This window comes from Cetorhinus maximus, chromosome 22 (genome assembly GCF_964194155.1).
Source record: "Cetorhinus maximus chromosome 22, sCetMax3.hap1.1, whole genome shotgun sequence".
Lineage (NCBI taxonomy): Eukaryota > Metazoa > Chordata > Chondrichthyes > Lamniformes > Cetorhinidae > Cetorhinus > Cetorhinus maximus.
The window spans coordinates 16482876-16554964 of record NC_135900.1 but is presented as its reverse complement, the minus strand read 5'-3'; the positions used below and the strand labels follow the sequence as shown (position 1 = coordinate 16554964).

The following is a 72089-nucleotide window of genomic DNA, read 5'->3' as shown; positions in this document are numbered from 1 at the left end:
GTCTGACATTTGAATTTGTTAAGAGAGTTGTGGGCCTTTGACTGAGGAGTGGAGTTGTGGGGTGGGATTGAGGGATCATCAGAAGTGGAAGCACTTAGAGCAGAGTCCCCACATCCATTTGCCCTTCCTCCACCTTTCCCCTCATGGCTCACCCACACTTCCATCCTAGCAAAGAGCCAGAGAGCACTTGTTGCTGCACCTCAGTGAGGCACTGAACAGCCAAGAAGATGCCCTCCTCAACCCTGCTTTGGTCAGACTACACCTGAAGCACTGTGTAGGAGTTTTGGTTTCTGTATCTGACGAAGGAGATACTTGCCTTAGCAGGGGTGCAGCTAAGGTTTGCCAGATTGATTCCTGTGATGAGACGATTGCCCTATGTGGAAGGATTTGAGTAGAATGGACTTCTACACTCTGGAATTCAGAAGAATGAAAGGTGATCTCATTGTAAGATTCTGAAAGACCTTGTCAGGGTAGATTGGGAAAGCCTGTTTCCCTTGGCTGGAGAGCCTGGAACAAGCAGTCTCAAGATATGGGGCTGAATTTTCTGGCTGATGTCACGCGAGTGTCCTGACGTCAATGCACGGCATTGCAATGTTTAGGTCGGCGGGCGCACTGCATAGCGCCCGCCATTAAATAAAAGCCTTGTTAAGGCCATTAAGTCGGCAATTGACGCCGATTTTGAGGAGCCCGTGCGAACTTCGGCTCGGCGCATGGGCCCAACGGGCAGGCGGATAGGTGATTTTTTAACAAACCTCATCCAGTGGCGGGATGAGGTTTGATTTCGGATTTTAAAAAGTTTAATAAAGTTTTTGTGTACTTTATTAACATGTCCCATCTCGTGTGACATTTTCACATGAGGGGGACATATTAATTATTTTTTTATTTTTCTATTTTTAAACTTTCATTCCCTTTCAGCGATCTCCCTGGGGCAGCACTTAGCCTCAGGGAGATGTGAGCTCTTTCGTGCGCATGCGTGAAAGAGCGCACTCTCGCAGTTGGGGAATCCCCCCCCCCCCAGCCAGCACAGGGAGTGCATAGCGCTTCCCGTCGGACGTCACGCTGGGCAGGCCTTAATTGGCCCGCCCACGTAAAATGGCGGTGGGGTCTGTTTCGGCAGCGGCGATCAGCTGCCCGCCCGCCGCCGAGCCGGTGGGGCCCGCCCGCCCGTCAAGGGCAAAATTCAGCCCATGGAGTTGGCCATTTAGAACTGAGATGAGGAGGAATTTCTTCACTCAGAGAGTTGTGAATGTTTGGAATTCTGTACTCCAGAGGGTTGTGAATGCTCAGCTGTTGAGGATATTCAAGGCAAGGGATTGGAGTTATTTTGGACTCCGAGGGAGCCAAGGGAGATATGGATCTGGTGGGAAAGTTAAGTCGAAGTTGAAGATCAGCCATGATCCTATTGAAGGGCAGAGCAGGCTCAAGCGGCCATATAGCCTTCTCCTGCTCCTATGATTCTTGTGCATTATGGAAGACTCAGGGGAAGACAGCTGTTGTCCGGGTCAGAGCCACAGTGAGGAAGCTGCTTCACGGCATGAACAGGACTTCCGGCATCTTACAGCAGAGCTGCAGCAAAAAGCCTAAAGCACTCCCTAAATCCAAGATTATCTGTGAGTCACACAAGAGAACTATCACTAAAGAGAAGAAAATACAAACAGTAACATGAGGGTAGCATGCAAGTGATAAGTAAGTGTGGGCAGGGGAGCAGAAAGCAGCTGAAGACTGATTCATCCAGTCATAGCTATTCCAATAAAATGAGCCTGACAGATGAGCTGATGACACGAGGTGGTACAAGAGAACAGAGTGATGAAGGTAAAGCGAGAGAGCAAGAAAAAGCAGGAAACTTGAGACCTTACAGCACAGCCGAAAACAGCACACATATATAAAAGGTCATTTTAACGTAACATAACGTAACCCCCGCAACCAGCAACCCCCCTCAGCACCCCCATCTCGGATTGAGTGGAAATCCAGTTTTACATCCTGCTCAATATTATTTGCTATTAATTTCAAACCCAGCCTTGTTGGCACTGGAGAGAAAAGAAAGGCTTGCATTCATATAGCACCTTTTATGATGTCAGGGCATCTCACAGTGCTAAACCACCAGTGAAGTACTGTTTTAAAGTGTAGTCACTACCGTTAAGTAGGAAATGTAGCATTCAATTTGCACACAGCAAACTCTCACCAAGAGCAATGTGATAATGACCAGATAACCTGTTTTTTTTGTGGTGTTAATGGAGGGTAAATATTGGCCAGGACATCAGTGGTAACTCCCCTGCTCTTCTTTGGAATTGTGCCATGCAATTGTTTACATCCATCAGAAAGGGTAGCTAGAGCATTGGTTAAATGTCGCATGCATGCACCTCTGAAAGTGCAGCACTCCACCAGTACTGCACTGTAATTTCAGCCTAAATTATGGGCTGGATATTCATGGACGCAGCAGGAAGGTTGAGTTTCTGACTCGGCAGACCTGACTCCATTAAGCACGCCCCTCTCCACCATATTTGCATTCTGGGGAGAGGGGTCAGGATGAAGTTGGGCCCACTGCCTCCAGAGACAGGCTCAAGATGGTAACAAAGGCATGTGGATGGAAAGGTGGGCAGCTAGAACACCAGCCTCTGTTTACTGGGATTTCAACCTTCTTGTAATGATGAATATCAGGCCCTCAAACTCTTCCCCTCAACCCCACCCTCCAAACATGCCCCCCCCATGACATCCTATTCCCCTCATACTCCCTCATGGTTTGCCATACCCCTCATAGCACTTCCATGGCCCCCATGTATCTTCCGTAGCCACTCACCCAGTCTCCACTATGGGCAGAACTCAGAAGCCATGTAATAGTAATCACAAGGAATTGAAATGGGCATGAAAATATTAAACGTTGAACAATCAAATTGAGCTATTACCCAAAACACACTTCATGTTGAAAAATAACACCCCGGAGCCATTCAAGAAAGTTAAATCCTCTCAGGTGGTCAATCTGCTGTTAAAAAAAATACATCTATTTAGTAACCACAGAAAAACAGATAATATTTTAATAACCCCTTAAAACAGTCAATCAAACTGTGCACACAACTTCCTCCTGAGCTAAGAGGTTCGGGAGTTGTTGAAACTCAACCAAGCATTTATAATGGCCTCAGCTGTCAAATCAAACCCTTGGGACTGCAGATTATGAAGCCTTGGAAACTGGAAAAACAGGTGACTAAGATTTTTCTAAGCTACGCCAGACGGCCTGTCAATCAAAGCAGTTCAGGAACAGGTGTCTTTTTTTTCCTTTAAGAAAAAGCTATAGACCAGTTTTTATTCAAATTTAAAGCACTATGGACATTTAAACCACTTCAGATCATGACACTAGAATTCCCAAGCACTGTGTTCTTCAGTTGTGAATCCATAATAGCACTTTTCCCAGTGCAACCCAACACTTACACAATAGTGATCAACGTAATAGTCAGCTTACCTTTGAGGGATTAAAAACCCAATGATCAATCACTGCAGTAAAAACTCATCTAACTTATAATGTAGCATCTAACTGAAACTGAAAGAAATTTTTTTTAGTATTTCATAGCAAATGGCCTGTCATTAAAAGAATTCCAGGAGAGGATGGCTGTTTTTTTTTTGTTCCCCACCTGGGACTGGGGTTCCCCCATTTTTTGCGACTCCTCTGACGCGCAGTGAACCACGTCTACATACTTAAGGGCCTGAATCCCAAAAATTGTGGAATTTTGGACGGGAGGGGGGGAAGGAGGAGGGATGGTGGGGGTGTTTGGTGTTTGAACTGCCCACTTTGGCAATGGAGCCGACAAGGGTGTGCATGCTGTATGTGGGTGGGTTGTTCGCTTCCTTATCCCACCCACATCAGTAAAAATTTCTGGGATTGGGAATAGGGGCAGGAATTGGCTCATGCTCACCACTTCTAAAAGCCTCCTTAGTTGGCCTGACTTGGCAAAAACTCAGACCAATATGTTTCAGTTTCTGGAATGGGACTTGAGCTCACAAACTTGTGACTCAGAGGGGACAGTGCTACCAACTGCAGGAAAGCGCTTGTATGGAAACAAATAGCATATGTGTCTCATCTTACTAAACAATTGGATTTGAGCCTACATTTTAATTGCTCTTCAAAAAGTTCAAAGGGGACAGCATAAATATAAAACCCACATAAATGTGCAGTTTTATCCAAATAAAAAAATGCGTAGCCATTGTTTATGTCAACATTTGATTGGCAGACTAACTCTTTCTTGGTTGCCAATATTTCAATAGTACAAGAAACAGTCATCAGGAGAAAACTAGGTCATATTCTAATTCATTGGTCATTCACTGAGTAAAGGAAGAGTCTGGAGCCAGTCTTTCCTTAACATGGGCCAGGATTTTATGCCCCGCTGTGGCATGTCTCCTCCCAGCGGATGCGGTGAGCCATTTAAATCTTCATTTAGTTCGGTGGGACCATAATACCCCATCAGGTGGGAGGGCCTGTAAAGACTTGGCCATAGGTTTATTCAGAAAAACCAAAGAACACAGGTACAGACTTCCTTTTCCTCTCCCCTCCCCGCCCTCACCATAGAAACATAGAAAAGTTACGGTGCAGAAAGAGGCCATTTAGCCCATCATGTCTGTGCCAGCCAAAAGAGAGAAAAAAGAAACTAGCCGCTCATTTTAATCCCACTTTCCAGCACTTGGCCCGTAGCCTTGCAGGTTACAGCATTTCAGATGCAGATCCAAGTACCTTTTAATTGAGTTGAGTGTTTCAGCTTCAACCACCAACTTAGTCAGTGAATTCCAGATGCCCAACACCCTCTGGGTGAAAAAGTCTTTCCTCATGTCCCCTCTAATCCTTCTACCAATCACTTTAAATCTATGCCCCCTGGTAATTGACCCCTCAGCTAGGGGAAACAAGTCTTTCCTGTCTACCCTATCTAGGCCCCTCATAATTTTGTACACCTCAATTAGGTCACCCCGCAGCCTCCTCTGTTCTAAGGAAAACAACGCTAACCTATCCAATATTTCCTCATAACTGCAATTTTCAACTCCTGGCAGCATTCTTGTAAATCTCCCCTGCACTCTCTCCAGAGCAATTGTGTTCTTCCTGTAATGTGGTGACCAGAACTGTGCACAAAATTCCAGCTGTGGCCTAACCAGTATTTTGTATGGTTCTATCATTCCATCTCTGCTTTTGTATTCAATACCTCGCCCAATAAAGGAACACATTCCATATGCGTCCTTGATCACCTTGCCCACCTGTCCTGCCACTTTCAAGGATCTGTGGACATGCACTCCAAGGTCTCTCACTTCCTCAACCCCTCTCAATAGCTTCCCATTTATTGAGTATTCCTTTCCTTTGTTCGCCTTCCCCAAATGCATTATATCACACTTTTACAGCTTGAATTCCGTTTGCTACTTCTCCGCCCACCCAACCAAACCATTGATATCATTCTGGAGTTGACAGCTATCATCTTCGCTATCAACTATATGGCCAATTTTTGTGTCATCTGCAAATCTCCCAATCATGCCTCCCACATTTAAGTCTAAATCATTAATATGTACAACAAACAGCAAGGGCCCCAACACTGAGCTCTGTGGAACACCACTGGAAATTGTTTTCCATTCGCAAGAACATCCATCGACCATTACCCTTTGTTTCCTGTCACTGAGCCAACTTTGGATCCAACTGCTACCTTCCCCTGGATCCCATGAGACCTCACTTCTGACTAGTTTGCCACTTGGGACCTTGTCAAATGCCTTACTGAAATCCACGTAGGCAACATTCACTGCACTACCCTCATCAATCCTCCTTGTTACTTCCTCAAAAATTCTATTAAGTTAGTAAGCCACGATCTTCCCCTAACAAAACCATGCTGACTAGCCCCGATTAATCCGTGCCTTTCTAAGTGGCAGTTAATCCTGTCTGTCAGAATTGTTTCCGATAATTTGCCCACCACTGAAGTCATACTGACCGGCCCTTCCTGGCCTATTCCTCACATCCTTTTTAAATAATGGTATAGGTGGAAACTGGTTCTTATATATACTTAAGAATGATGCCCTAACCTTTCCCCGATTAGTAACGGCTGCTCTCACTTACAACTAGAACATACGGTTGTGACAATCACATTATCACAGGATTACAATATTAACAGCCATTGCACCAGATGTGACAGATTTGTCGCATTTTCCCCATTGCATTCATTGCATAAACTGGGAATGTTCTATTGAACTAAAGCACTATGCCACCAACAGTGTACATCTTGTCAGAAATATCCTGAAATCAGTTAAGAAGCCAATATATTTTCCAACACATTTTTTCTTCACCTTATATTCAGCAACAATAGGTGAATAAGAGCTGACATTGTCACAGGGTTTTGAATGCCCCGGCAAAAGATGGAAAATTTAGACTTTGTTATTTTTGGATCTTGTGTGGCCCTCAAGAGAGCACTCCCTAGACAAGCCATCTGTTCCCTAGCGTGAGTTGCAGCAAAGCGGTCTGCTCCTAGCTTCACTTGTAAAGCAAATTCATTGAGAACAACTGGTTGCTGTGTTCTGCTGACATTTGTTGTGTTTGCATATTAAATGGATGTTTCCAGAAATATCTGGTTTATAAGCCTGGGCTGCTCTTTACCGAATCTAAGAATACAAGTCATGTTTTTGGTAACTTTAGTTGAATTTAAACTGATCGATCTTTATTCCTTTGCACATTTCTGTAGGGTGATATCCTGATTGCACTCTTTAAATTACAGAACACGTTGTTACTGTGAGGAGTATGGGCACCACACCTTAGAAATAGGGTTGACAACCCTCCAAAATTAGCCTGGGGTTGCCAGGAATTGAAGATCAATCTCCAGGACACTGCTGTTTGCAATCCTGGAGAAACATCATCGGGACAATAAAATGATTGTTTCTTCTTGTCATTTTCTTTGAACATTTCTCTTTGCTAGACAGAAAAATATTGAAAATAAGGGGTACAAAGGCTGTTTGGCTGACAATCAAGCATCATCCCATTGGGTAGTGAGTCATTTTGCTTTCCAATTGGTGTAGGAAGGCTGTATGTCACAAGGATGGATGTGTTGGCCAACAAGTGGCTGGAGCGTAGAGGCAAGTCATGTGATGAAACCTCAAGGAATCAATTTAATCACAGTTGGCAGTCCTGCTAAGGAAGGATATATTGATCTTTATTAGCGGGAGTTCTGTCTAAATTTACCAGAATAATACCTGGACTCAAAGGGTTAAATTTTAAGGAGAGTTTGCACAAACTGGATTTGTAGTCCCTGAAATTTAGAAGGTCAAGGGGTGATTTATCAAAATGTTCAAAAAAAAAAGGCAACTGAAAGGATAGATAGAGAGAAACTATTTTCCCAATTCCAAAAGAACGACATATTCAACTCGAAGCGTTAATTCTGTTCCTCTCTCCACAGATGCTGCCAGACCTGCTGAGAGATTTTCCAGCACTTTCTATTTTTAATAACTATTTCCACTCATTGGGGTCCCTAGGACTTGGAGACATCACGCTCGACATGTGCCTGACACGCCCGAGCGTAAAATGACACGTGATGATGTCGCGCACTTGCGTGATATTTCGTTCGGCGGGCGTGCGCCGGAATCGGATGTGCACCCGCCGATAATTAAAAGGCCTATTAAGACTGTTAATAAGCTAATTAAATTCAAATTTACACTGCCCACCCAACTTTACTTTTGGCGGGCAGGCGAAAAGGCCAAGCGGCCTTTGCATTTTTTAGGAAACCTCATCCACGAGCGGGATGAGGTTCCCTAAAGCAAATGAACATTAAATGAAAACTTTACTTTAGAATCAAAAACATGTCCCATCTCATGTGACAGAGCCACATGAGGGGACATGTTTTATTAAATTTTTACTGTCTTTATTAATTTTTTTATAAAAACACTTCAATCTCCCTGAGGCACGGAGCTGCCACAGGGAGACTGAAGCGCTCTTTCGCGCGCATGCGTGAACTGTGCACTAGGCCCGGATCTCCCCCCTCACCCCCACCCAGACAGGCAGTGCTCAGTTGCTGCTCGCGATCCACGAAGGGTGGGCCTTAATTGGCCCGCCCGCGTGCAATTGCGGTCCGGAGCTGATCACGGGCGGTGGTCGGCTGCCTGACAGCTCCCACCCACCCCCAGCTGAGCACCCCCATCAAGGGCAAAATCCTGCCCATAGTCTAAAAAAACAGAGCCAGGTCTTTCAGGAGCGAAATTAGGAAACGCTTCCTAAACACAAAGGCTGGTAGAAGTTTGGAACTCTCTTCTGCAAACAGCAAATGATGCTAGATTCGTTTGTTAATTTTAAATCTGAATTTGGTAGATTTTTGTTAATTAAAGATGTTAAGGGACTTGGGGCAATGGCAAGAAAGTGTAATTAGGTCACAAATCAGCCAATGATCTCACTGAATGGCAGAGTAGGCTCGAAGGGCTAAATGCCCTACTCCTGTCATACAGAAGGAAACTGCTATTTATTTTTTAACCAACCAAAACATTCATCACCAATTCCCTCGCCCTTCCCAGTAAACAATTTAGTTTTATATCAGTGCTCCTAACTCTATTCCCCAGGACCTGCGATGCAGTACCTGGGTTCCAGTATTTACACTGCCGAACTGCTTATCCTTTTACTGCAGCCAGTGTGTATGTCATTAAACCACTGAAAACTCTGCATTGTCAATGAATTTACAAGCAGTGAAAATATATCTGAAACAAATGGAATAGAACTTGCCAACAGCAGGGAAAACAACATAGAAATATCTCCCTCGTGATCGTGACCCACTTAGTCTTCAGTCTTGTGTGTTATTGGGTCTGAGATCTTACACTGGATTCTTTTTGTACATCCCAGTGCTTCTTGTCAATTATTCTTCACATTATTGCTTTTCGTTTTAATACTGAAATTGGCAATTTTCAATTCTGGCCCATTTTGTAGAATCCCAACTGGCATTTAAAGCGTCTGACATAGAAGTATGTGCTATCAGCTGATGTCAGGCATCCCATTTGCCTTTGAGAAGGAAGCTTAACTACACTCCTTTTGGGCTGGAAGATGGGTGCAGCAATGTCAATTTTGGTTGCGGAGCAGGTCATGCGAATTATGCATTTGGGCCATTGCTAAATTCATCAGGGCCTTTCTTTTTAAGCCTGCAACAAGAAGTGGCTGTGCTAAATTATTAAAAGGAGGGTCCTGCACTTGGTTCAAGGCCCATTTGATATATTTATCTGCAACTATGCTTAATTTCATAATCCTTAAACATGCCCAACAAGTTATGTTTGGAAGAGTGGGGAAGCGGGCTTTCTATACAGCTCCATTAAGAACTTGAGGTCAAGGGAGCCAGGGGTGGCGTAGTGTGTAGTGGTATTATCACTAGACCAGTATAACAGAGACCCAGGGTAATACTCCAGGGACCTGGGTTCAAATCCCACCATCGCAGATGGTGATATTTGAATTAAATAAAAACCTGTAATTAAAAGTCTAATGATGACCATGAAACCATTGCTGATTGTTGTAAAAATCCATCTGGTTCATTAATGCCCTTTAGGGAAAGAAATCTGCTGTCCTTACCTAGCTGTCAATATGGTTAAAAAATGTAAGGGGCAATTAGGGATGGGTAATAAATGCTGACTTAGCTGGTGATGTCCACATCCCATGAATGAATAAAAAAAGTAGGCTGCTGGTGGGCTATACCTCTGGTTTTTCAGGCAGTAAATTGGTTGATGTTTGCGATGTCCCCGCAGGCTTTCACAGCGCAACAAATATACCTGAAACAAATAGAGTTTTGCGCAAGGCACCGCCTTTGGGTCTGTGACATGAGAAGGAAGGGTAGCAGCAGCAAGGACAGCAGCAGAAGAGGGGAAGGTCAGGGGAGACACAGGATCAGAATTTTGTAGATTGACAACTTGACAGAGGACACACTGCATCAATTGGCTCCGCTTCCCGAGGGAGGCGGTGACTGCACTTGTAGACCAACAGTTACAGCCCCAGGTCATCCACAGCACCGCTTGTGGTGTTGAGGGTCACCGTGGCCCTAAATGTTTCCATGCGTGAGGCTCCTTTCAACGTTTTGCAGGTAAACACAATTTATATCTCTGAACTTGCCATTCACAGTGCAAACAAGGAGGTAACAGATGCACTGTTTAGAAGGTGCCAGGAACCCTGCACCTGCACAATGGAGGCTGCCAAAAAGGAGGACAGCACAATGTGGTTGACAAGAGATGTTGGGTTTCCTCAGATGAGGCAGTATCGGAAAAACGTGAATTCAGAGCTCAGTGTGCACTCTCCAGAACAACATATTTTCCATAAAACTGCCAATATCAATTATTCAATCTGCAACTACTTAACACTGTATGAACCCTTTGTGCCAGTTAACATATTTATTCATGCACCTAGTTGACACTCCTATGAGATGCTACCTGGATGAGATGGGTTGAGTGATGGGTGACTGGGATGGTACTGCTCAAATATTAAAGCCTGAAGCGGCTCTTCTCAGGGAAGCAGCTGTTTCGGAGGAATGAGCATCCAGTAGCCTTTCTCTTGAAGAGACAAAGGGGGCTAGGTCCATGTCTGAAACTCTCTCATGTAAAGGAAAGGGACGGGTGTCTTGGTCAAGCAGCCTCAATGCCTCTCTTTGGAAACACAGTGACATCTGTGCCCATTCCATATAGACCACTGGTGCTGGGCACAGGCTCAGACAAATTGGACTGAATGATTTCAAACCAGGACTTGAAAGCTCTGTGAACACGTCCTGTTGAAAACATCGATGGCAGCATTGTAAAGTTACCAATTTCCTCAGTAGCTGTTATCTTCACTGATACAGTGACATGAATTATTTGAGGTGGGCTTTGGAAGGAGAATTAGATGCATTGGCTTTGCAGTGTTTTTAAGGTGACAATTCTCCCCAGAATGGGCAGTGATTCAGAGGAAAGTCCAGACCTTTGTAGCACTGGTGAGTTTCCAGCTTTTGTTAGTTCATTCGCTGCTTAATGAACAGCTGCAATATCATTGAATTGTCACTAGAGGCAGAGCTGAGCCACAGAGCATCACTGCTTTCTGCTACACCAGCTGAAGGAATCCACTTGCTGGTCCAGTGAAATCTTGATTCGATCTTAAATTATATACATCCAAAATCATTACCATCTTTTCTCATTGTATCAATCATTGTAACAAGTTTTGTGCCTGGCCTAGGTAAAGTTCCACTCAGAATTTCTGTAAAGGTGAATTATTAATTAGTAAACTATTAATAACGGTGGTGTTTTATTGTTTACTCTCAAATCTTGTCCCATCACAGCCATATCTATACCTTAGGCCTTGAGCACAAATTCCTTCCTCACATTCCAACTATAGAATCATACAGCACAGAAGGAAGGCTTCAGCCCATCATGGCTGCGCTAGTTTTTTTTTAATCCAATTAGTATTGCTCTATTATACCATTCAAATATATATCCAAATCCTATATCTTCCATAATCCTTTCCCTAACAATACCAGTCTCACTAACAAATCCTTTCCACATAGCTTGGAAATTCCTTCTGTAGAATTAGCTTAGAAAGTCTTAATGCCTTCATGTATCTCTCTGTCTGCTCTTTTATCAGGCATTTATAAGATTGAACAAAATGAAGGTAAAGTAAACTTGCCAAGGATGCTGAGTCCTGGCGGTTAATCAGTTAGGAGCCTTGTCATCTTTTGACCGTATCTCCCCCGTACCTTGTCAAGTCTCTACCTACCCATAAGCCATGGCTTCTCTGAAACCTCTGCCACTTTGATGATTGAAAGTTCTCTGGCTCCATTATCTCCTTTTCACCATGGATATACTTCCTTCCCTACCCCTCATTACCCAGCAGAATGGTCTCCGGGCCCTTTCTCCTTTCTTTGAAATCAGGCCAAACAATCCACCACCATCACTACCTTCCGAGTGCCCAGGGTACCTACCTAAAACAAGCTACAGGCATCTTGATTATGCTAATCAGGCATCCAACATGTATTTCAGGACCCTCCCAAATTGGGAAACCACTGAGCCTGAACATGCTTTTTCCGGATCTCTAATAGCCATTTTTCCATCCCTGACTTGATGGCCAAGGAAAGTGCGTTCATAACAGGGCCAAGCAGGTTGTTTATCAACCTGCAAACCCTGAAAACATGCTAATCGCAGGCAGTCAGAGAGGGAGCGTTTCCTCTCTGGTCAGCCACATGCTGGAAAAAATGTTGGAGCCTCTACCATCACGATCTATAGTTCCAAAGTACAACATGCATGAAAAAGTTGATGTCACCATAGCAACTCGGATGCTCTGAGTGAACTGTAGCGTAATGGCCATTGGAAAACGGATGAGCTTTGCTTTATTACTTACCCCAATGTGGAGAGAGGAGGTGTAGAGTTGCCTCCAGGTCCTTGACTGGTGCCTGCAGCCTGCCTATAACGCACAGTGATCCTGTCACCGGTCTCTTAGCCACATGAAGTATGTAGGTCTTATGGGCTGCAATATAAGTGCAGCCTGAATCCAGGGCACAGTCTGAAATCAGAACGAATTGCAGTGGAAGTACTTGGAAATCCATTCATTCTCCCAAGAAGATGGAACCTCACTCTGCCAAGCTTCAGAATCAAATTCAGATCTTCAAACTGATTGGCACTCCAAATTTCCCATTGCTATGAAGTGGTTTCGACTTCATAATGATGTTACATTTGCTGAATGTACAGGCATCATTGGATCGTGAGAAGAATGCATGTGTGTTAGCAGAAACTTGCACAAAATTTTAATTAACTTAATCACATATTTAACTGATTAATGAAGCATAAGTTACTGCAAGGCAGCTTTGATTGAAACAGGATTGAGCCTCAACCAAAAGTTCTGCAATGGAGCTGTTTTTGCAATGTTTAGCACAGCTTGAACCAAGCTTTTTGGGGAGAAAATGGATAATCTGAAATAGAAACATTAGAGCGTAATGTGGCAAGGGATTGCTAAACATATGCTAATAGGATCCTCAAATATTGGGAAGGCCAGTGCCTTAGGTGAAAGATCTCTTGAGTTCCTGGTAAATGAGTTATGAGAGATTCATAATCACTTGACCACAGCAAGGGCCAAGATTTAAAGCAAAGCACCAGTTAGTAACACCATTAAAGATATGAGTGATCATGATCTGAAGCAGTGAGAAGGAAAGGCTTCTGATATGTTGTTTGGTGGTCCTTAGATAATGAATCTGATTTGGAGAGTTATAAAAGTAAAATACTGCGGATGCAGCAAATCTGACATAAAAACAGAAAATGCTGGAAATGCTCAGCAGGCCAGACAGGTTGTTGCTGCTTTTTTCTTCAGAGGCTGCTTTTCTCAGCAAAGTTGATGGAGCCGCTTTTTCAAAGCCATCAGCACCATACTGTGGCTCTGAAAGCTATGCTTGCTGTGCTTGTTTGTCTGCCCCAGTTTCTGTCAATGTCACACACACCAAGCCGTGGTGCAGGCAATCCTCCTTCTCCCTAGCTGTGAACGATTGTCATATTTCAGTTCAATGAATGAAGTAGCCTGGCAAGTGTTGCCATCTATCAGAAATCACGCTGGACTGGATTTGGTCAGGCTGACGGGGATCTTGCCCATTGAACTGGAGAATTCGCGGGCATCCCCTGTCAGTTCCTTGAAGGGGAGTGGGGGGGAGGGGGGGGCGACAGAATCAAGTGCCCTTCAGGCACTTAAGCAGCCACCCTAGGGCCTCATGATTGAGGCCCCTGGTGGCGGAAATGCCACCCGCTGAGAGCTGCTGGCCAATCAAAGGCCAGCTGCCACTCATTGTCACCAGCGCCAGTGGGGGAAGTTTACGCTTTTTTTTCATTTGTTCTTGGGATGTGGGTGTCAACAGCAAGGCCAGCATTTGTTGTCCATCCCTAATTATCCCTGAGAACAGCTAAGATTCAACCACATTCCTGTGCGCCTGGATTCACATGTAGGCCAGGCCAGGTAAGGACGGCAGATTTCCTTCCCTAAATGATATTAGTGAACCAGATGGGTTTTACAATAATTGATGGTAATTTCATGTTTACTATCACTGGGACTAGCTTTCAATTCAAGTTTTTATTAATTATATTTAAACTTCACCAGCTGCTGCAGTGGGATTTGAACCCAGAGCCATCTGGATTAATAGTCCAGTGATGTTGCCATTATGGCACCGTGTTCCCCATTGCTGCCGGCAATGCAGCCACCAGAGGCCTAGGATCGCTGATGGACCCCAGGCAAAACAGATGGGTGAATGTGGGATGGTAAGGGTCAAAGGCAAGGCCAGGGGGTTGGCTTTCAGTCGACCCCACCCCATCCCCCACCACTTCCTGATGCTGGGTCCCTCGGTTGGGCATAAGGAGGGACAACCCTCTCCCAAGGAAATTGCTGGCAATGCTGCGCGGCCCCCATTTAATGTGCCACCTCTAAATTGCAGTGGGCTCAGGGATAATGGGTGCTAATTGGCTCATTAATGAGCCTAATTGACAACCCACCACCAGTGGCTGGGATTCGCCTGTCAGCCCTTTCCGCCCTCCGGCCTATCAGGGCTGATTTTGCTGCCGCCAGCGGACTTTTGCATGGCCTCTCCCGTGATTAAGCAAGCCCGGCCCCCATGCCTCCCACCGCGATGATTGGATTAAATCCAGCCCACCCTGTCTGATGAAATTCTACTTTTATTCACAACAACATTATGCTGCCTGATTTTCCATTTTGTGTCAGGACCTTGATGTTGGTAACAACTGAAGGTGCCAACCTTGCACCATGTTGGAAACAGCAACCTGGCATTGAGCTTTGCTGAATCGGCCAATTAGTGGCCAGAGGACACGCTCGGTGTCGGATTCAGGGACCGTCTCTCAAAGTTATACAATCTACAGGAGGCCTGAAGGGGCTGCAGCCTGTCATTTCAGGTAAAGGAGATGCACCTTCTGTCTACACTAGCAAAATATTTGAAATAAAAATTGACCACAGCTGCTGGACAACCAGTTTAAGGTAGATGGTTTCTGACCATCAAGGGAGTCAAAAGCTACTGGGGGTATAGGCGGTCATGTGGAGTTGAGGCCACAGTCAGATCAGCCATGATTTAATTGAATGGCACAGCATGCTTGAGGGGGCCGAATGGCCTACTCCCACTACTAATTCGTATGTTCGTAAATAATAAGTAGTCGCTTGGACATGCCGTTCTTTGAATAGTGCCATGGGGGTCTTTAAGGGCCACCTGAGGGAGCAGACAGGCCTCAGTTTGATGTTTCACCTAAGAGATGGCACCTCCAACAGTTCAGCACTCATAGAAACATAGGAGCATAGAAATTAGGAGCAGCAGTAGGCCATTCAGCCCTTCGAGCCTGCTCCACCATTCAATATGATCATGGCTGATCCTCTATCTCAACGCCATATTCATGCTTTCTCTCCATACCCTTTGATGCCCCTAATATCCAAAAATTTATCAATTTCTTTCTTGAATATACTCAGTGATCCGGCCTTCACAGCCTCTGTGATAGAAAATTCCACAGATTGACCACCCCCTGAATGAAGAAATTTTTCCTCATCTCAGTGCTAAACGGCCTGCCCCGTACCCTGAGACTGTGGCCCCTGGTTCTAGACTCCCCAACCAGGGGAAACATCCTCCCTGTATCCAGTCTGTGTAGCGCTGTTAGAATTTTATACATTTCAATCAGATCCCCCCTAATTCTTCTAAACTCCAGTGAATACAGGCCCAGTCAAACCAATCCCTCCCCATATGACAGTCCTGCCTTCCCCGGTATCAGCCTACTGAACCTTCGTTGCACTCCCTCCATGGCAAGTATATCCTTTCTTATGTAGGGAGACCAAAACTGCATGCAATATTCCAGGTTTGGTCTTACCAAGGCCCTGTATAACTACAGCAAGACATCCCTACTTCCAAACTCAAATCCTCTTGCAATGAAGGCCAACATACCATTTGCTTTCCTAATTGCTGCTGCACCTGCCTATTTACTTTCATTGACTGGTGTACAAGGACACACAGATCCCTTTGTACATCTACATTTCCCAATATATCACCATTTAAATAGTGTTTTTCACACCGAAGCATACAACTTCACATTTATCCATGTTATACTGCATCTGCCATGTCTTTGCCCACACGCACAACTTGTCTAAATCACCCATCCTTGCATCCTCCTCACAACTCACAACCTTGCCCAGTTTTGTGTCATCAGCAAACTTGGAAATATTGCATTTGGTTCCCTCATCCAAGTCATTTATATATATCGTGAATAGCTGGGTGGTGCAAGCACTGATCCTTGCCGTACTTCACTAGTCACTGCCTGCCACCCAGAAAAAGACCCATTTATTCCCATTCTCTGTTTCCGGTCTGTCAACCAGTTCTCAATCCATGCCAGCATATAACCTCCAATCCCATGTGCTTTAATTTTGCCCACTAGCCTTTTATGTGGGACCTTATCAAAAGCCTTCTTGAAATCCAAATGCACCACGTCCACTGGTTCTCCCTTATCTATTCTACTAGTTACATCCTCAAAAAACTCCAGTAGATTAGTTAAGCATGATTTCCCTTTCATAAACCCATGCTGATTTTGTCTAATCCCGTTAATGCTTTCCAAGTGTTCTGTTACCACGTTTTTAATAATTGACTCTAGCATTTTCCCCACTACTGATGTTAGACTAACTGGTTTGTAATTCTCTGTTTTTTTACTTCCTCCTTTTTTAAATAGTGGGGTTACATTTGCCACCATCCAATCTGTAGGAACTACTTCAGAGTCTATAGAATTTTGGAAGATGACCACCAATGCATTCAATATTTCCAGGGCCACTTCCTTTAGTAGTCTAGGGTGTAGATTATCAGGCCCTGGGGATTTTTCAGCCTTTAACCCCCATTAACTCCTCTACACCATTTTTTTACTAACACTGATTTTCTTCAATTCCTCCCTCTCACTAAACTCTTGGTTACCTAACATTTCTGGCAAATTATTTGTGTCCTCTTTTGTGAAGGCAGAACCAAAATATGTGTTCAATTCTTCTGCCATTTCTTTGTTCCCCATTATAATTTCCCCCGTCTCTGATTGTAAGGGACCTATGTTTGTCTTTGCTAATCTTTTTCTCTTTGCATATTTATAGAAGCTTTTACAGTCAGTTTTTATGTTCCTTGCAAGTTTACTCTCATATTCCATTTTCCCCTTCTTGATCAATCTTTTTGTCCACTTTTGCTGAATTCTAAACTACTTCTAAAAGCTTAGGCTTGTTGCTGTTTCTGGCAATTTTATATGTTTCCTCTTTGGATCTAATACTATCCCTAATTTCTTTTGTGAGCCATTGTTGAGCCAGCTTTCCTGTTTTATTTTTGTGCCAGACAGGAATGAATAATTATTGCAATTCATGCATACATTCCTTAAATATTGGTCATTGCCTATCCACTGTCAACTCTTTTAGTAAGGTTCCCCAATCCATCATTGCCAACTCGTGCCTCATAACCTCATAGATTCAACTTCTTCACTCTCCATCCTAATGAACAATTCTATCATTTTATGGTTGTTCTCCCCCAAGGGACCCCGCACAACAAGACTGTTAATTAATCCTTTCTCATTGCACAATACCCAGTCTAGGATATCCTGGTCTCCAGTTGGTTCCTCAATATATTGGTCTAAAAACCACCATGTCCACACTCCAGGAAATCCTCCTCCACAGTGTTATTGCTAGTTCGGTTTGTCCAATCTATAGGTAGATTAAAGTTATCCATAATCACAGTTGTACCCTTATTGCATGCATCTCTAATTTCCTGCTTAATGCCTTCCCTTACATCTCCATTACTGTTTGGGGGTCTAGAGACAATCCCCACCAATGTTTTCTGCCCCTTGGTGTTTCTTATCTCAACTCAAACAGATTCCATATCATGATTTTCTGAGCCAATATCCTTCCTCACTATTGCATTGATTTCCTCCTTTACTAACAATGCTTCCCCACCTCCTTTCCCTATTTGTCTGTCCTTCCTAAATATTGAATGCCCCTGGATGTTCAGTTCCCATCCTTGGCCACCCTGCAGCCATGTCTCTGTAATTGCAACTATATCATAGCCATTTATATCTATTTGTGCTGTTAATTCATCTACCTTATTGCGAATGCTCCACGCATTAAGAAAAAATGTCATTAGACTTCTATTTTTAACCTTGTTAGTCATCTTAGATTTAGTTTACACTATGACCCCATTTGTTTTTTGCCCTTGTTTTTTCTACCTTCCACTTTTGCTTCTTACTTTCCTGTCTTTAGTTCCCACCCTTCGTTTCTATCCTTCTATCCTATCACTCCCTCCACACTGAACTGGGCGTGTCCGCCTGGATTATGGGTTCAAGAAAGGAAGTGCTTATTTAGCAACTGTGCTTCACGAGCAATTATTTTGAACAGTTGCAGTTGTTATGTACATGAATATAGCATCCAAATAACCAGGAACAGTGAATCTGTTGAATGAACAGTTCGCTTGCTTTTTGATGGTGAATCACTTTGGGATGTTTTTCTATGTTAAGGATACTATGTAATGTCATGTTGTTGTTGGTTGAGGGAAAAGGTGTTGGCCAGAGTACTATGCAAATTCCCTACTCTTCTTTACCTGATACTGTGGAACTTTCTTTGTTACACAAACGAGACAGGTTCAACATCTGAACTCAAAGTCCAACATCACCAATGCTACAGTATTCCCTCAAGGTGGAGGGTGGAATCCATAATCGTCTGACTCAAAGGTGAAGGCGCTATTAAAAGAGCCAACCTGACACCGACAACATTTGCCGTTATGCACACACTACCCAATTTTACTGAAAAAGGTCACTCAAATCTGAAGTGGGCCGTGACGCTTATGAATAATTTAAAATCAACCCAATTTAGTATGTTTCCAGTTAGAAAATAGACTTGGAGTTTGAACGCTTATAGCATGCAGTACATCACAAAATATATCAATGAGCATGAAGCAAACACACAGACAACACTGATCAGGCATTTTTTGTTACTTCTAATGTTTAATTGTCAGAGTACAAATGCCAAAGTTGTGTTAACACACATTTTACAGATGCTAACAATTTATGAAAACACCACACAATAAAAAGAGAACTCTAAGAGCAGGTCTCTATGAATGTTTGTGCATGGTCCTAAGCAACCTCATGGAAAGTGTGGTTTAGGTCTGTTACCAATGGCTACCTATCTATATGACATCATCCATAACCAGCATAGTGCTAACAGGTCACATCCAAAAGGCAAAATCAAATATCCTGGTCACCTGTTATCATTTTAGTTAAGGGGATGTTTTGTAATGGTGTGTCTGCAGTGTATTTTTTTTTTACTTCCTAGCCTGCTTTAGATTAAGGTTTTTCGTAACATTATATGGCACTTAAAAAGGATCATAACGCATTCTAGATCGCTTCCTTAATTCACTTAAAGCGGCCACTCTCTTCTCTGTTGTACATGTATAGTGGATGATCTGATTATTTTAACAATTACTGATAACATCATAGCTGACCATTCACCATAATCTGTTTTGATTCTGAATTATGAGGGTTGAAGAAGGGGCTAATTTCCAGAATTGTGCTGAATGTGGCATATTAAAACACTTTGGGCAGCACTCTCTGCTAGATTATCCACCTGATCCAGAGTGGGTGAGCAAGGGCGCAAAATTGGTCAAAGACCAGATTGTCAGAAGCCCAGCTAAATTGCACAGTACCAAATCTCTCTAAAGATTCTGTGCAATTGTTTTATTCAACAATTACAATGATTACAAGTAATATTAAAGTCCAATTTCCCCAAATATTTGAGAGGAATACAAGGTGCACTTGATGGCAGAGAGGTGTCGATACTCTCAAGATCATCTTGCAGAAAGCCATCGGCCTTGGCTTCCAGATATTTCTGGAGCTTTATAGACCTGCAATTCTTTTTTACATAAATTTAGATTTATAAGCTCACGATTTCTGATTTATATTCAGAGTTAAGAAAGGACTTGAGTGCCATGATTATAAAGCTGATTTCATTGCTGGTGTCAGTCAAAGTGCTTCTTTTATACTTCTGGCATCTTTAAGACCACATCCCGTCAACATTAACCTTAGATGTTTAGCAGGAACTCAGAAAGGTGTCAATTACTGTGCCATTCTCCGCCTAACATGCTACAGAAAACAAACAAAAAAACCTTTGTCGGATTCAAAGTGTGCTGATAATCAATCTATTCACATGTTTCCACCACAATGAAAAACGACTGTTCTTTGTAAAAATGATGTGCCAGTGAGCATGCAAATTTCTATGACAGCAGCACCCCCCCTGACCAATTTGTCCTGATTGGTTTATCGACTTCCTACAAAAGTTACGGAAAGGGACCTTGACTAATTTCTGTCACTGTCTTCAGTCTTTATCTAAGTTCTCTCAGTGCAAGCTGGAAATTCTCGTTCTGAAGCTGGAGGCTATGATTCAAAAGTGGCAGCAGTGGCAAATTTCCTATCCTGATCGGAACCTTCAGCAGAGAATAAACTACCTCATAGCTGGTAACAAAGTATGCGCTTGGCATATTAAACTTGCCTTTCAGATTCTTGTATCTCATACACGATGGATCACAATGTAGCCTGAATTAAGCGAATACTTTATTACCTTTTACATCATGCACAATATGGCAACACTACATCATACAACAACTGACCTTTTTGAAGGTGTGTGTGATCGGCAACTAGTTGAGGCAAGCCACCAGGACTTTGCTCAAAATGAGATTTTGCAGCTGCTGAGGCTTTATAAAATGGCATCACACATAATCACTTCTCGTTAAGGCAAATAGGTACAACTGTCAGATGATTACACGTGATATATTAGAGCAGATCAGATTGATGGGGACAAGTAGCGGAGCTTCTCCAAGGAACAAGTGGTAACTGTGGTCCCTCGAAATGTCTCAGCTGCTGACAGAGAGGCAGATTTAAATTCAATTTGTTCAAGAGAAGCACAGAGGAAAGATATTACAATGAACAAAGAGTATACGGTAATGCATTTTCATTTTTAATTTAAACCCTATTCAGCAGTTCTGTGGACCATGGAAGCTTTACCAAATTAAACACATTATTTCACTATAGGCTTCAATGCGTGAACACAGTTAAATTAAATCTAAAAACCTGTCTCCATTCTCTCTTCTGTGTCTTGGTGAAAGCATGAGAGAATGGATTTTTTGCAAGCATTTTACCTTGCTCAACTTTTCTACGTTTACCTCGTTTCGTCTTTTCCAAATACCAGACACTGTCCCCATTCTCTCGTTCACCTGAGTGTGCTTGTAATTTATTGAGCTTGCTTAGCCAAATTCATAGACTCATATCTTATGGACTCATAGACCCTTTACAGCACAGATGGAGGCCATTCGGCCCATTGTGTTGGCGCTGGTCAACAAAGATCTGACTACACAATCCTATTTTCCAGTGCTTGGCCCACTAAGGGGCCATCTAGTGAGATCCTAGTCTTTGGTTCTGGTGCTCCACCATTCCATAATCTAATGGATAGGCTATGCTCTCCCAATGAGCAAAACTCCCTGCTGGCAGAGTGAGCTCATAAGAAGATTCTCGTTGGTTCAGGATACCCAGAGATCATGATCCCAACTCGTATACAGTTTGAGTATTTGTTAAAGTGCCACTCAACAGACTTGTGAGCAAGGTTATAGCTCATGGGATAAAAGAGACAGGAGCAACGTGGATACGAAATTGGCTGACTGACAGGAAACAGAGAGTACTGGTTAATGGATGTATTTTGGGCTGAAGGAAGGTTTGTAGTAGAGTTTGCCAGGGGAGAGTATTGGGACCCTTGCCTTTCCTGATATATATTAATGACATAATATGTCATTGTACAGGGCACAATTTCAAAACTTGTGGATTATTTCAAAACTTGGAAGTATTGGAAACTGTGAGGAGGATAATGTAGAGCTTTGACTAATTGGTGGAATGGCTGGACAGGTGGCAGATGAAGTTCAATGCAGAGAGATGTGAAGTGATTCATTTTGGTAGGAAGAACATGATGAGACAATATAAAGTAAAGAGTACAACTCTAAATGGTGTGCAGGATCAGAGGGGCCTGGGTTTGTATGTGCATAAGTCATTGAATGTAGCAGGACAGGTTGAGACAGCAGTTAATAAAACATACAGTATCTATCAACATCCTGATTGTTACCATTGATCAGAAACTGAACTGGACCAGCCATAAATATTGTGGCTACAAGAGCAGATCAGGGGCTGGGAATTCTGTAGAGAGTAACTTACCTCCTGACTCCCCAAAGCCTGTCCACCACCTGCAAGGCAAAAGTCAGGAGTGTGATGGAATACTCCCCGCTTCCCTGGCTGAGTGCAGCTCCAACAGCACTCAAGAAGCTCAACATCTTCCAGGACAAAGCATCCTGTTTGATTGGCACCCCATCCATAACATTCAACCCCCAGTCCCTCCACCACTGAAGCACAGTGTGTGCCATCTACAAGATGCACTGCAGCAACTCACCAAGCCTCCTTTGACAGCACCTTCCAAACCTTCGATCACTACCTTCGAAGGATAAGGGCAGCAGATGCATGGGAACACCAAAACCGGCAAGTTCCCCTCCAAGCCACACACCATCCTTACTTGGAACTATATCACCGTTCCTCAAAATCACAGGACTGTGAGTCTATCACATGGACTGCAGCAGTTCAAGAAGACAGTTCACCATCACCTTCTCAAGGGCAATTAAAGATGGACAATAAATGTTGGTTGCGGTAAAGCGGAGTGCTATGTACCTTTAAAAGAATGTAGTTAGTTGACCATGTGACTTTATTGATCAATCACTACACAGTGCGGGCTTCTTGGGTAACTGTAAGTCTAGAGCTGGATGTGATTGAAGAAGCACACATGGCGTTAGTGTTCTGTTCTTAGTTCCAATAAACCACCAGTATTTGCTCGGTTAATTGGTCTCTCTGCCTATATTGTTTAAAGCACCAACTAATGTGTTAATATCAATGGCGCAGCTAGTGTTTGCCGGACAAAACAAATGTGATAACCAAAAACATAAAACTGGCCTAATCAGCAACACCCAGATCCCATGAAAGAATTGAAAAAATCCTGGGCTTTATTAGTAAGAACATAGAGTATAAGAGCAAGGAGATTATGCTGAGCTTGTATAAAACACTAGTTCAGCCTCAGCTGGAGTATTGTGTCCAGTTCTGGGTGCCACGCTGTAGGAAGGATGTGAAGGAATTGGAGAGAGTGCAGAAAATATTCATGAGAATGGCTCCAGGGATAAGGGACTTCAGTTATGAAGATGGAGTGGAGGAGTTAGGACTATTTTCCTTGGAGAAGAGAAGGCTGAGAGGAGATTTGATAGAGGCATTCAAATTCATGAGGGGTCTGGATGGAGCAGACATGGGGAAACTATTCCAACTCATGAAAGGATCAAGAACAAGAGGGCAAGGACTTAAAAATAATTGGCAAAAGAAGCAGAAGTGATATGTGAAAAAGCTTTTCCATGCAGTGAGTAGTTAAGGCCTGGAATGCCCTGCCTCAGAGTGCAGTGGAGGCAGGTTCAATCGAAGCATTCAAAATAGGTTTAGACTGTAATCTGAAGCGAAAGATTTTTCACGGTTTCAGAGGGAAGGCAGGAGAATGGAACTAAGTGAGTTGCGCATTTGGAGAGCCGATGCAGACACGATGGGCTGCACTGTAACAATCCTGTGATTCTGTGAACAGGACAACCCCAAAAAACAAGGGCGGAACTTGCAATGCACAATTACACCATTCAGTGTGATGCGGGGAGCAGGACAACTTTGTGTGCCAGCTCATTATTGTGATTGTGGCATGTCGTCAACGCTAACTAATTGAGTGGTGCCACACCTCAGCAGGAGGCCCAAAATCATGAGAGGCAAGCATGAGATAAAGCTAACCTGCGCTACTTAAAGGGGAGGTGCATTGTGGCTGGAGCGAGTGGTCGGTGTCCTTGTATAAGTCATTTTGACATGGAAAAAAACTGAGTAATGGCACGGCATGGGAGAAAGCAGGCTCCAAGGTTCTCAGAACCTGCATTGGAGGCCTTAGTGGAGGAAGCCGTGCAAAGCAGGAGAGAAGTACTGTGTACACAGGATTTCAGGAACCCTCCAGGCAAAAGCTCAGAAGGCATTGGGACCAGACAGCCGTGGAGATCAATGCCAGGAATCAAGCCCTTAGGTTCTGGATGCAGTGCTGGAAAAAGTCAGGCAAGTGGTCAAGGTCAGTGAATGCATCTTCAAATGCCATATTCCACCAACTGCACCACTAAGTTCAGACAATGTTCTAGGCACCAGGCCCATGTTATTAACCTACCAACAAGCTGCATTGAACAGGACTCAGGCCCAGCATTCATAGCTGCACTTTCCAGCTTCAGCTTCAGTACAAATAGCACAGAGGAAAATCTCACATCCACATCTCACAGTTTGCACACACTGCCAGCTATTCAACCATGACAGCCAAATCACCCAAACAGGTTACAGCGTACTTGCTGCCACCTTTCCCTCTCTTATAGGACAAGGTGGTGCACAACTGGAGGCGGTAGATGCTAATTGGAGGAGGACAAGTGTGCCTGCATGTCCTTAGCGCCATGGAGGAAACATTGCTTGTCATCATTCATGCAGCCTTGGCTGAGGCCTTGGCAGCAGTGGAGCTGAAATCATTGAAGATGATGGTATGCTGACACCTAATCCTCTTTCTGGTATTCCATTTTCCCCTCATCCCACAATCTCTTCTGATTTACAAGCTGCAGATGGTATAAGCATGTACCTCTTGTCTTTCCCTCTTGACCCCTCTTCCCCTACCCCATTACCACAGCCTTGCTTTTGGGCCTTTCTCCTTTCAGATGCCCAACAACTGCAACCTGGCCAGGCAGTGGTAGAAGAGCAACAAGACACTGATGATGGAGAAACACGGTCCCTCCTGAGTGCTGTGTATGATCACACACCAGCTGAACATTGAGGGAGGGGAATCCATTTTGATTGTGGGACGCCTCAGTGTTGACATACAGGACCCACAAAGCAATGTGCATGTAGTCATGGCAGCATGGGAAAGCCTTTAATTCCAGGGAAGCCATGTTGCACTCTGCCTGCTTCTCTCTGACAAGAGAGAACAAGCGTAGTTATTGCTCAAGAGCCTCAGTGACCTCCCTTATGTAACCGCGGACAGAAAACTGGGATATGTTGCAAATATCTCCAGCTTCAGCTTCAATAAAGCAAAGGCCTTGGGCCCTGAAAACACCCCAGTACTAGTACTGAAGTCTTGAGCTCCAGAACCATCCTCACCCTTAGCCAAACTGTTCTAGTACAGCTGCAACACAGAAATCTACACAACAACGTGGGAAATTTCCCAGCTCGGTTGTCATGAAAGTATAGTTTTAATATTATAGATTTTAAAGGAAAACTGTTTGAAAAGCACATGTTTACTATAAAACTTCTTAAAAGCCTTTGTTCAAAAAAGGGATCACAGTATCAAGTATCACAGTATCTTTACAGTGCAGAAGGAGGCCATTCAGCCTATCGAGTCTGCACTGGCTCTCTGAAAGACTGAACGGACAACTTGAGCCAGAATCTTCTGTTCGGCGAGCGGGGACGGGCCCCGTTCACCAACGTGTAGAATGACATGAGGTGACGTTGGGCGTGTGTCCCCATGTCACCGCACGTCATTCAGATCCTCAGGTTGGCAGGCGCGCAATTGACCCGCCCACGTAAAATGGCAGTGCCCAGCCCAGTGTGTTTATTTTTCCCAAAGTAAAATTGGACCTATGATAGATTCTATTATTAGAGCAGTAAAGTCCAGAGACATAGTGAAACAATGGAGATTTACATTCAAAGTGAAAAATATGTATAAAGGAGAGAAGGCTATGTGCAAGGGCAGGCATTCTAAGATCTAACACAAGTGTGAAAAACCTCTAGTATCTAAGTCTCAAGCTGCTGTCTACAAGGAACTGAAGCTAAGAAAACTCATTTTGAATTTGACTGTTCAGGGTATTCTGTGTTACTTTGCCTAGGTATTTTAAAATCTATGGGTAGAATCTTCGGCTCGGTGACGCAGGGTGATGTTGGGCATGCGTCCCGACGTCACCGTGCGTCATTCAGATTTTCAGTTCGGTGGGTGCGCAGCCGACTTGGCTGCCCGCCTGCCGAATTGTCAAAGGCCTATTAAGGCCATTTAGCAATCAATGAAATCATTGACCTGAGCTGCCCGTCCAACCTTAAGGTTGGCGGGTAGGCGAAGAGCCTAGGCGGCCTTCGTATTTTTCCTGGAACCTCATCCATGGGAGGGGTAAGGTTTCATGAACGTTTTCAAAGTGTTGGAAAAATTTTTATTAACATTAATGGACATGGCCCAGCTCATGTGACAGTTTTACATGAGGGGACATGTCCTTAAATTTTTTTTCTCCCTTTATTCAATGTTTTATATGTGAAACTAATCCGGTGCCTCAGGGAGATTTCTGTACTCTTTCACGTGCGTGCGCACAAAAGAGCGCACTCCCTGGCTCAGCCTACTCCCCCCAACCGCACAGGGAGTGCTCAGTGCTTCCTGGCGCACGTCACGCTAGTTGGGCCTTAATTGGCCCACTCATGTAAAATGGCAGCACTCAGCCGATCAGGGGTGCCGATCGGCTGCGTGCCCGCCCACGCCCGCCCCCGCAGAACCCCTCCGACAGGGAGAAAGTTCTCCCTTATGTGTCTCACTGTTGCCTTAACGGAGGTGTAACTATGCTTTAGATTAGTTAGGGGGTTTAGAAGTTATCATAGTAGTAATTTGTAGATCTATGTATGTACTTAAAATCATTTCTTCTATTAATAAAGGTTTAATTTAGTTTTGTAAGAAACCTATAAGACTTGGTAGCCTTCTTTTTACTGAACTCAAAGCCTGCATCTCGAAATAAGTACAAATTGCAAATAGTTGTGGCAGCTGTTTCAAGTTACCGTCTGGGATTTGTGCAGCTTGACATTTACTATCCACCTGCCATAACAGAAATTGAGGGCTCTTTGTGGGATATATTTCAGATTCCTTGATTGGTTTGGAGTTGGTGAATCTTAACATTATGAGTACGAGAAGCACTTGAAATTCAGAAGTTGGTGTGAGGTTTTTTTTTAGTGGTGAAACTGCAATAATGCTTTGGCAGTTGCCTGGGACTTGAAGTTATAACTTTGGCTGGTTTACAAAAGGTAAATAAAATTAAGTTAATGGAATTGCTGGATAAGTTACAATTGGGATTACATGCAGGGACAAAGAAAGCAGGCATAAATGGAGGTTTGGCACAGCATTTAAAGTTGGAATTGATACCTGACACAAGTGAGTCACAGCTGGAGGTAGTGAGACTTCAGTTACAAATGAAAAAACTTGAACATGAACAAGCAAGGGAACGGAAAAACTTGAAATAGTGGCAGCAGGAAAAGAAAAAGAAAAAGCATTTTAAAGGGAAACAGCCAGAAATCCGGGAGGGAGAAAGAAAACAGGAAAAGGAATTAGAAAATGGCGATGTTAGAAAAGGAGGAAAGAGAAAAAGAGAGATAGAGTATTCTGGCTCAAAATGCTGGCAGCTAAAAAAGAGATGCCAGTGGGTGAGGAAGGACTTATTTCCAGATCAGAACCCAGTGGGGAGATGTTTAAATTAGTACAAGCTCTTCCAAAGTTTGAGGAAAGAGATGTTGAAGCATTCTTTATTTCATTTGAGAAGATAGCTAAACAGATGAAATGGCCATCGGAAAACTGGACATTATTGTTACAATCCAGGTTGGTGGCTAGAGCATGAGGTTTATGCTTCACTGTCAGAAGAAATGTTGGTGAACTATGATGTGGTAAAAAATACTATTTTGAGTACATATAAGTTGGTTCTGAGACATTCAGGCAGAAATTTAGGAATATGAGGAAACAGCCTGGGCAAATGTATATTGAGCTTGAAATAATAAAACAAAGTAATTTTGACTGGTGGTTACGAGCATTAAAGATAGAGACAACATATGCAGCTCTTAGAGAGGTAATTCTTTTGGAAAAATTTAAAGATTCAATTCCTTCAGTATTGAGAACTCATGTGGAGGAACAGAGGGTTGATTCTGTAAGACAAGCAGCAGAGATAGCTGATGATTATGTGTTAGTTCATAGAGCTAAACCTTTTTCTCATTACCCTTTTAAATCAGAGAAAGATAGAAAGTGAGAAGGTGAAAGAAAGGTGGATAGTCATGGAAAAGAAGGAGAAGGTGGAAATTCCCAGGAAGTTTTCTCTCAAATAAAAAGGAAGGTGCTGAGGCTAGAGGTGACACTCAAAAATTGAGGTGCTCCATTATAATAAAGTTGGACACACAAAGTCAGTATGTTGGAAATTGCAGGGAAAATCTGTTGGATTTATTGGGGTTCGGAATAGTTCTGGAAGTAAAAGTACTGTGGGTTCTGAGGATCAGGCACAGGAAAAACCAATGGTTTGTGTACAAGTAAAACAGGAAGAATCGGTGATAAGTAAAGAAGTGGGAATGTGTTCAAAATTTACCCAAGGGAATTCTGAGGAGCAGGTTGCAGAAATGTTTAAAGATTTTGTGTGTGAAGGGAAAGTCTTTCCATGTGTACACAGTGGAGTAGGTAAAGATGTTAAAATGTTAAGAGTTACAGGGGCTAGTCAATCCTTAATGTTGTGGGATGGTGACATTTGTTGTTCAAAGGGAGCATTGCAGGAGCAGATGATAATAAGTGGGGTTCATGGAGATGCTAAACCTATTCCATTGTGGAAGGTAAATTTAAAGGTGAGGTGATAGTTAGAGTAGTGGAAAAATTTCCCATTGCAGGGATTCAATTTATTTTGGGTAATGATATTGCTGGATCACAGATGTGGGTGGTGCCAATGGTAGTTGAGCAGGCTGTGGAAGTGTTTGTTTTCAACAGAAGTGTTGCAGAGAGAGAGAGCATCCTGGATAGTTTCCATGCTGTGTGTTAACAAGATCACAAGCTCATAGGTTGAAACAAGAAGAACAGGAAGTTCAAAGGCAGGGAGGTGTGGAAATCCAATTAGCTGACGCTGTGCTTGATAAGGTTGTCCAGGAAGAAAAATTGGAAGACAATGCAGCTGAAGTGTCTTACTCAAGCAAATTGGTAGATTTACAGACAAAGGATATGCAAATAAAACAGTTATATCAGACAGCTTACTCAGAACCAGAGGCAAAATGTATTTCAGAATGATATTACCTTAAGGGTAATGTTTTAATGAGAAAATGGAAGCTTTATCATGCTTCAGCAAATGAAAGCTGGAGGGAGGTGCATCAGATTGTAATACCATTTGGATATAGAAAGGAGATTCTGAGGATAGCTCATGAAATTCTAATGGGGCGACATTTGGGAATTAGAAAGATATGGGCAAAAATTTAAAAAAAACATTTTTATTGGCCTGGATTTCATAGGGATATAGTCAAATTCCATAGAACATGTTACACATGTCAGGTGATAGGGAATCCACATGCAGTGATTAAGCTGGCATCTTTAATTCCCATTCCAGCATTTGAAGAACTTTTTACTAGGGTCATGATGGTGTAGGACCCCTCCCTAAAAGTAAAAGTGGAAATCAGTACTTACTGACAACAATGGATGCATCTATCAGGTTTCCTGAGAAATATTACAACAAAGAAAATTGTGGAACAATTGACTAATTTTTTTTTACAAGATATGATTTACCTAAGGAACTACAATCAGATTAGGGTTCAAATTTCATGTGACAGCTGTTTAAGGAAGTAATGAACAGTTTGGGGATGAAACAGTTTAAGTCAACAGCTTACAATCCTGAGTCACGAGGGGACTTTGGAAAGATGGCATCAAACCTTAAAAACTATGATGAGGGAGTACAGTCAGGATTATCCACAGTATATGGATAGGGGAATTCCATTCTTGTTATTTGATATTAGGGATGCTCCTAATGCATTGACTGATTTTCACCCTTTTAAACTAGTTTATGGTCATGAGGTGAGAGGACCACTGAAATTGATTAATGAGAAATTGGTGGGTCAAAATTCAGAAACTTCTTTCCTGGATTATGTACCAAACTTCAGAGAGAGATTGGACAGAGCATTTGAGTTGGCTAGGGAACACTTAAAGATATCACAGCAAGTGATGAAAGTGAAGGCAGGCAGGAAAGCTACAGCTCATAGTTTTGTTGCCGGAGAGAAACTGCTGGTTCTGTTACCAGTACTGTGTGACTCATTAAAGGCAAGGTTTAGTGGACTTTGCTGCATTGAAAAGAAACTAAGTGAATTTAATTATTCAATAAATACTCCAGATAGAAGAAATATGCAAAGGGTGTGTCATGTAGATATGCTTAAAAACTACTTTGATAGGGAAGAGAACCAAACTGAGGTATTAGTGGTGGTAGTTAATGAGAAAGTAGTAGAAATGCAGGATTCTGAAATTGATTTTCCTCTAACCAAGTTGGATAATGAGGGGGTACTTGAAAACTTAACTGTAATATTGAGTTACCTTCCAGACAAGTGACAAAGTGATTTGGAGAATCTATTGCGGTCACACAAACATATTTGTCGGAATAAATTGGGAAGGACAAATTTAGCCATACATGATGTATGTATAAAAGTTTCATTTTCAATAAGGCAGCATCGTGATAGATTAAATCTGGCAAAATTATCACAAGTACAGAAAGAAATTGAATTCATGCAGTGGCAAAAGCAGATTCATATCCTATATAATGGCTGGAAGATTATATTGAGAAAATGGGGCAATCAAAATTTATCACAAAGATTGGCTTGCTAAGAGGATATTGGCAAGTACCGTTATCAGACAGAGAAAAGGAAATATCGGCTTTTGTGATGTCAGATGGACTATATCAGATAAAGTTATGCCGTTTGATATGAAAATTGCACCTGCAACGTTTCAAAGACTGACAAACAAAGTAATTACAGGCCTGAGCAATTGTGCTGTTTATATAGACGACTTGTTAGTTTTCAGTCAAGCGTGGGAGGAGCATTAACAACATCTGGAAGAATTATTTACTTGATTCCAAGAAGCTAATTTGGTGGTGAACTTGGCTAAAAGTGAATTTGCAAAAGTGAAAGCTACATATTTAGGCCATATCGTTGGGCATGGTAAGGTGGCTCCGAGAGATGTGAAAGTCAAGGTTATCGTGGATTTCCCCATGCTGACAACAAAATGAGACGCTTTGAGATTCAAAATCCAGAAGCTGTTTATTTAGCTCGGGAAGAATTAAGTAAGATCCAACCTGAGTGGAATGAGGAGAAGCTGAGAAATTTTAAATTGTTCAAAAACAAACCAGACAAGAATATCAAACATTCTTGCTCAAGCATATGAAGCAACTTGATGACATTACTGTATCAGCAAAAAGAGACTTTGACCAGAGAAAGCAAGAGTTATTGGCACAGAAATAGGCTATTGCTAACTTGCTCACTCAGAGGGAGAATTTAAAAGCTTTAAGTCCGGGAAGTGAACAAGACACGCTCCCAGGTAAAGAAACAACAGAGTATTTAACCACAGATTTAACTTCCACATTCTTTGTAGAGGTTAACAGCAAAAGCACAGCACATAGGATGTCCAGTGAAGTTCATAAGTTAAAATCAGTGCAGACTGATGTAAAAACCGGGAAAAGGAGAAGGAAGAGAATTCCCAGAAAAAACCTAACTGGAAAATGTAACCAGGGGGACTATATTGCATCGGCCATCTGCTTGAGTGTAGAAAAAAAGGTGTGCATTTCTTTATCTTTTGTTGCCACAATATAAAAAAATTAATATTGTATATTCCCATATTTTCCGTGAAGTCCGGAGGTGTCACAAAAGTGTAGTTACGATATTAAAGATCTTTAAGGACAACTACTTGAAAAGCACATGTTTGCTAAAATAAAACTTTTAAAAAGTCCTTGTTCAGAAAATGGATATATGGACAGAAAACTTGGCACCTTTCTGTGTTGGTTCCAAAACCTTATCAAACTGCTTAACTCAAGAAAGATCACAAGAGACATTACACCCGTGGAACACTCATTGGATAAATGAGGTCCTCCCACTTGCTGATCTTCTTTCAGAACCAAGGCAATTAACTGGTAAGGACCTCAGCGAAAATCTAAACAAAGAACCCCAGGTGAGAGAAAGGCTGTTTGAATGGCTAATACCTAATGTGAAAACATGATTTGTCAGTTTGGGAGCAGCCATATGTGGATTTCCTACTGTAAGAAACAGCTAGAAGCTGTCTAAGGAGACAGCCATCTTGAACATCATGAGAGAGACGCCTTGAAATAGAAACTGTTTCTCAACAGGAAGAGACTGTGGGCTTTCCAGAAACAGCTATCAGACTTGTGTACTAAATCAGGCTATGAAATGCCAACACCTGTAGCACCATAAAAGTGAAAAGAGGAGCCTTCACTCCCTTCCAGAACCTATTTTGCCTGTTGAGTCCATCTGCAAAGGTAAACTCCAAATCTTCAACTAGAGAAGCCATCACAGCTGCTAAACTGAACATTAAGTTTCAACCCCTTTGTTTGGAAAGAAGGAACTCAATCAATGGGCCCACAATGATATCTTTCAGAGATTGACTTGAAATCCTATCTTTAAGTATCTTTTTCTTTATCTGTATTTTAATTTTTATACCTGTATTTTAGTTAATAACTTCATTTTTAGTTAAACTTCCGGCAGTAGTTTTTTTGTAATGAACTAACCTTTATCTTGTTATTTTAAATTGGACCATTCATAAATTAAAAGAAGGCTACATACTTACACGCATTCTTATCTCATGGACCATCCACCACCTTTAAAATTCACGGTCTCCACCACCGATGCTCATTGGCAGCAGTGTGTGCCATCTAAAAGATGCACTGCAGCAATGTGCCAAATCACCTTCAACAGCACCTTCCAAACTGGGATCTCTACCATCTAGAAGAGCAAGGGCAGCAGATGTATGGAAACACCACCACCTGCAAGTTCCTCTCCAAGTTGCACAGCATCCTGACGTGAAAATACATCACCATACCTTCACTGTCATTGGGTCAAAATTTTAGAAGTCTCTCCCTAATAGGTATACATACGGTTCAAGAAGGTGCCACCTTCTGTGGGCAATTAGGGATGAGAGATAAATGCTGGTCTTGCCAATTACATCATAGCATTGCAAGAATAAATTAAAAAGAGGAGCCAGGTACATCAAAGGCTCATGGCCATGTTTACTTTCACAGACACCGGCAATGCAGTCCTCATTCTGAGGTTGCAGTGTGTCTGCAGCAGGTGGCAGGTTTCAGTGAGAACATTGTGAGTGAAGTGCAGATGTCTCACAAGCTGATCCATGCTGATGCTTGGGTTGGACAATTGCTCCTTCAGCACCCTGAGTGGATATGGATTCCTGCTGAGAGCCCTTACCCCCTTCCTCCTCCCTCTCCCTGCATTTTGTCCTACTCTGTGTGACCTCTGTTCATGCTGCAAGTCATGCTATATTCCAAAGCGAATGTCCACTGCTGCACGCATGCACTCCCTGATGCAGCCAGGTCTGGTGGAGTTTCTAAAGGATGAAGTAAACACATAGAAGTTCTTGCTTAGACAGCCTCGCCTCATGACATTGGCACCCCCCTATTAATTAGCCACTTAAGGGCCTCAATTAGCCAAAGGGTGGGTGGGTTACTTGGCATACAGCCTTCCAGTGGAGGCGGGTAGGCAATGGACATCTGCCACCTTGCCATGCCACCTAATTTTATGTAAACCCCTGGCTATCTGCCCATCCCCAGGAAGGGGTTGGTTGGTGGGGTGGGGGGGGTGGGGTGGGGTGCAGAGGGTGGTGGGCATTGGTGTAAAATTCCAGCCTCTTTATTTCTTAGCCCCAGACCAATTACGTACAGATGAAAAATATAGTTTGATGTGAGTGATATGAATCCTGTGATTGATTCTTCTTCCCATCATGGCCTGTTTTTACAAGTGGCTTTTGGATTCTGCTTTCTTTTCAATGCTGCCTGCACTGGGGAAAAAGATTCCTGCTGCTCTCTATGTAACAAAATCTGTTTAAAGTGAAAAGCTTTCTAATTTGGCTAACGTGGCATATAGAAAAAAATCTCCCCCTCCCACCCCACCCAACCACCTCCACCACTCTGCTTTCAGTTTCAGTGGGCCTGTGATGGTTGGAGGCTGTGTGGAGGCAGTATAAGGCAGGCTATTCACAGATGTAAATGCATTAGACTGAGAGAGCTGGCAGCCGGCTGTCATCTCAGCTAGTGATGTGTGGGTAGAACAATAGAGAAATTGTAATAGCCCAGATATTGCTGGGTTTTGGCAATCAGGTTTTTATCCTCACCCTTCAACTCACAATTTCTTTGCACCACAAATTGTTGATAATGGTGTGGCGAATGCCAAGGAGCTCCTGTGACCTTCATGGATGATGGGACCAGCAGTCTATGCATAACCAATGAGATTTAAGGATTGAGAAAGAAACAGAGGGACGAAGGGGATGGAAATGGGTGAATTAGAATCATATCAGGTTCAGAAAGAGAAATAAGAGGGAAAGGAAGGTTGGATTGAGAATGAGAAAGGAAACAGAAAAGTAAGTGAAAAATAATTTAAAATATCTAACAATAATTTACTACCTGTAAGGGTGAGGCTCCATGGTTTCAAGTGTTCCCTCCTGGGCTGCAGAGGCCAAATGGTGTCGCAGGGACAGAAATCTCTGGATTAAAAAGGAGCTGTTAAATTCCAGCCGTAATTTTGTGCAGTGACTTTAACTGACAATTAATGCGCAAATGCAGGACTTTCCCGAAACTCACAAGGAGGCGAGTTACCATTTTTGCAGGGCTTATGCTGGAGCAATGCAAACGCCCCTGCAACCTGGGGCTATCCGTAATTTACGGGGTATCTCTTCATTGTCACAAGCTGCTGTCCGATTTAAACATAATAATAACAGCAAGTGTCATTCAACCGACAGTTCTTTTGGCACCAAGATCTGGGCCAATGCCTTTAAGAATAGTAAGTATAATTTGCAAGAAAATGGTTACCAGAAGTGCCAGTTACAAAATCTTTTGTCAGCTCGACTGAAAATCGTACATTAACAAACAACCTGAGACGTCAGCACAGTAATTTGTAATGAAAACTTTTATTTAGTTTGAGAGTTCCGCTTTCTTCTGAAGAAAATTGCATAAACTTGCATTTATTAATGATTGCTATATGCAATACTCAATAACTGAAAAAGGGTAGCTCCAGGACTGTCTTAATATTTAATCTATTTCTACTATCTGGTACAGGACAAAATGTGTGCTTATTATTGATTTAATTTGGCATCTGTTAAGTCTTTTGCTGTTGGTGAATACATACACAACCTGTTGGCCAATTTATAATTTATGTTGCATAGCATCAACAATTAAACGCAGCACTCATTCATACCATTTACTTGTCAATGAACTCCAAATGCTATTTAGATGTCTCTAAGTACCACCTACACTCAGAGAGTGGTTAGAATATTGAACCTGCTACCACATGGAGTAGTTGAAGCGAATAGCAGAGGTCAATTTAAGGGCAAACTAAGAAAGTACATGAGGGACAAAGAAATAGAGCGATCTGTTTGACAGGGTTAGATGAAGAAGGGTGGGAGGAGGCTCCTGTGGCATTACTTTGCAATCAAATCCGAATGTAATTGCCAGATTAGATTACAAACTCATTGTAATGTTTATCAATTGGCAATGAAGATGAGTTGGTTTTAAAGTTAAGGGTGCAAACCTACACACAATACTAATTTGGAAAGTTTTAAAATATTACCATTAGTTACATTTGATGAGTGAAAAATGGATCTACAGTTTTTTAAAACTATGATGTGCCACCAATAGATGGATTGGTAACCAAGGGGATGAAGATTTGAAATAATTGGCAAAAGAAACAAAGGGGAGATGAGAGGATTTTTTTAAGTTGCACAGCCAATTGTTACAATCTAGAATGCACTGCCTGAAAGGGCGGTGGAAGCAGATTCAATAGTAACTTGCAAAAGGGAATCAAATATATACTTCAAAAGGAAAATTGGCAGTGCTATGGGGAATGAGCAAAGGAGCAGGACTATTTAGATAACTCTTTAAATAGAGCTGGCACAGGAACGATGGTTGAGAGGTTTTATTGTTTTTAAGCAATGTTTCTCCATTAATTGCATAACATTAAGATGAGGAACTTCATACAATTGTAATGAATTAATCCAATAAAAAACCCTGTCAAAATGACCAGAATTTATGAAAGAGATCAGATTAACTAGATGAAGTCGAGATATATAAAGGAGAATAAATGTCACCCAGGAAATCTGAAATTAAAAACAGAAAATGCTGTTGACTAATCCAGCATGTGAAAAGGAAAAGATGGGTCAATCTCTCAGGCAGAACCCTACATTAAATCATCCTGCCATCTTTATATTCCTTTTTTCAATTGTTTAGAATAAACATTTCCATTTTTTGCTACTCCAAATGAATGCAAACGCCAACAAAAGTAAAATTGTTTGGCTTTAATTTTATTTCCTTGATTTGTGATTTTTGTTTTGACTGGTAAATTATTGCAGCCATTTTTCTTTCTCTGGCAGTTTTGATGGTTGTCTAGTAAGAGGGTAACAGTGATGAAATTTATAATCATAATCGTAGGAATCAATCTGAGGGCAAAAGTTTTTTGTTTATACAAATATATTGATTAAGAGGTTAGGCTTACATAGGAAATGATTGGAAACACTTCAAGACTTTGGACTCTTACGTAATTAAAAAAGCTCCTTGACTAAGCGAGAAGAAGTATTATAGCTTTATTTTAAAAAAAGTGGCTTGACGTTTTTGTTATCAGACATTTTATTAAATGAACGTTGCATAAGGCTGCTACAGTCGGATGGGGAGAACAGAATATAGCAGCTCGCAAAAGAATGAGCCCGAATAAGTGACAGTTCAGATTTCTCAATAATTATAAATCAAGGACACCTCATGGAACATAGCACACTGCCAGATCTGGCACAACATCTGTCACTGTGGACTTTTCCCTTGGTCTCAAAGAAGACCAATAAAGTTTTAATGGACTGAGAAACGAAGATGTCTGGACATGTTCAGCTAATTGTAAGTAGGTCAGTCCGTGCACTTTCATTGTTGTGAGATTAATAAAAACCAAAGGGGTATTACTTAAAAAAAACTGCTCGTCAGCCATTAACTCTTCAAGGACTAATAACATTTATTTAGCGAAGTACACAGCATTTCAGTTGATCATCAGGCAGATTAGTTTCTTTTGTTTTTTAAACAGGCCTCATTGAGAAAATTGGTATAATTAAGTTACGTTATGAAGGGGTTTGACAGGGTAGATGTAGAAGAGATGTTTCCACTTACGGTGGTCCAAAAGTAGGGTCCACATATATAAACGCAGTCACGAAGAAATCCAGTAAGGAATTCAAGAGAACCCTCTTTTAATAATGTAGTTAGAATGTAAAACCTGCTACTTGAAGCAAATAGTATAGATGCATCTAAGGGGAAACCAGATATGCACATGAGGGCAAAAGGAATAGAAGATTTGCTGTTAATGATAAAGTGAAGTGAAAGGAGGCCTGGGTGGGGCACGAACACCAACATGGGACATGCGTTGAATGGTTCCTACCTGCGCTGTGATAACAATGTCCGCTTTGTAATACAGTTACATTTTGTCATCAAGATGTTTGTATCTGATTACAGCACATATTATTTGGTTGTAAATGTGCTTAGTTTCAAGGAGGTGAACTTAACCTACCTGGAAGAAACTGGGAGGTTGAGCATTTTAAAATGTCGCCCTCATCCCACCAAGGCTGGAGCTACCGGGAGCTGGTGTTTTTAAAATGTACATTTAGAATCACATATGCCATCAGGACCTGACAACAATTTTCACTAATAGGCCTGTGAGGAAGACAGCAGGTTCTCATCGGCCTGCCCAGCGAGGGATTGGATGGAGCCAGTCGAGGCCCAAAGGGTTAGTTAAATGTTTTATTTGTTTCCTCGTGAAGTTAGGAGGAGCCGGAGATTACGGAAACCCCCAAAGAACAAAGCAGACTTACTAACTCTTGATAGGCAGCGGCTGTTTCCTGCTGGCAGCATTTAAATAACTTCTGGGAAGTAAAGTAACCTGGGACTCATTTTTCCTGCACAGGGTAACTTTCTAACTGGCATCACCCACCCACCCGCTGAAAATTGGCCCCCCCAGTTAAAATTCAGACCTGCTTTTGTAACGCTGGCCGGGGTTTTCCGGCCCCCGTCGTGGGTGGGACCTGCCACGGGTGAGGCGCCCCCCCCCACCACCCCCCCCAGCCGGGAGCCCATTGACTTGTGGTGGGACCGGAAAATCCCGCTGGACGGCGGGGGTGGAAAATCCGGCCCACTAGCTCTGCTGCCAGTCTCTGGAAACTAGATGGTTGAATGGGAATAACATTGATTTTACTTTGGAGAGTTCTAGTATAGGATTAATCTCTTCCTCTGGAGAGTGTCAAGACTTTTTGGGTGAAAATTATTTAATGCGTAGGATGTTCATGCACCATCGACTCTATCTTCAAAAAGTAACAAAAACTTGAACATGAGGTAAATAAAAAACAGAATACTATACTTCATAAATTACTTTCTAAATTGTCATTCGTATCAGTTCACTTATCACAGTACTTTATAAAGGGATGGAATTTTTAGAAAATCAGTTACAAACTCATGGTTGAGAAACTTTTGGAACTGCATAAAACATCTGCCATTTGCAAAGCCCTTTGCAAAATAATGTTGATTCCCAGGCGCTTTGGATTTTGACAGACATGTGGCGGTGTAGTCTCTGCTGTGCCTTTACTTGGGGCCTAGTGGAGCAGAATTTCATTGAGGTCAGCAACAGTATTCCCTGCTGCATATGCTAGTTACAGGGCATAAATGGTGTTCTCTCGATCCCATTAAGAAACTAAGGGAGAAATTGATGTTGGTGATGGGGGTCCTGCCTACCAGCTGGAGAGGCGGCAAAAGTCCTCTTTGGGAAGACCTACCGCATTAAGTTCCAATCAGGCACTTATCTGGGCAGTGTTGGGCCTTCCCCAGGACCCCAAGGACCCTGTGGACGGAGGTCCCGTCCCACGCCGGCTAATCAGAGGCTGGCAGGTCGTCATTGCTCAGCAGTGCCACCAGGTAGGTATTGGCTGCTGTTGATAAAATGCACCCACCCAAGGCACAGGATGACCAAGGGACCCAGGCTGCAGGAATGGTGGGAGGGGGATCACAGGCTGGGGCTTAGCGAATAGAGGGTTGGGCAGCAATGGTAGGGGGATGTCTCTTAGGGGACCCTGCCATCCCAATGCTAGATCCCTCGATCACTGAGTGCCATTGAATGCGGGACCAGCCACCAGTCCCCACCCCAGAAGCCAGCAAGCAAAGACGACAGGGTTTGTTTTTTTGGGCTTCCCGCATGGCAAGTACCCTACTTGCCACTGGGTGAATACCAGCGGTGGTAGGATAGGGGACCCTTAGGTGGCCATGGTTGCCCACTTAAGATCTTCAATTGGTGGCAGGGGCCATCCATGAGCCTTCCTGCCATGGACTGGATTGGGACATAGAGGGGAAGGCAGTGAGGTCCCCAACTGCCATCTTCCAGCCTGATTAAATGCTCCCTGCCACCAAATGTGCCATGGGGAAAGACATTAAATTCTGCCTAAAAGTGCAACTAAACAACATCTAACAGAGGATAAAATAGAATCAAATGTGAGGAAACTATTGCACTTATTTTTGTCTGTTTTTGTATTTCCAGTAGCATAGTTCTGTTTCAAATCTACAATTTTGAAAACCAGATATTAATTACAAACTAAGACAACGGATATCAAAGGCCATTTTAGATATCATACACATTATACAATAAAATTTCTAAGCTTATGGTAACAAAGATAAATATCCCCTACAGTAAGTTGATACTACAAAATACTGCATTTACAGACTTTTATATATCTTTTAAATACATCAGTACAAACTAATCATTTCACATTCAGAGTACTTTGTTTTCGACTATCCATTTTGATGCTTGGAAAAAGTTAAATAATTTAATTTTAAAGATTATAAATAATACATCATGGAATAAATGATTATAGAATCTCTTTTATTATTATTTAATTTATTTTTGTAATTCCATCCCATTTCCCTGGCCTCTTAAATTAGATAGAACTGTCTGTTCCTGGCAGCATTAATGCTACTCCTTGGCTATAACCACTGAGAAGGATGCTTGATATAAGAAAGGAACCACTGGAGGGTTCCTGCTAGACTCCCTAGGCAGCCTTGTAGCTGAAGCTGAGCTGATGAAGCTTATCCGGTTGGGAATGCTGAACATGAGCATCTTCTGAGACTGGAGCTTAAGCTGGCATTGGCCAGCTACGAGTCCAATAATTTCATCACGCATTAACTGGGTCATTACATTGGAACCCTCCTGTTGTAGGGCTTCAATGTGTAGACTTCAATATTCTTGTTAATGACCTGCTGCTCTTAATGCTGGTGGTCCTTCAATTCTACTAATGCTACAATGGTATGAAAAGGACTGACTCTTAGAACTGAGGTCACTGAAATTCGCCAATTTTATTGTCATGGGATAAAATAATGTGTTGTTCATTACAGCATATATTAGAAGTGTGAACAAGGTGTGGGCAGTGCTTTAGATTTTTGTATAAAAGTTTAATTTATACTCTATACTATAAATTTAGGCTCCTAGTCAATATGAGTATAGCACTGAGGAGATAAATGATCCTGTACATGTTTATCGTCAACAAGCTGGCTAGAATAATAGTCTGTCACTGGAATTTTTTGAAACGTAATTCGTGGCAAAGGTTTATGAAAAATTGAAAGTAGCAACAGTGTACTGAATTTGTGTGGCAAAGATTAATCATTTTACATAGCTTCATTGGTTATTAGAGCAAAATTAGCATTGCATATTATCTGCCGGTGTGTCTGAAGCGGATGCAGGACCATTAATGAGGCTTCATTGTACTCACGGCTTCTAAGGATTTAGTAAAGCATCACTAGGCTTATTCCATCACAATGAGCTCTTTAAAAGGGCTATGTCAACTTGAGAGAAAGAATTGTGAAAATGCAGTCTAGACATTGCTGTAAAATAACTTCATCACAGCATCTCACCTGTGTGTCAAGTTGATTTTTTGGGGGGAGGGGCATTTTTAATCTCTGGCAAGCAAAGCTGCCAAGATAATATGCAGAATTCAGCATATATAGATAGAGCGATATGTGTTTTTACCCTCATGAAGGATCTTCCACATTCCAAAAATTGAGTAGATTTTCAAAGCTCCGCTCCAAGGTGACATAGCCCTGTTAACATTCAAGACAGCAGAATTGTTCTTCAGTCTGGTTTTCACATTTCCATGAACAAGGAGATTTACCATGAATGCCAATGTTATGAGGTGACAGGTCCTCTCAATGTGTCTAATTGGCAGCAATCTAGCTCCTGACAAAGCCACATCCATGATATTTGGATTATGCCATGATCAGCTTATCTGAGAACACAGAACTGATGGAGTCAACATCAGCTTTCCCTCTTTTGGCTTTCAGGATCTTTTCAGCCATGCTGTGATTGGTAGGAAGCAGTTTCATTTTCCCATTCTGTCCCTTTAGTGGCTCTTTAACTGGCTCCAGGAAGACCACCCGCTTGCAAGCGCTGGCTTTCCTTTCCCCACCGACTTCATGTGAGGGAGTGGTGCTCAGGATTGAAGAGTGAGCGCTGTTCCCATTTGGCTTTCTGTGTTTCTGCTTGGCTTTGCACCAGCAACGGCAAGGTGTCAAATATAGATAAATCAAGACCAAAATAATGCTAGCTAGGCAGGCAGAGAGGGTTGTAAAAGCTGTGTTAAAGGTTTGTGAATGCTGCCCGTTTTGTGTAAAATTGTGCACCTTCAGTGTCACCTCTACCGTCTCGTTTAGCATTCGTCTGCTGTTAATTGCTATACAGGAGTAGGTCCCTTCATCTTCAGGTTGAACCTGTTGAATCTCAAGGCTTCCATTCAATAATACCTGCAGACCCTGATCTTGAATGCCTGGCTGCAACGTATCATTCCTGGGCGTGACCCATAAGACATTTGTGTTTGAATTCAGTATCTTGCTGTCACAGTTTATCACTAGTCTTTCCCCTAAGTGGGCCTCATAAATCAGCCCCAAGGCATGAAAGGATCCATTCACAGTACTATTGGAGCAATTCAAAAGGTCATCGTGGATCAGTAAAACACTAACACTTCTCTTGGAGTCAAGCTGAAAATAACACCTATAATCATCTTTAAAATCTACCACAGACCTAAGCCGCCAGTTATACCAGTAGGTGACCATTGTGTAAAAAGAACAATCACAGGTAAATGGGTTTGCATGCAGGTACAAACCACTCTGCAGCCTAATTGACAGTGCAGTTAACTGCAGGACTGGTACAGAAGTCAATTTGTTGAAGGACAGATCCAATAGTTCGAGCAGTGGGAGTTTAGACTTTCCTTTATACAACTGCAAGGGAAAGTGTGAGATCAAGTTCTGACTGAGATATAATTTACGGAGTTTGTACAAACCTTCAAAAGCTCCGGCGCTAACCTGTGTCACCTGATTATTGTAAAGAAGTAGGGTCTCCAGGGAATTCAAACCTTGAAATGATGAGTCATCCAATTTTCTCAGCTTGTTGGAGGATAGGTCTAGATACCTCAGTTGTGGGGTGGGAGCGAAGGCCCCTCTGGAGAGGAAATCAATGCTGTTGTGATTGAGAATGAGGGTTTTCAGCCTGTCTAAGATGGCAGGAGCCCAGTTAGAACCAAGTATGCTGATACTGTTGTAGCTAACATCCAAGCTGGTCACAACTTTATGGAGCGTCCTTGGCACAGCGGTCAGGTTTTTATTACTGCATGTAATGATATCACTAGCACAAATGCAGACTGGAGGACAGATTACAGAAGCATTGCCTGTCAGACAGGCACAAAGCAGCAGCAGCACAAATCTTTGGGATTTTAAGGTGAGACCTCTGATAGCAGAGGAGAAGGCTGGGTGGTGCGAGCACATCATGGCCACCTCTCAACCGTCTTCCAGTGATCCTTGCCGTAGGACGTACATGGAGCCGATCCCATAGGACTGAGTGTGTGACTGGGAAAAAGAAACACCACCAAGTTCATCGCAGGTACAAAAAAACTGCAACAACCAAGCAGAATAATATTAGTAGAGCATCTGTTTTAAATATTTAGCAAATAATCTACTCTTGTGCAAACCACTTTATGCAATGTAATTTAATAATTATTCTAGTTTTTATACCTGAGATTCATCTTCCAGGTAAGCCCTATCATCACAGGTGGATGACCTCTACTTTAAGATTGCATGTAAATCCTTGTAAATATTTATCTTTGGCTCCAAAAATTACTTTTAAGACTTTAGCCGAATTTTAACTCATAAGGGATAAAGGTAAAACATGAATGATTCAGCAGAAGGATTGTTAACATTTTTGCATACATACTTACAATGGTAACAATAAAATAAGTAAAGTTAGGGAATGGTATGCAATCATATTGAACATGGAATATATAAAAAAACTACCTTAAATCTGAAGAAGAGGAAGAAGTGGCTGAAAGATCCTGATGATAGTTGATCGCAGATCATAGACATTTAATGTTTGAAACAATGAACATGTCTCCTGCTGCTGTTAGAAGCTGGCCATTGGTCTATTTTTATCCTATTTTCTGAACTTTCAAAGTACAGAAGCAGGGTAGACTGTGTTTGGATTCTGTCTCCCTCGTATTCCATTTTACAACAGACTGCTGCATGTAACACTAGGGAGACGAGCGAAGAGCCAGCAAGTGACGACTGCCTATCATCAGTTAACCGAGATTGGCTGAACACATCAGGGTGGGAACCTGTCAAAGATTACAGATGCAGATAGAGAGAGGGGGGCGGAGTTGTAGTTATCACATTATGTTGATTGGCAGAAAGTACTGGAGCTCTACTCCTTCTTGTTTACCGTTTCATGCTGAATTTCCACAGGCTTTGATTTCGATGCTGCTTCCCTTTTGACCACGCTGCAAGCTATTTCATGCAGAAGCAATGGAGCTGATATAAGTAGGCTTTAGACTAGCTTCTTTAAGCACAGAGAATGTTCAAGCAACCAGCAGCAAGTGATTTAGAGTGATCGCAGGAGGTTCCTGTCTGTCAGGAATCAGGGTAAGGGATTAATTAACATGCTACGTGCCATCCTTTGGTCACAGCAACCAGCTCTTGTTGCTAAGATTCTGAATTGTCATTTGCAGGAAGTATTGGATTTCACTAAATGAAAAAAAAAAGCATCCAGAAAAAGATGGTCTTTTCTGCTCACATCATTACAAATGAATGGCTTAATTAGCAAATGCCAGGTATTTAAAATGCTGTCGGGTTGTTCTTTTTAAAGAAATCGGGTTACTTGCTGGTGCCAATCTGTCCCTAAAATGCCAAACTGTAAAAGGTTGCTATCGTTGCAGCTAATGCTATCGTTCCACTGTTAATGTTGCAGCTGGCACTGTGGCTTATACAGTATATGTACCGATATAAAATAGGAGGAAATCAAAACGGGATAGGGCAAGTCATTTATTTCAACTGTCTCCGCAAGTTTCCCAAATATTCAAGGCTCTTTCTGATAGTTTCCATGTTCAGTTATCAGATCTAATTTTCTATTTTTACGTCAGCAAATAAAACAAAACTTTATTGGATGATTAACAGTCATATTCTGTAAAGCACAGTGTTGAGAAAGTTTTATCCTTATATAAACTTGTGTCCATTTTGTAAACAATTTTGTAAATGAAAACACTTCCTATGGATTTTGGGAACAGACTAACAGGTTAATATAGTAATAATGTGAAGGAAAGAATATATAATATTCAGATTCAGAATATCTATATGCTAAAATAAATAATATGAAGATTCAGTGGCATTCAGATGCTAGGTATTCAATAAGGACAGTTTGTTTTAACTCAGACACGGTTCCGAGGTTATGATTAGACTTTTCCTTAGCTTCCAATATTTTTCCATGTATTTCTTTGGTGCTTTTCTTCTCGTGTAATGTGAAAGCATTGAAAGATATTTTTAATCCAAGGTATCTATAAAGAGATAAAACACCCAGCCATTAAAGGAAAATATGTGCAGTGCATAGGGAAAAATCCTGAATCTAACATTTGCAACTTTGCTTTTCACATTTTGTGATTTTTTAAATGACCAATTTCCACTCATACTTGTGTTGATTTTAACCTTTCTGTTAATGTGTTCCTCTCTCAGCTGGTTTCCTTATCTTCCTTTCTCTTGCTTACAGCACAGCTCTTATATAATTTCTGTCAGTCTCTGTATTTTTCCCTCTGTCTTTTCTTCCCTATTTTCTGTTTCTGCCCTTGTATATATATTTTTTCTCTTTTTATATTCGCAATTGCTTCCTCTTCTTTTATTTGCTCCCTCCACTTCCTTGCCTGAGATTGAGGCCTCCCTTAGGAAGCCAGCCCTCATCGCTGGCACAGCTTCCATTGTGGTAGTTGTGACCAACAACCTCTGAAACCCTTGAGATGAGATGTTCAATCAAATCCTTGATTGTCATTTTACCAGTTCGCAGGGCAAATGGGAACCCAAACCCATTTGGGATATGCTGGACTCTTGCCAGAACTAGGTTTTCAGATTTTCTTTCACGTTTGCAGTATCTGCGGTATTTTGCTGTTTGTTCACTGTGTTCAATTCACTGCCATGAAATGTCTGCCTTGAAGGAGTGTTACTCCTCTCTTTGATGTGATTTCCATTTGTCACTTTTACCTGGTTCATCGTCATTGCTGTCTCTTTCCCTGCTTAGCTATAATCACATGTTAAGGCCTGTTTTCAAAGCGCCTGCTCCAAGCTCTGACTCATTGCAGTTGGGATCAGCCTAAATTTCACCCTTCCCATTTCAGAACCACCCACCATCACCGATATCTCCCTGATATTCAACAAAGAGTTCTCGCTGATTCCTGAAATCAACTCTCTTCACCATCCATCACTACCAACATGTTCTCAGACTTACTCTTCAGAAGCATCCACTCATTTGACTTCAGAGCTGTCCTACTCCCAGTTCTGACAAAGGATCCATACTCAAAATGCTGTGTTTGTTCTCTCTATGGAAGTTGAGGGTTTCTGGCACATTCTGTCTTTGATTTAGATTTACAGCATCTGCAATACTGTATTTTTTGTTCAAAGTATTTATAAATATTTCCTATGTTAGGCAGATAAGAATGTACTTGTCCATTTTACTCTGGACTGAATTCTCGTAAAGACAGAAAGCTTCTCTGTTATTACAAAAATGGCTGCAGAGGCCCGGGTCCGGGCATCCCACCCCCAAACACAGCACCTGCCATTTTCGCGATGGGGGCGGGGGGGAAATGGGGGTAGGTTCCAAATTGCACTTACGTGGTTCAAGGAGGCAGCTGCCCATATAAAACAGCAGCTACCTCCAGTCATGTTGGATTTTCATCAGCTGGGAGTGGGAAACATGATGTGTGCAGATGAGATGTGGTAGGAGCAGGTCTAAATTTTGTGGAGTTGCTTGGATAGATCGGGTACCCTTTTGGAGAAGTAAGGTACACTTTTGGGTATGGTCGAGGAGCATCTTTGGGGGAGTTCAGGTGCCCCTTGGGAGAGGTAAGCTGCCCTTTGGGAAAGGTAAGGTGTCTTTTGGGGCTAGAAAAATTAGACATGAATGTGCGTAAATAGTGCATAAACTCATTGAAACTGTCAAGCTCATTGGAGCTGTCAAAAGGAACTATCAAAAGAAACTTTCAAGCTGTCAAACACCTGCCCTTTAAATTTTTGGAAAAAGTATCTGCAGTGTTTAAAAAAAAATCAGTGTTTGCTATTGCACTCTGTTTGTTGACATAAGATTGAGGGTTATCATTATTAAATTAGTGCTGCATGACAGATTTCACAAACTTCCATTATCACAATGGGGTGCCTCTCAGTTCAAAATTTGGTTGACAGCTCCAAGTGGTTCTAAACTCTTTGATGTGGGGCTATGAATTTCAATGTTTGTTTTTATAATGGATTAAAACAAGTTAAATATACTGACTGGGTTTTTATCAATGACAATGTTTTTATTTGAAATAGTGAATTCTTCAATAGACATTTAAGAACTATTTTATCTCATCTCAACATGGGTCCGGAGGTCTGCGCATGTCGAATGCTGGGTGAGTTGGCATGATAGGTTTAAGGAAAAAAAGTTGTGGGTGAGGGGCATGGGTTTGCATGAGCTGGCACTAAGCTGGCATAGAGGCTGTCAAAAGCCATGGGGGATGAGGGAATAGGCTGGCGTAGAGGATCTGAGGGGTCATGGGTGGCATGAGTTGGCATGGCTGGGGCATGGGGAGTGTGTGGAGGGGGGGTGAGGTGGTATAAGGGGTGAAGGCTGGAGGGCTTTTTTATGTTTCATTGCTATTTTTAAAAACTTCGACGCAGTGCTGATGTCCCAAGGTAGGCCTTCCCCCAGGTATCCTCTGCACCCGGCAGCCTCTGGATTGTTCCAGGGTCGCTCGCCTCAACTCCCATTTTTACCCACCCCTGTCGCCACATCCGCCCCCAACTTCCACCCCGGACCAAAGATCTGACTTCCGGAACACTTACTATCAGGTCGGATTTGTGGAGCTGAGAATTGAACTGAATCTACGCTCCCACCAGAGGAGGGTAAATTCAGGCCTCAATAAAAAATAATTTCCTAAGCAAATGTTTTATTTAAGTATGCGGTTGTTTGCAGGAATTTATCAAAAATATATATAATTTTTCTATTTATTTACGGGATGTGGGTGTCGCTGGCTAGGCCAGCATTTATTGCCCATCCCTAATTGCCCTTGAGAAGGTGGTGGTGAGCTGCCTTCTTGAACCGCTGCAGTCCCTGTGGTGTGGTTACACCCAGAGTGCTATTAGGGAGGGAGTTCCTGGATTTCCAGGATTTTGACCCAGCGACAGTGAAGGAATGGTGATATATTTCGAAGTCAGGATGGTGAGTGGCTTGGAGGGGAACTTTCAGGTGGTGGTGTTCCCATGTGTCTGCTGCCCTTGTCCTTCTAGGTGGCAGCGGGTTTGGAAGTGCATCTTGTAGATGATACACGCTGCTGCTATTGTGTGTCAGTGGTGGAGGGAGTGAATGTTTGTGGATGTGGTGCCAATCTAGTGGGCTGCTTTGTCCTGGATGGTGTCAGGCTTCTTGAGTGTTGTTCGAGCTGCACTCATCTAGGCAAGCGGAGAGTATTCCATCACATTCTTGACTTGTGACTTGTAGATGGTGGACAGGCTTTGGGGAGTCAGGAGGTGAGCTACTCGCTGCAGGTTTCCTAGCCTCTGATCTGTTCTTGAAGCCACAGTATTTATGTGGCTGATCCAGTTCAATTTCTGGTCAATGGTAACCCCCAGGATGTTGATAGTGGGGGATTCAGTGATGGTAATGCCATTGAATGTCAAGGGGCGGTAGTTAGATTCTCTCTTGTTGGAGATGGTAATTGCCTGGTACTTGTATGGCGTGAATGTTACTTGCCACTTGTCAGCCCATGGATATTGTCCAGGTCTTGCCGCATTTGGACATGGACTGTTTCAATATCTGAGGACTAGCGAATGATGCCAACAAAATGGAACAGTTGTTACATAGAGACTAGTAATTATATCAAAGTATAATTTGTTGTTTATTAGTATGAATACCATCAGAAATTCCAAGAAAAGTTACAGGCCTGCATGAATATTGCTGTTCAACTGTACTACAGGTTTTTACAAAGCGTTTCATTGTTCCTTATGGTCAGTCTTGAAGAGCTAGTTTGATAGTCCTCTGTAAGTTGCTATGGTGATAATCACAACTAGGCCTCACAGCAAATTAAATGAGGATATGAGGTTTAGAAATATATGGGGTGGAATTTTCCGTGCCCACTGGCAGTGGGTGTGATAGTTGGCATGCGGAGGCATTGTGGCAAGATCGGTTTCATGACGGCAGGAAGGCAGGTCGCGATTGTCCGTTCAGCCCACCAACGGCAAGCCGCATTTCCTGCCATCGGTCATCAGGAACCTCATTGTAATACATCAGCATATCATTATCAGGCCATCCTGCCAGGCTCTTGCACTCCTGCTGGATCGTCCATTCCACAGTGGGAAAGCACGCCGAGGTGTTTCACAACAGGACAGAGGCAACGTGCACTAGGCGGCTTGCACTTTGGGTGAATTGGAGGTGAATACACAGCAACATTCTGCAGAACTTGCCAGGGTTGTGTGTCACTTTCCAGGATTCAGGGGTGCTGGGGGGCAGGGGTTAACTGCTGCCCTGCATCGGAGGCGAATCTTGAGGATGAGGGGGAGCGGGGGGCAAGTGCAGCCTTGCCGTTGAATATAGCACATAAGTATTTGGGGTGGGGGGGGGGGGGTAGGGTGGGCAAGGGAAGCGGCCACGCATTCAGGATACCTGCAGAAAGTGACCACTTTTCTGCAACTGAGACAGTTCAGGCGCAGCCACATTGAAACGATGGGGCTCGGGCTACTAGCTTATCTGCCCACTCAAGCAACACAGAGGCATCAAAGTGCCACCAGTTTATCCAGAGCTCTCTGCACCCCCCCTCCACCAACCCCCCCCCACAGTACGCCCATCATCACCCCCACCTTCCCCCACCCCCCACCCCCCACCCCTGACACAGACTGAAAATTCATGAGCACTTTAGTGGACCGCAGAGCAGTTGGACTGTGCACATTGTACAATCGCCTTGCTAAAGCTGGCCATGTAGCAGTCACTGCTGGAGGTGCTCACAGCCCCCTGCAATCTCAGCATCCCGGTTTGGACCAGTCTCCCCCATGGTTCCAGCTAACAGGGCAGCCTTGCAGCACAGTAATTTCTGGCCATCCAAGTGATGGCCAGCACACTCCATGAAGTGTTAAAGGGCCGTTACACTTAACCAGGATAGGTTCTTAGTACACCCATGTTAACCACGTGTCTCTCTCTTTTATCCTGCGGGAGGAGTTCATCAGCATCATGGAGTCTAGTGAATTAGCAATATGCCTGATGGCCTACAGAGCACGAAGAAGATGGAGCAGAGAGCGACTGAGGCTCCTGGCTGCGCAGAGGCAGGAGCAGCAACCTCAGGAAGAAGGGGTGGCTGGTGTGCCATGCAAGAGCCAGAGCAATCCATTGCAGGCTGGCGTCTAGCGACTCCCAGGGTCTATAGACGCCGCCTTTCATTCCTGCAGATGACCGAGAACCAGTGTCACCGAAGACTGCGAATGTCTAGAGACCTGGTCACTCACATTTGCTAGTTACTGCAGGATTTGATGCCACGGGGACATGGAGGTCATCCACTGCTGGTGGCTGTGAAAGTGACTGCTGCGCTCAATTTCAATGCCAGTGGCTCCTTTCAGGGCTCCACAGGTGACCTCTGTGGGATCTCTCAAGCCTCCACCCACAGGTGCATCCATGAGGTCATGGATGCCATCTTTGCGAGGGCACACAACTTTGTGCATTTTGCCCAGCACCAGGACACCCATGATGCAAGAGCGATTGGATTCGCCCAGCTCATGGGTGCAGGGTGTGATTGGCTGCCCTCATGTGGCGCTCAGATCTCCATCACAACACACAGTGGACTATATCAACCGCAAGGGCTTCCATTTGCTGAATGTGCAGCTGGTGTGCAACAACCAGAAACACATCCTGCAGGTGTGCGCATGGTTTCCAGGAAGTGCGCACGACACCTACATCCTCAGTCAGCCACAGGACCCTGGAGATCTTCAGGTTCCACAGAGGCTGCAGGGTTGGCTCCTCGTGGACAAGGGCTACCCGCAGAGGCCGTGGCTGATGACACCCATGCAACGGCCTCAGACTGCAGCAGAGCGACACTATAATGAGGCTCATGCTGCAGCTCACAACCCGATGAAACGGACCATCAGGATGCTGAAGGTGAGGTTCTGGTGCCTGAACCGATCTGGTGGAGCCCTGAAATACAGCCTGCAGAGGGTATTACGCATCGCCATCATCTGCTGCGCCCTTTACAACCTGGCACTGCAACGGGGTGAGGAGCTGGCTGAGGGGGAAATGGAGGAGCTGCACGTCTCCTCCAATGAGGAGGATGCTGACGGGGATGAGGCTGAGGAGGACCTTGGAGGCAGCAATGATGGAGATGAAGCCCTCACACTGGCTAGATGAGGCAGGCATGCTCAGGAGGCCCTCATAGCTGCTAGATTTGTGGAGGATGATGACGGCAGGCAGTGAGGTGACGCCATAATTCCTCACATCGCATTTGTGAATGTTTGACTCCAGTTTAGCTTATGGCAGCATGAATACCCTCCGTGAAAATGCTCCTGTCATGGAGATGCAGTGAAGGCCCTAATTGTCGCTCGTTTGCAGGAGGACGATGACAAAATGCAGTGAGGACACTCCATAAATCTTCACACAGCCTCTGAGAATGGCTGACTCCTGTCTGGCTGCGGGCAGCTCACTTGCACTCCATGATCAGGATCATATCATACAAACGCAGCCATGAAATTTTAGAAGCGTCTGAAGCTTTGTCTGCATTCAACACCTGGGCCCTTCAGGGGCTGGAGCACAGCATCAATGGCCACAGATGCTGAAGGGATGGGGGCCAGCCCCTCCATAAAGGTGCTGGGAGCACATCGAGAGAATGAGAGAACCCTGTTGTACCTGCCCTCTACATTCTGGCAGTAATGACAAGCACCACCGAGGGGCAGTAATGTTTTCAGGGAGTGTGAGGCCGGACCATCACTCTGGTCTGAAGGCTGCACAGAGAACAGGGAAGAGGCCCTGGACTGAGACACCTGCCTTTATCTTGTGCAGAAAGGATTCACATTTGTGAGACAAGAACACTGCTCATCAGAACAAGGAGATATAGGCATGGAGACATTCTTGGGAGTTTATTGACAACAGTGAACAGTATGTATAAGTGATTAAGACCCGTGCCCATGCTGTGCAACTAATTCTTCTAAACTGTCCTAACCCTGTTGCTATGTCTTGGCACTCCCCAGACATCCACAGCAGAGATGGAGGCAGCCTGCTGACTGCAGCACCCTGTCTATGATGACTTTGGAGGGTATGCTCTGGAGGGCCGAGACTTGGAGGGCTCCGGCCTGCTTTCAGGGTCCTGCCGTGTGGCAGTGGCACCCTCCTCGGCCTGTGGAGCTGGAGCTGCTGGGGTCACAGGAAGAGGATGGTCGGATGGGCCGGACACTCTCAGAGTCGCCTGGATGGATGGGCCCGGAGTGTGCACCTGCAGACCCTCCTCCCTATGGGTGCTTGGGGGCCCCAGGCTGACTCCTTGAGGAGCAGGGGTAGCTGGAGTGAGATTGAGCTGTCCGGCACTCCTCTTGCATACACACTGTTGGAGGCCAAATACGGCATTAGTGATGGAGTTGAGCATGCACAGCAGTGCAGGAGTAAAGTCCTGGACCAAGATCTCCATGACGGCCGCCATCCTACCAGTGTTGACCCCGGTGCGTTGGCATGCCAGCGCTATCACCTCAGACTGAAGACGGATGGACTCCTCCATCATACAGCGGACACCCGTTCCGACATTCCGGAGCTTGCCTTTGCAGCTCCAACAACTATGACATGACCGAGTCCAGAGGCTCATCATCTGACACAGACTCAGCAAACCTCTGGCCTCCAGCCGTCCTCCAAGTGCCAGACAACTGGGAAGTCCCTGCCGCCACCTGCTGTGGATCAGACAGTGCGATGTGCTCACCAGATTGTGATGCTGAGGCTACTCTAAGGCTAGGTCCCACCGAGGTGTGTGTCTCTGTGCTGTTGGAGGTTGGGTGAGCTGTGACAGGACTTCAGGGAAGGTGCCTTCAGATTCCTCTTCGGAAGTTTCTTTGGGGCTTGATTGGAGGCTCTGGGTCATGGACTCTGTTGGTTGTTTGGCAGATGTGCCTGTGAAAGCAAGGGGAGATAATTAGTACATGGCAGTGGCCTGTGAGAGAGGACACATCACTCGCGGCATGGTTGCCTGATGGATGTTGCACTACTGGATCCTCAATTGGTAGAGCAGCGCCGACCTCACCGTCAGCACAGGAGTGGTCCAGATCATCACTGGCCAGTCGGATGGCTGTTTCCAAAGTCCAAGAGGACCTTGATTTCGAGCATTCCGCCACTGGTCTGTGACCTGTCTCTCTTGTTGTGTACCAGCTTGTCCTGCATGGATATAGATGGAGAAAGTGTAAGCAGGATGCCTGCCAAGCCAGATGACACATATATCTGGCCTGTATAGTTGTTGAGTGGTCCCGTGGACGGGGTGAGGACAATGAAGGTGTGTGTGAGAGAGTGAATGGTGATGTTCCCTTGAACTGACGGTGAGTGAGATCCCTGTGGGTGTGTGATGGGTTTGTGAGTGTGTGAGTTGAGAGTGATGAAAAGAGTGACTTACCTTGGCAGAACGGAGGAGATCATTCATCTTCTTGCAGCACTGGGTGGCTGTCCTGTTCTGAAGGGTGTTGGCACCGCTGCCACCACCTCCCAAGCCAGATTGGTCATGTTGTTGCCTATCCTGCGGCCCGAGCGGGGGAACAGGACATCCTGGCGGGCCCCGACAGCATCCATATGTTGTTCAAGAGACCTGCCATTAAATGAGGGGGCGGCGGGGGGGGTGGCTGCAATCTTCTTCAGTTTCAGGGCCATGTCTTCCTTGCAGCAGTAGTGAGCTGGAGGCATTGAGATGTGTGCTTGTGGCCAGACTTTAAACATGGCGCCCAGCATGATGCAGCGGCGTTTTCCCCAGGAATAATGAGGCAGGTTTGGGGCGCTGCGGAGTGAAAACCCGTCATTGCGCCGGACGGGTAAACCGTCAATTTACCTGCCCATTTCTGCACTTAATGCAAATTTGAGAAAATCCCACCCATGGAGTAAGCTAATATATGCAAGTGTGAAGTAAACTTCTCAGATGAAATACCAAATGAAAGTAGCACAAAATCGAACAAGATCGATACTTCAGACAATGGTTTTAAATTGCCATCTGAGTATAAAGCTGGTGTTGCATTTCAACCGGGCATTACAGAAACTGCCTGACTTTTATCACCATTTAATTTAATTCTCTTTGAATTTGAATTGATTTAGTTTTGATAATGGGCACATAACCTGTAGCAGTTTTATGTTCATGTGGCACTTTGAAAATTCAGTCTTTTTTTTAACTATTTCACAGGATGTGGGTGTCGCTGGCTGGGTCAGCATTTATTGCCCATCCCTAGTTGCCCTTGAGAAGGTGGTGGAGAGCTGCCTTCTTGAACCGCCGCAGTCCATGTGGTGTAGGTACACCCACAGTGCTGTTAGGAAGGGAGTTCCAGGATTTTGACCCAGTGACGGTGAAGGAATGGCGATATATTTCCAAGCCAGGATGATGAGTGACTTGTGCGGAACTTCCAGGGGGTGTTGCTCCCATGTGTCTGCTGCCCTTGTCCTTCTTGGTGGTAGAGGTCATGGATTTGGAAGGTGCTGTTGAACTTCAATGAGTTGCTGTAGTGCATCTTATGGACGGTACACATGCTGCTACTGTGCATTGTGTCTGTTGTCTGTAATTCCAAAACGGGAATAACAATTACTTTAGAATTTATCAAATGCTTCTCCTATCTCTTCCGTCCCTTTCTGATGCACCATCTCATGCACCAAAACCTCGCCTACACGGCCATTCTGAATGTGTGAGCCCAGGCAGTTAGCGTTGGCAGGCTGAAATGAAGACAGAAAGTGCTGTAAAAACTCAGTAGGTCTGACAGCATCTGTGAAGAAAGAATTTTCTATACCCACCTGCAGCAGGTTTGATGGCGAGCGAGTGGGGGGCAATGCGGTGGGAGCTGGAAAATCGGTTTCCCGTTGGCGTAAAGTGATGGTGGGATCTTGCCGCCTGCCTTGGCAGGTCGCCATTCCCGCCAGAGGCCGGTGTGAACCCGATCTGCATCCCATTAACAGGATGCAGATGAAGGCCCGGCTGGAATTGCAACCCCCTCCCTGCCAGCTCGATTGTCCGCACCTCCGGTGGGAAATCATGCTGGTCCTGAACACCAGCGTGGCGTGTACATGTCGGCGCCTAACTGAAGAAGGCCTGGGGCACTCGCGGAGATCCGAAGCGATGATGGAAGCCTCCAGCGACTGCACCCTGGAACACCATGTGTAGCAGGGGGTGGGTGGAGCATCAGCCATGTCGATCTTCTCTGCGCAGCAGTTTCCAGGAGGTGGTTGTTCTCGGGGCAGCAGCTTCTTCCAGGAGGTGATCTTCGAGCTGAAGGTGGAAGGCTATGGGGGGTAGTGGTGGGCGGCGATTGTTTGTGCTGGGGTTGGGGGGTGGGATTAGGCGGTGGGGAGAGGAATGGGGCGAGTGTGGAGGCCTAGAGGGTGTATGCAGTTGCTGTCCCTGATTCCCTCCTACAATGGTTCTTGGGCTTTAGGATTTTATAGAGAACTAAATTGCACAGGCACAGGGTTTGGCTCAACTGCATTGGAGCTGCTTGTTAGAAATAAACGTCCTAATGCCCTAATACAAACTCTAAGCTGGTTTAAGTGAGACAACACCTTGATTGGTTTGTCCGATTTAAATCCCTCCATGATTCAACCTCATCTCCCAACCAAAACACATAAAGTCACCATGACTTATTAGGAAAAACCTTTACTGGAAAAACCACAGGCAAAACCCCACGTTTCTACCCCAGCCGTGCTTAGTTCAGACCCAAACCCCCTGGATTCGGTCGCTACCCTTAAGTTACTTTAACCTCTCAGCCCCAATAGCCCTTGCATTTGGTTGATACCTTACAATCCTCCACACGGTTGGTCCTTCCGATGAGGACTGTAGGTCCGCGATCCAGGGTGACCCTTCCTGACCCTCCTTCCTGACTGCAGTGCCAAACCCTTCGCTTTTGTCTTTTTTATGATGATCCTTATCGAAATATCACAAACACATTTCCTGAGGCCATCCTGCTGGATGGTTAGTGCTTAGCACATTCTTTGATCCCTCAAGTCTGTTCCAGACAGACCTACTCAGCGCTGGTGTTGTTTCCACAACTGGAAACAGTTACACCAAGGTGAGGTATCCCTGGCTTCAAAGCTGATCCTTATGTGGAAGGTTCTTCTCCTTCAGTGACAGGAGTGAATGGATGTGGTCTGGAGCCACATTGTGACAATGGAATCCTTCATTTCTTAATTAGGTCACATGATGGTGGTTATCTTGTGTTCACTGCTGTGGTGATGTCTTAAATTCCAGTCCTTTTAATAGTATCAGTTCTGTTGTGATGTTGGAATGTCTGAGATTAACCCCCGCCCCACAGTATAGCTCTGCCTCGGTGTGTTTTGTTTAGAGGCTGGGATTTCATTCACAGCACTTGTGTCTCTGGGGGTTTTGGGGTTCTTCCATCACATTTTATACAGTCCAGTCGCAGGGGATTCCGATCCCACAAGGGGGTCAGGGGTGGTCGGTGGTGGTAGGGGAAAGAGAGAGATTCTGCAGGGGTCATGGAATGGATGAGTGGGTATGGCGCAGGAGTGTGGGAAGGGCTGTGTTGGAGGGTTGGTGACATTGTGCAGGTGTGAAGGGGCATGGGGGGGTGTGCAGGTGATAATGGGCATGGGGAGGGTGTTGAGGTTTGGACGGGCATCGGGGAAAGGGGTTCAGAGGCAGGGATCTGTAGAGTCAACGGAGATGTTCTGCAGGACATACTCAGGGTACGGGTAATAGGACGGGATGGTCACGGTTAAAGGGGCAGCGGGAGAGTAAGGGTATGGTGATGGTGGGTGAAGGGATGCTGAGGGTTGTCGGAGGGGATGCAGAAGGTGATATGAAATCTGGATGTTGGCAGGATGATGGGGCAGTGGCATGTCAACTGAAACAAGGGTGGGCTGGTTGAGAAGGTAGGAGACTTCAACATTCACTGACACAGGATGGAAGGTGAAGAGGGAGGGTTGGAGGGTGATGGTGGAGGAGATCAATGGTTATGGAGAGGTGGGTGTGGGTGATGAGGGGAGGGGAAAAGTTATTAGACTCCATTTCAAATGTTACTCGCACCATGGCTGCTCGCAACTATGCAGAGCCTTGTGGTGGAGATCTGAAGATGCTGGATGAGAGTTGGGTCATCAAGGGTGGGCGGGGAGGCAGGTCAGTTCAACTGGTCAACTGAAGGGGAACCCCAGCAAGTAGTACTTACAATGTTAAGGCCTTGGGGCAGATGAGAGTGTAAAGGGTAAAGGCTCAGAGTGCATGGGAGACACACAGCTCACAAGGGCCCTGGCAAAGACCTTTGCCTCCCTACACATGCCTGATTCTAGGGGACATGGGATAACCCTCAGTCGATGGTGGGGAGCGTGGTGGAGGAGTGCACAGGCTTAAGGACCATTACAAATAAACCATGTCAGACATGATTAAAGTGCAAGTGAACTATACTTACAAAAGTCTGATAAGTGTAACAATCGTAGTGCATCCACGCAACTGCTTGTGAAATCAGAACTTCTTAATTCTTCATTCCCTTCCTCTTCCCCTAACTGCTCCTCTGACAGGGGTGGAGGCAGCCTGCTGACCAGTTGGCCCTGTGGCTTTGGATGACCTTGGTGACCGTCCTTTGGCGACCTCAGGCCTGGAAGGCCCCGGCTTACTTTGGCTGCCCGGCTGCGGGCCAGTTGCTCCTTCTGCGGTCACAGAGGACGAGGCTGAAGGGGTCAGAGGCAAGGGGGATTCGGAAGGGCTGGACACCCTCAGTGAGTCCTGAGTGGAGGTGCCAGGGGTGTCAACTGCTGCTCCTGGTCCTTTTTCATGCTCGAAGGTTCCTGCTTGATTCCTTGAGGGGAAGGGGCAAGTAGAGGGAGGTTGCGGTGCCCCGTCCCCCTTCACATAGCCACTGCAAAAGCTCTCCCATGGCTACAGCGATGGAGTTCAGGTCTGTGCGTATCTCTGGCAGAATCTCCTGGACCAGGTTCTCCATGGAGTCCGCCACCCTACCCATGGATACCTCCATGCGTGCACATGTTGGCACCACATCATCAAGCAGCAGGCGGACAGATTCCTCCACCTCGTGCCACACTGTTCAGGGCCTCCTACATCTCTGCCTGATTTGCCCTGTCTCTTGCTGGCTCTCCAGCATCTCTTGGAAGGCCGATTCCAGAGACTTGCCATCGGGTGCGAACCCCACAGATGCCTCTTCCCCAGCACTCCTGCAAGTGCTGGTGGACTTGGCTGACCCTGGCTCCTCCTGCTATGGACACATATCTGTGCAGTGACCATCAGGATGTGCGATCCTTCCTAAACTAGATCTAATACCCTCTGAGGAGTATGTCCCTGGGCTGGTGGAAGATGTAGGTAACTGCTGTGATGCCTCTACAGGTGCACTTTCATCCTCCGCAATGTCCTCGCTCCTCTTCGGGCTTGCCTGAGTGCTGGACAGACTTTGTCCCTTGCCCTAATCCTGCTGGCACCTACAAGTGAGTGAGAAGAGAGCGAGTGATGAGCTGCCTCCAACATGGAGGAATGCTTGACCCTTAGGTTCCTATGACATGCATGGATCTTTACTGGATGGACGTCACAAGCCAATCTCTCCATCTCCGCAGGGTCTGTCCCAAGTAACCCCTGCCATCTGGGCTGCCCAGTCCTCGAAGTCGAAGAGGTCATTAAATTGTGGCCAGCCCCCTTCCATCTTCTCTCCCTATTTCGTTTTATGACTTAACTTCTCCTGCACAAAGAGAGGAGATGGGGTTGAGAGCAATTCGGTTTCAGGTACCTTTCTCATGCTTCCAGTCTTACATATAACCCACTGGTTTGGGTGCCGATTGATTAATGCACTGCAGGTTATTCAGAAGGGCCAGTACCCTCCAGACTGATGAGCCCAGGCAGATATAAGGATAAGGCTCAGAGGGGCATGTCATTGGTGCTGCCTGCTGGTGCCCTCGATGCCTGTGACCCTTCCCCATCCCCCTTCCTAGACAGCATGTGAGCTCTCTGTGTGCAAGGATAAGGGACCCGCAGCAGCCTCACCACCTGCAGACTAAAAGGATTACAGTGGGGTTATGAGGCATCACCTTATCACATTGCCACTGAGGCCTATATTGCTTGTACCATTAATTGAGGTGAGTGTGAGCAGTTGAGGGTTCACATACCCTGGCTGAGCAGATGAGGTCATTCATCCATTTGCGGCATTGTAGGGCAGTCCTCTGCTGGAGGCCCTGGGCACTGGCTGCCCTGGAGACTTGCCCCCATGTCGGTTTGTTTCCCTGCTCAGCCTCCTCCTCCCAGCCCGTGGATTGAGGACATCCCTCCTGGCCTCCGCTTGGTTGAGCAGGATGCCCAGGGAGGTGTCGCTGAGTTTGGGTGCCAGAGCTCCCTCTCCTCTTTGGGCCATCTCCTCCCTCAGCGTTGCGTAGGTTGCTGACCGGCCATCTTTTAAATGTGGCGCCTGGATATGACAGTGCTGCGCAAGCCACCCAACCGGCCCCGCTGCGAGAGATGTTGGGAAACCCCCGACTGCATAATTAATGAGGCCGGGGCTGTGTGATACCGGGTGAATTCTGGGCAGCCTCCGCAGCGGGAAATACTCCCAGTCCCCGCCCCCACCACGGGACTTATTCCTGGAAGGGAAAATTCCACTCAGAGTATCTGTTTCAAGACAATTCTTCTTCAGTACTGAAGGAAGCTAGAAATGTGTTGGGTTTTATGCCGTTGAGAGGGGACAGGGGAAGGAAGAATAATAAGGAAGGTTTGGGATAAAGTAGAAGGCGGGACAGATTAAATGACAAAGATGGAACAAAAAGCAAAGGGCGTGGTAATGGTTGTAGTAAAGAAACAAAGCATTTGTCCAGAGTGAGTGTGAATGGCAGAATAATGATCAGCTCAGTCCGAAAGCAAAAGCATAAAAAATAAGATTCAGGCCGGCAAATGGCAAACAAAAAAAGAATCAAAATAGAGAACAGAGTTCATGGTCTGAAATTGTTGAACTCAATGTTGAGTCCAGAAGGCTGGAAAGTGCCTAATCAGAAGATGAGGTGCTGTTCCTCGAGCTTGATTAGAGCTTCACTGGAACACTGTAGCAGGCCAAGGACAGAAACATGAGAGTGAGAGCAAGGTGGCGAATTTAAATGGCAAGCAACTGGAATCTCAGGGTCATGCTTGCGGACTGAGCGGAGGAGTTCCGCAAAGCGGTCACCCAGTCTGCGTTTGGTCTCCCCAATATAGAGGATCCCATATTGCGAGCACTGAATGCAGTACACTAAATTGAAAGAAGTACAAGCAAATCAGTTCTTCATCTGGAAGGAATGTTTAGGGCCTTGGACAGTGAGGAGGGAGGAGGTAAAGGGGCAGGTGATACACGTTCAGCAATTGCATGGGAAGACGCTGTGGGGAAGGGATGAGGAGTTGGGAGTGATGGAGGAGTGGACCAGGGTGTCACGGAGGGAATGGTCCCTTCGGAATGCTGAGAGTGGAGGGGAGGGGAAGGCATATTTGACGATGGCATCATGCTGGAGGTGGCGGAGGATGATCCTTTCAGTGTGGAGGCTGGTGAGGTGGAAAGTGAGGACAAGGCAAACCCTATCGCAGTTCTGGGAGGGAGGGGAAAGGGTGAGGACAGAAGTGCAGGAAATGAGTCGGACACGGTCGAGGGCCCTGTCAGCCACAGTGGGGGGGATTCCTCAGTTGAGGAAAAAGGAAGACAAATTAGAAATGTTGCTGTGGGAGGTTGCATTATTAGAACAGATGCAGTAAGGACGGAGAAACTAGGACAATGGAATGGACTCCTTACAGGAAGTGAGGGGCTACACCTCCACTCCCCACCAGGACAGTCTGAGGGCCCCCTGCTTCTTCATTGAACAGGCCTGCTAAGTGTTTCCAGCACTTCCTGCTTTTATTTCAGATGTCCAGCATCTGCGGTATTTTATTTTTATTTTACTGTTGGCAGCCTATTTCATTCAGGATGGAGGCCACAGCTGAACCTTATCCTGTCCACAGCTGACATCCACAGTGTTACATTTTGCAGCAGGATAACAGTTAGGAGCGGGAGCTCTTCCTGACTTTATTTCATGCCCTCTCCAGCCCTGAAGGTGAATTTTACTCAAACAGAAATCAACCACCTTGGTGTGGGCTAAGAAGAAAATGGTTATGGCTCATTCTTGGGTGCACAGCAACAGTGTGTATCCCAACCTGAGGATACTAGCTTTTATTAGAGGTTATCAGCTTTTCCATTGTGTTTGGGAAGCTCTTTGTAGATTACAACACATTTTCCGACTAAATTCTCAGAATGTAAATTCTCAGTTTAACCTGATGATTTTATTTGTTAAACAACCTTTGGCTCTTCTTTAAGAAAATAAGATTGTATCTATTTTATGTAAAAATGATGGGAAAGAAGCTGTGTAATTTTTTTCCACAATTCCAGAGTAGTGCAGAAGATAAACAATTTGCTTTCCTGGTTGGTTATTATCTATGTTCATTCTACATCATTGATGCAGCACTGATTTCACCGAAGAGTTTCAACTGTTGTGTTCCATGGTCCTGCTAATGAATGATTTATTGGTGCTTACTCATTTGGGAAAAGCGGACATGGAGATATGATAAACAAGGAAAACTTGCCAAATCTACCATGGAGTAACAATGAAGTGATTATGAAGAATATTTTTTGGAGCACACTGCTCGAGTAACATTGCAATAATATACTGACCCATATCCAATACTACAACGAGAACACAAAATGCTGGAAATTCCCTCCGTAGGGAGGGAAACAGAGTTAATGGGCGGAATTTTCTGGCCCTGTTGCAGTGGGGGCGGAGCCAGCAAATGTGGTGCGCCGCTTAAAACTCCCTTGGGTGGGGCTGGAAGATCCCACTGGCGGGAGGGGGGTGCACAGTTCTGCCCAATGGGTGGAATTTTGCACCCTCACCCTGCTGGGAGGGGCTGGCAGGAGGTGGGAGGGTGGAGAATGTAAAACAGGTGGAATGGCAGGGCACTGTGCCAATTAATGGCCACTTAAAAGCCTCCTCCCACTGGCCACCACTGGTATTTTACCAATGGTGGGTGCTCACACCCCATGTGAGACCGCAGGATGAAACCAAATAGATTTGTTGGAGGCCACGGGATCCCTCCTAGCTCGGGGACCCTGTGCTCAACCCAGTGCCCTCCAACGACAGTGCTACCCGCCCAATGTGTTTCCACCACCCACCCCCACCCCCCCCACCCCTACTTTGCCAATCGTGGCCTTCTGCCCCCAATCACCTTCTAACCTGGTTCCAGTATCAGTCATCGCTGGGGACTGCCTGCAGAAAATGGAGACAGTGAGGGAGAAGGCCACGTAAGTCCCTTTTATTTTTAAAATGGCCACAGCTGCCTGGCCATGATCTTGGAGGGGCAAACCCCTCCATGGAATGGAGAGCAGCTGCAGCTGCAGCCTGGTGGCCATTGTGGGTGTCAGGGGGAGGGTCTCTCACAGGTTTAATCATTGCTCTACCCTTCTCTTCCCAACCTGAGTCCCATCATGCTGGTCTAAACATGTTCCATGCTCAGCTACCCGCATGCTGACCGAAAATCCCAGTTGGCACGGGAACCGGGCCTTAATAGGCCCCTTAACTACATTAATTTGATCTAAATTGGCTACCTGCCACTTGAAGCCAGGTAGCCGCTTGTGACCCCAGCCAGCCTCTCTGAAAATGGCTCCAGGTTGGGATCCTGGCACCATACTGACAAGCTGGCTAGTGGAGCCAAATTACAGGCCTACCTGCATCCAAAATCGCCCCTGACCCTCTTTGAAAATCCTGCCCATTGAGTCTGTTTTTCTCTCTGCGGATGCTGCTTGACCTGCTTGGCGTTTCCAGCATTTTCTGCCTTTATCTCAGTCCTCCAGCATCTGCAGCATGTTGCTTTTGTTTCAATTCCACAACCTGCTTTTAATAGGAATAAAGATCTAACTATGCTGAGTGGTTATGGTTGAAAACATCCTTCAATATTACAATACAGCAGCTATACTGCTCAAACTGTTTTCACACTGATATCACTTGAAAATGGTGGAAGTCCATTAGGGTTAGCTTGCCAATTGGTTACACCCAACAATGGGCATAGATTGGGCATAACCAACAAGGAAATTGGGTGGCAGTCTTTTGCACTGGAACCCATCCAGTTCTCCAGTTGAGCTTTACAAGGAAACAAGGAGTTCCAGCCCACTGTGTTGGGATTAGGCTCTGGTGTCAGTTAACTTCCTACAGAACTTCCCACCATTGATGCTGGTATAATGCTCATCGCCTGCCTACCAGAGAAATGTGCATTCAGGAAAAGTATAGAGTATTCATGAAATTCTCTTATTGTTTCTTTTCTATTTCTATTTGGTTTGTCAGGGCTCTGTGCCAAGCATTCTGATCATTTTCCTGGTGTTGGAAGAATGACTTTCCTGGTGAGATTCTTCCCCTTCTATTTTTTTCTGAGCAGAAGTTGTTGCTTAACAGGCAAGAGAGAGAGAGAGAGAAAGCACTCTGCTCACCTGCCTGTACCTTGCCACCCGTGTGCACATGTGCCTACATATGATCAGGCTCCAGGTCATTAGAATGCCAGATGTTAATTGTGTCATAGGATGCTTGCAGCCAACACCCCATCATATAGTTGGCAGTGGCAGTAATTGCCAGTTGTGCTCTTACATTGTCTTTTTTCGCCCATTGCAACTCTCTCATATGGAGTAAGTGTTTGGGAGTAGTAAAGGAGCCACACTTCTTGTTACCGTTTAATCCTGCACCAATTCCTTTTCCTCGGCCATTAAACTGTGTCATTAATTTGTGTTTCCGGTCTCCACATTTATTGTGCTCCCACTAGGTTTTGCTCGGCACCTTCATGACACAAACTCTTTGCTAAGGTTGGAATAAAGATTAAAATTACTGGTAACGTTTGTAATGGCTAACAAATTTTTAAATTTCCTCTTTGCACTACTTATTAATCCATTATCCATTACAGGCAATCCATGAAGGTAAGATACGTATGATTTGCCAGCCTCCTGAGCGAATTCCTGAATTCGTACTCCATATAGGCCGGAACCATAAAAAAAAAAGGCACTGCTTGCCTGATAACAGACTGCCTGACAAACTCAGATCAGAGGCCAAATCTACCTTACAGGGTGATACAGCCACTCTGCACTACTCTTCAGTCAATGAGAAATACAACTCTTCTGACCCGGCCTGAATGCCTGTGACAATTTTAATTTTGTAAAGAGCCGATGGTCCTAATGGCCCTTCACTTTAACAAAAAAGTTCAGAGTGGAGACCTACCCAATGGCTCTGTGAGTTCACCCAGTAAGTATTCATACAGTAGAAAAGGCCCAAGTTTAACCTTGGGTTCATGCTTAATTACCATAGATCAGCCGGAACACATAGGCTCCTACACCAAGATTCAGCCGCCATAAGTTAGGGAAGGGGAGCCTGGATCATCATCCAAATATATCTGCATGCATGTGGGCAAAATGTCAGAAGTGGTGTCGTTAAACCCTCACAATCCTTACTTCTCCTTTAAACAAAAACATGCCAAGGACCTAGATTCAACAGAGGCGTTCAAAATTATGTAGAGTTTTATAGAGAGAGTATAAGATGGAGAAATTGTTTCCACTAGTAAGAGTAGACAGCATAAATTTAAACTAATTGGCAAAAGAACCAGAGGGGAGATGAGGAAAATTTTCTTTACGCAGTGAGTTATGTTCTGGAATTCACTGCCTTAATGGTGGAGCAGGCAAGTTCAATTGTAACTTTCAAAGAGAATACTTGAAGCAGACAATTTTGCAGGGCTATGGGGAAAGAGCAGGTGAAGATTATATTATATTAATGTTGTATCTTAAGAACGAGAATAGGTGTGATGGGTTGAATGGCCTCCTTCTGCGGTGTAAGATTCTATGAATCTATGATCCTATGTCTGTTTTGTCTTCAGTGTTACATGATGACAATATGTATACAGAAATCTAGCCATCTCAACAATGCTTATGGAGCTGTACACATTGATACTGATGGGAAGCTTTCAGCAGCTTCCTGGAATGTAATTTTTAAGCTAACAAAGGCTTAACCTAAAAACTGAAAGTGCTGTGTGTTACTATGGTAATAATCTGCTGACAAAGAATACTTTCAGATCATCCAGTGATACATTAAATCAGATGAATTGGTTTTGCAGTCCTATCATTCATATTCACACAGCAAGCAGAGTTAATGAAATGGTGCTCAAACATATTGTGCATACAGCCAAAAGGCAAACCAATTAGACCCAATTTATACTTAACTACAAATGTTGAATAATTCTCAGGTACCTTTTAGGGCAGAGTGTATGAATAACAGGAGACTGCTATGACTTGCAGAATATTTTAGGACATATTACATGTGTTTGTGTTGTACTTGGATGTGACCTGAGGCCTTGCCTGCTTGCTTAGGTGAACACAAAAGATCCCAAGGCACTATTTCAAAGCGCAGCATGTAGTGAGATTCTCTCTGGTGTCCTGACCAGTACTTCTCCCTCCACCAACATCACGAAAACTGGTTATCTGATCATTCTCACTCCGTGGGAGCTTCTGTACACAAATCGACTGCCGTGTTTTCCACGTTACAACAGGGATTACCCCTCAAAAGTACTTCATTGGCTGTAAGGCACTTTATGTCCCGAGGTCATGAAAGACATTATCCAATTATAGGTTTTCTTTAACTCTGGAGAATGTTAGAGAAGTGAAAAAGCGATGACTGCCAGCTGAGAATTGGCTCGCCCTGCTGTACCTCATGAGGTCATTAAACCTTTTTTTTGACACTGGGTTCAGGTCGCTCCTGCTGCTCACTGCCGCTGCCCTTTTCAGCCATGTCTGCTTGCTGAGGCTGGATGGCCTCTTCCTCCCATTCTCAGGAAGAGTATTTCTCTTCTGGTCCTCAATGCCTTCATTGTGACCCTCCCGGGTGGGACACAGATGTTACTCTGTGGTGTCGACACAACCAAAGCAGGAGCAGAGGTCTGAGTACCGGGGATGGGGGAGGTGAGTGGCAGCCTTCCCACATCTTTGCCTCCATCCTGCAGCAATTTCCTCCTTCCCACTGGTATATTCATTTCTCCACTCAGTGCTGCCATTGTGAGCCCTGCCAGAATCCCTTTATTTAGAGATCCCTTGTTGCCTGTTTAGGCGCATCATCCTACCTGGGACCTGGGCCCAGTTGGACAGGGAATGCAGAGAGAGAACAATAATGCTGTGACTCAGTGAAAGAGTACTGGCAAGTCTTGCCAATTAAGAAAATGGGTTCCTGACCGGCAAATGGTCTTGTTGTTTCGACAGGGATTAGATCTGAAAATTCTGCCCATGGGGTCAGGTTGCACGTGTATGCTGACAACACTCAGCTCTGCAACACCACCGCCTCTCTTGAACTATCCATAATTCTGTGTTTCAGACCGCATCTCGAATATCCATTCCGAGATGAGCTGCAACTTCTTCCAGTTCAACATTGAGAAGACTGGAATCATTGTCTTTTGCCCTTGCTCAGGTGGCTATCCATGCCACTGATTCCATTCTCTTTCCCAGCCATTACGTTAAGTTGAACCAGACAACATCCTTCTCAACCCTGAGGTGAGCTTTTCATCCCATTTCCTCTCCACCAGCAGAATTGCACACTTCCATCATTGTGACATCATCCATGTTGCCCTGACTCTGGTCATACACTGCCAACGTCCTCACGTCTTCCTTTGTCACCTTCAGTTTTGAGTGTTTTTTATGATTTTGTGGATGGTCTTGGATCCTTCATCCTCAGCTCATCCAAAACTGCCCATATCCTATCGCACACCAAGTTCTATTCATCCATCGCCCTTGTGCCTGCTGACCTACATTGGTTCATTGGTTCCTGCTCCCCCACTGATTCCAATTTAAAATTCTTATCCTCATGTTTAAGTCCCTTCATGGCCTTGTCTTTCCCTACCTCTGTAGCCTCCTACTCCCTTAAAATTTCCAATTCTCTAACTCTGACCTTACATGCACCCCACCAGTAGTCACTGTCCCATGCATTATGAATGCCTTCCATAAACTGTTCCGCATTGATGCCACCATGCTCTACTTTAGGGACCTCGTAAAAATCTACCTCGCATCCCTCCTTATACCTCCCTCTTTGGTCTGACTAAACCTCTACCAGTTCCCTCGGGATGTTTTTCTAAGTCAAAAGCGTTATATAAATACAGAATGTTCTTGTTGCTAACCTGCCTCAATGTAGGTTTATACATAAAACGCCAATAATGTAAGCTGTGGTTGTTAATGCCAAGCACATTGCTAACAGTACCTAGGGGGGGAAACTGGAGGGAAACTTATATTTTTAAATCCTGTCTGATGCAGCAGAAATCTTCCCATCAGCGCTACAGCAGAGTTTCGGAACATGCCTCACATTTCCTAAATGGACAACACTGCCCTTTATTAAGGGATGCAGCAAACTTAAAACTAGTGATTAATTAACCATAACTGTGGGCAATTAAAAATTTAAATAGCTAATAAAAACACAGTCCCTCTGATCCACTGCTGTTCTAAAGCTTAAATTTTCAAGCACTGATCTCACAAGAACTTGACATGATAAATGAACAATGCTCAACCAGGATGTTGTAAAATGGAAGTATGTTTGAGTCCATTACTTTTCTGCATAATGAAAACATTCAAGTATTTAATGTCGCCATTTAGGTTGTTATATAACATTTCCATTCTACACTTCTGTTTTTGATCATATTTTGTCTTCCGTTGTGAACATCAACTTTTCTGTTAATCTCTCTGCTCCACACTATGTGAGTGTGCTCAATTAAGGCCCGGATTTTTGCCACGACTGAAAGCCAGAAATGGGCAAATGTTCTGAGTCCCACCCCCAAAACCCGGCACTTCCCATCTCTGGGGTGGGGGGTGGGGGATGGAACTGGAGTTTGGCCGAGGTTCGCACATGTGCGGTTTGCGGAGGCAGCTTGCCGTTTAAATCACCAGCTGCCTCCACTGAAGTGGGATTTTGGAAGAACAGGAGTCTGGAATCTGGAGTGGGCAGATTAGGACAGGTAAGAGGAGGTCTGAACTTGTTCGATTTGTTTGCCTAGCCAGAGTACCCCTTTGGAGATGTAAGGTACCCCTTTGCATAGTGTCCTGGGACACCTTTGGGACTGGTAAGGCTCCTTTTAGGAGAGTTAAGGCACCCTTTGGGATTGTTAAAAGTGAACACGATTATGCATTTTTTATGCACAAACTCATTGGAACTTTCCAGCTGTCAAGGAACTGCCCAGCTGTAAAGGAACTGTTAAAGAGCTGTCCAGCTGTCAAACCTAACCAGGAATTGTCAAAGCTGTCAAGGAACTGTCCAAGCATACTAGGTGAGTTGCCATGGAGGGGGTAAGGGGAAAGGGTGATGTGTGGGAGCAAGGGTTGGCACCAAGTTGGCATTGGGGTATGAGGCAATGGGGGTGGGTAGAGGGGAGTTAAGTTGGTATAGGGGGTATGGGGGAAAGGGGGGTGGGTAGAGGGGCACTAAGATGAAATATGGGCGTGAGGGGCCATGGGGGTGGGTGGGGGGCATTTGTTGGCAAAACTTGCCATGGATGGGGCATAGGCAGTGTGTGGGGGTGAGGGCTGGAGGGATGTTTCTTGTTTCGTTATTATTTTTTATTTATTTAAACATAGTGCCAGGGCCACAGACACCTTACTCCAAGCCCGCCTCCTCACCCTGCCGTCTGCCTATTCATTCTGGGGTTGCCCACCCCTAAATCTTCTGACTCAGCGAACCTGACCCAGGGACGAAAAGCTGGGCCAATGTGTTTCATACTTGAGTTAGTAGAAAATCCAAATAATATAAATTTTCATTATGCAACTGCATTAAAATCTAATTCTTATAATCCCCTTGTTATTAGGGCATTTTACACCTACTGCATGTTTAAGGCCAGATGAATGTGTCAATGAAATCACAAAGCGTGTGGATCTTTTCAGACACTTTCTACTTTCTTTCGAAAATCAAGATCGAGTGCTTATCCTCATCCATACATCACATTCCTGTTAAAAGCTCTCATAGAGAGGGGCAGAAATGAGTTCAGGAACTGGTTTATCCTGTATTTGTGGGGGTTGTAGTCTTTTCTCTGAACATAACCAACAGTAATACTGAGATAGGGAATGACATGACAATCTTCACTTTCGTCAAAATTCTTCGAGAGCAGATTTAGTCAAGAGAGATCTGGTCATCAAATATCCTTCTGCCTGGTTCATTAATCTCTGTACCTTTAAAGAGTCTACTTTCTTAAAACAACAGTACCAGACAAGACATCCAGAATGGAAAGGACTCTCAACTAGAGAAGAGGTTCATGATTGTGGGATCTACACGAAAGGATTTTAAAATTAATAATAGTATAATTATGTATGTCCCTTGGCCACCACATCTGTACACTGTTCCCTCCAATTGAACTTATCATCTACTTTGACACCTAGGGCAGGATTTTTCGGTTGGTGTGCGGGCGTGCGCCAGACATGCCCGAACGTGAAATAGTGCGCAATGACGTCGGGCGAGCGTCCCAGCGTCATCCTGCACTCGAGTGATACTTCGGTTGGCAGGTGTGCGAGAGTTGGCAGCACGCCCACTGACAATTAAGAGGCCTATTAAGGCCATTAACATATTAGTTAAGTGTGATTTTTCACTGCCCGTCCAACATTACGGTTGGCGGGCAGGCATATTGGACTTTTGAGGAAACCTCGTCCAGGGGCGGGATGATGTTTCTGATATTAATTTTTTAAAAAATGTTTTGACAGAATTTTTATCATCTATATGTTCATGTGAGAGAGTCTGATGTGTGGACAATTTATCCTGCTTTTCCAAATCTTTATTTCATGGTTTAAAATTCTTCAGCTCCCTGAGGCAGCTCAGCTCTCTGCCTTCAGGGAGCTTTCCTTGCGCACTCCCCCATGCCTATGCAGACTTCAGCGCTCGCCCTCCTCCTGCCCGCAGCCCAGCAACGCTGAGCCTTTCAGTGCCGTTAATTGGCCAGCCAGTGTGAAATCGCAGTTGGGGGCTGATCACAGGCAGCGGGCCATTCCCGGGCCCGCCCACCGCGCCTGCCAGCAACCTCAAAACCCTGCCCCTAGATATCTAGAGTTAGTAACTAGTTTAATGTCCACATCATGAATCTTCACAGGAGCAATATCATTAACCGGCTTAGTCCTAAAATCTATAACTAGTACTTTCGTCTTGTTTTCATTCAGGTTAGGTGAATTGTTATTGCACCACTTTACAAACTTCTCCAATGCATTCCTATAGTTTCCTTCATTATCCCTTATGAGACTCACAAGTCCTCTATCATCGGCAATCGTTCATGTAGAGGATAAAAAAAAAGCAAAGGTGAAAGTACACAGCCCTCAGGAGATCCAGTATTCACTGGGCAGAATTTTCCGTTTGACGTGCAGGGGTGGGCCCCACACATCCCCACGTAAAGTGGCGCGCGGTGATGTTGGACGAGTGTCCCGATGTCACCTCGCGTCATTGTGATATTTCGTTGGGCGGGCACGCGATGAAGTCTGGCGCACGCCCGCCACTAATTAACAGGCCACTTAAAGCCCTTTAGTGTTCAATCGATGCCGAAACGGCGCCCGTGTGATCTCTGGGTTGGCACATGGGCGCAATGGGCAGGCGGGTAGGAGACATTTCTATTAAACTCATCCATGGGCGGGATAAGAGGGCTCAGTGGGGCCGTGGATCTGCTCTGTGATTTATTTATTGTTGAAAGATTTTCAAACTTGCCTGTGTGATCTGCAGTACTTCAGAACGCATCCCAGCTGCTTTTTTTGGACTCTTAACCCTCAGGTCAGCGCTCTGCACTGAGGAATCTTTTCCAGGCCTGCAGCTTTCAGGAAGCCTTCCCTTAGCCTGGGAATGGGAGCTGATCTGTCCACTTGAGGCAGCTCCTCTGAGGAGGAGGGGAGGATAGAATGAGGAGGAGGCCAGGAGTGCACATTCAGCCTCCAGGGGAGCCACCTTTGGGAGGACAGGTGCAGGCACAAGGGGCGCAGGGCCAAGAGGTAGACCAAGTTGGAGGAGCTGCAGATGATGCCACTATCCTGCTGCCAGGGTTTACAGGCGGCAAAGCACTTACCTTAATATGTCTGAGGTGCAGTGCCGAAGGAGGCTCCATCTCTCAAGGGAGACAGTCAACTATATCTGTTAGATGATTGGGCCTGAGATCTCCCCTAACTGTGTGGATGGACACCCCATGCCAGTGACTCTGAAGGTCACAGCTGCCCTCAACTTCTATGCCTCAGGCTCCTTCCAGGGCTCGGTGAGTGATCTTTGCGGTGTCTCCCAATCAGCTGTCCACACTTGTGTCAGGCAGGTTAGAGACGCTCTGTTCAGACGGGCATTGACCTTCATCCACTTCCACTGGGACCAGGCAAGCCAGACACAGCAAGCCAGAGGCTTCGTGGCCATTGCTGGCTTCCCCCGTGTCCAGGGTGCTATAGACTGTACACATGTGGCCATCAAGGCGCCAGCAGGTGAGCCCTGTGCCTTCGTCAACAGGAAGGGCTTCCACTCCATGAACGTGCAGATAGTGTGTGACCACAGGATGCTGATTCTACAAGTCTGTGCAAGGTACCCAGGCAGCTCCCACGATGCCTACATCCTCAGACACTCCCAGGCACCAGAGCTCTTCAGTGCTCCAGCCCGGCTGGATGGTTGGCTGCTGGGTGACAAGGGCTATCCCCTCAGAAGGTGACTCATGACCCCTCTGTGCCATCCAAGAACAGAAGCTGAGCAGCGGTACAATAGAAGCCACGGCACCACAAGGGCTGTGGTGGAGAGAGTCTTCGGTCTTCTCCAGATGCGCTTCTGATGCCTGGACCACTCAGGGGGGCGCGCTCCAGTACCCCCCAGATCGTGTCTCGGTGATAGTGGTTGCATGCTGTCCTCTGCACAATCTTGCGCTGGAAAGGGGGGACGCAGTGGATGATGAAGATGTCGATGCAGTGTCTACGGCTACACACGGAGAGCCCAGCAGTGAGTCCGAGGATGAGCAAGCACAGGGAAATGCTGAGGGGGTAGACGCTGACCAGGGACTGCTCCAGGGAGGCAGGGACAACCGGGGAGGCTTTAATCCAAAGGACCTTCAGCTAGGACACCACAGATGGACCTCCAGGACAAGCCTGGGCTGCCGCCTTGAACCTCGACACCTAAGTGCAAAATCTGCCAGGTCAGCAGCACTAACTAAGGGCCTTGTAAATAAAGCTGAATGTCCAACAGATCACTCATTACACTTTTGTCAACCATACACATGCAGA

At 44.7% G+C, this 72089-nt stretch overlaps 1 protein-coding gene across 1 annotated transcript; it reads right to left on the bottom strand.

Moving 5' to 3' along the window:
• Positions 1–39611: 39611 nt before the first annotated feature.
• On the bottom strand, positions 39612–44158 carry LOC144696494 (amphoterin-induced protein 2-like). The gene is made up of 2 exons (XM_078567847.1): positions 43434–44158; positions 39612–42989 (listed from the first exon to the last, which is right to left on the bottom strand). The coding sequence occupies exon 2, from the start codon at positions 42909–42911 to the stop codon at positions 41358–41360; it is 1554 nt and encodes a 517-aa protein (XP_078423973.1). The 5' UTR covers positions 42912–42989; positions 43434–44158; the 3' UTR covers positions 39612–41357.
• Positions 44159–72089: the final 27931 nt, after the last annotated feature.

Bases quoted from the DNA above. Each gene is read 5' to 3' on its own strand.
- LOC144696494 (XM_078567847.1), bottom strand. From the start codon at position 42,911: ATGATGTGCTCGCACCACCCAGCCTTCTCCTCTGCTATCAGAGGTCTC.